Source organism: Rhinoderma darwinii, unplaced genomic scaffold (genome assembly GCF_050947455.1).
Source record: "Rhinoderma darwinii isolate aRhiDar2 unplaced genomic scaffold, aRhiDar2.hap1 Scaffold_949, whole genome shotgun sequence".
Classification (NCBI taxonomy): domain Eukaryota; kingdom Metazoa; phylum Chordata; class Amphibia; order Anura; family Rhinodermatidae; genus Rhinoderma; species Rhinoderma darwinii.
The window spans coordinates 5,701-77,789 of NW_027464524.1; the positions used below are offsets into that span (position 1 = coordinate 5,701).

General features: G+C 43.3%; 1 protein-coding gene and 1 long non-coding RNA gene across 3 annotated transcripts; both read left to right on the forward strand.

The window, feature by feature from the left end:
• The first annotated feature begins 2,104 nt into the window (after positions 1-2,104).
• LOC142733377 (gastrula zinc finger protein XlCGF66.1-like) lies at positions 2,105-50,291 on the forward strand. Of its 2 annotated transcripts, XM_075849543.1 has the most exons (5): positions 2,105-2,249; positions 2,714-2,881; positions 2,966-3,089; positions 5,583-5,670; positions 5,763-5,972. In XM_075849543.1, the coding sequence occupies exons 1-5, from the start codon at positions 2,172-2,174 to the stop codon at positions 5,773-5,775; spliced, it is 471 nt and encodes a 156-aa protein (XP_075705658.1). In that variant the 5' UTR covers positions 2,105-2,171; the 3' UTR covers positions 5,776-5,972. The 2 variants fall into 2 exon arrangements, with proteins under 2 accessions (XP_075705658.1, XP_075705659.1); XM_075849544.1 differs by lacking the exons at positions 5,583-5,670; positions 5,763-5,972 and adding an exon at positions 50,151-50,291.
• On the forward strand, positions 12,646-17,316 carry LOC142733378 (uncharacterized). The gene is made up of 3 exons (XR_012880030.1): positions 12,646-12,821; positions 14,666-14,818; positions 17,029-17,316. It is a non-coding gene; the product is annotated as an uncharacterized LOC142733378 (long non-coding RNA).
• Positions 50,292-72,089: the final 21,798 nt, after the last annotated feature.

Here is a 72,089-nt window from a genome sequence, read left to right on the forward strand (position 1 = left end):
ACAGGTCTAGAAGGAGAAGCACAGAGTAATGTAGAAGCAGAGGACCGGTCTAGAAGGAGAAGCACAGAGTAATGTAGAAGCAGAGGACAGGTCTAGAAGGAGGAGCACAGAGTAATGTAGAAGCAGAGGACAGGTCTAGAAGGAGAAGCACAGAGTAATGTAGAAGCAGAGGACCGGTCTAGAAGGAGAAGCACAGAGTAATGTAGAAGCAGAGGACAGGTCTAGAAGGAGGAGCACAGAGTAATGTAGAAGCAGAGGACAGGTCTAGAAGAAGGAGGAGCACAGAGTAATGTAGAAGCAGAGGACAGGTCTAGAAGGAGGAGCACAGAGTAATGTAGAAGCACAGGACAGGTCTAGAAGGAGGAGCACAGAGTAATGTAGAAGCAGAGGACAGGTCTAGAAGAAGGAGCACAGAGTAATGTAGAAGCAGAGGACAGGTCTAGAAGGAGGAGCACAGAGTAATGTAGAAGCAGAGGACAGGTCTAGAAGGAGGAGCACAGAGTAATGTAGAAGCAGAGGACAGGTCTAGAAGGAGGAGCACAGAGTAATGTAGAAGCAGAGGACCGGTCTAGAAGGAGGAGCACAGAGTAATGTAGAAGCAGAGGACAGGTCTAGAAGGAGGAGCACAGAGTAATGTAGAAGCAGAGGACAGGTCTAGAAGGAGGAGCACAGAGTAATGTAGAAGCAGAGGACAGGTCTAGAAGGAGGAGCACAGAGTAATGTAGAAGCAGAGGACAGGTCTAGAAGGAGGAGCACAGAGTAATGTAGAAGCAGAGGACAGGTCTAGAAGGTGGAGCACAGAGTAATGTAGAAGCAGAGGACAGGTCTAGAAGGAGGAGCACAGAGTAATGTAGAAGCAGAGGACAGGTCTAGAAGGAGGAGCACAGAGTAATGTAGAAGCAGAGGACAGGTCTAGAAGGAGGAGCACAGAGTAATGTAGAAGCAGAGGACAGGTCTAGAATGCGGAGCACAGAGTAATGTAGAAGCAGAGGACAGGTCTAGAAGGTGGAGCACAGAGTAATGTAGAAGCAGAGGACAGGTCTAGAAGGAGGAGCAGAGAGTAATGTAGAAGCAGAGGACAGGTCTAGAAGGAGAGGCACAGAGTAATGTAGAAGCAGAGGACAGGTCTAGAAGGAGAGGCACAGAGTAATGTAGAAGGCGGAGGACAGGTCACACTTTACAAAAGTCTGTGTGTAAGATGTGACTGCTAAGTGATAAGATGATGCAGAGATCCTGCACACACCGCACAATACATGCTGCTTCCTCACACTAAACTACCAGGACCTTCCATAGATACACACTGGACTGGCGGGACCTTCTCGCACATGCACACTGGACTGGCGGGACCTTCCGCACATGCTCGCAGGACTGGCGGGACCTTCCGCACATGCTCGCAGGACTGGCGAGACCTTCCGCACATGCTCGCAGGACTGGCGGGACCTTCCGCACATGCTCGCAGGACTGGCGGGACCTTCTGCACATGCTCGCAGGACTGGCGGGACCTTCCGCACATGCTCGCAGGACTGGCGGGACCTTTCGCACATGCTCGCAGGACTGGCGGGACCTTCCGCACATGCTCGCAGGACCGGCGGGACCTTCCGCACATGCTCGCAGGACTGGCGGGACCTTCAGGTAAAATAATCTACAGGGAAAAGGGGAATACTATAATAATTAAGAATTTTAGATGTTTCTGATGATCCAGGATCTCTGAGGTAACTTCTAATATCTGTAAAAACTTATATTAGGGGTGTATTCATTCATAAAGGGCATCTGTCACATTGAACACCAGTCTGATCTGTTGGCAGCAGATTATATAGCAGGAGGACCTGAGCAGATTGTGCCTCTCCATTCACTTCTATAGGAGTTACAGGAACCGCCTAACAAGGCCACCCAGAGGTGGAGCCGCATCTATCAGACATTTCTGGCATATCCTGGGGAGAAATGTCCGTGTTGGGAATACCCCTTTATTCCATGTGGTGACGGCTCTGAGAAGATGTTTCTCTCAATGATGAATAAGTGAGGTTCTGTATGTCACACATGATGTTGTCCCCTGTATGATCTCCATCTTCTCCTTTCTTCATAAAGACGTCTGCAGTACTAGATCCTCCAGATCCTCCAGTTTTCTCATCTTCTCCTCCACAACGTTCCTTCTCCTGAATGACCCACCAAGGATGGACAAGGACAGGAATGAGATGAGCAGAAGAATATTAGACTTCACCTTGGAGATCATCTACCTGCTGAGCGGAGAGGTAAACTTTTCTACATTATAGAACAAGTTACACATAGGGACGGGACAATACATAATAGGAAGAATCCAGTGTCCTGTATAACAGCGTCCAGACCTTCCAAGTGACGTCAAGAAGCTGAAGATCAGCCACCAATATGGTCAGTTATGTGTCATGTCACCAATGCAGCAATAGTAATGTTGTAGAGCAATGAGAATGACCAGGAACCAGGAGGATCGGGATGACCTCTATATAGAAACATAGGAGATGACGGCAGGAGGAGAGCACATGGTCCATCTAGTCCCCCAATATTATTTCCTTTTTAGTTTTGGCCTCGTTCTATTTTCTCAATGTCTTTTTGTAGGTGAGGTCTCCAGTATTACAGATGTGGGGTCACTAGAGCTCTATACAGCGGGGTCACAATCTCCCTCTCTCTACTGAGGGGGGATACTGTGTTCAGTTCTCTAAGTGTCTCTCTCCATACACAGGAGTACACAATAGTGAAGAAGACATCGGGTGACTGTACGACTCCCATCATCCATGAGTCAGGAGGATGGAGCAGTAGTCCCATCACAGAGCCTCCCCCTCACTCCCGGATACGTGAGAAGAAGATCTTAGAACTGATCTACAAGATGACTGAGCTGCTGACTGGAGAGGTGACACTGCTGGGAATGCTGGGAAATTCTCCAGTAACAGCACTGGAGGTGTCTGGGTGATGACTGTATCATTGTGTGTGTCAGGTTCCTATAAGGTGTCAGGATGTCGCTATCTATCTCTCCATGGAGGAGTGGGAGTATCTAGAAGGACACAAGGATCTGTACGAGGAGGTCATGATGGAGGACTACCGGCCGCGCACATCACAAGGTAAGAAGAGACAGATATATATTGGCATTACTGGGGGCACAGGCTGGCATTGGCGGCCATGTAGAGAACATCTGCTGTAAATCTGTGATGTGGGGGCCATTACTACATTTGTGGGGAGGGTAATTCATGTGCGGAACAGGAAAATCATGGAGTCTCCTTGTAATATTTGTCCCACCACAGACCACGTGGCTTGTAGTACATCATTTCCACTGATCTCCGTGGCCTTCCGGCTTTTTTCAGATTGGACACCAGCAGTTGCAAAACTAAAACCCCCAATGTGTCTCTCAGGACATGCTGGGAGTTGTAGTTCTGCAGGTTGGTGAACTGATTTCTACAAAGGTTTAATGAAAAGGGTAGAACATCAATGACATCCAGAATAAGATCTCATCCGGACCCCCGCCCTCCCCATATAAAGCATCGTATTACAGGAGGACGGCGCTGACAGATCACATGGGCAGATATGACCTCTGTGTTTTTACAAGTTTTGGTTTATTTTGTTAATTGACCCCATTCTGGTCAATTTGATGATGTCACGTCTCATGACATAGCTGTGACCCTGTGACATCTCGCCCACTTGGCACCCATGACCCATGGTGGGGGGTGTTTCCCACGTGGCATTGCATTAGCTATAAAAACATTGAGAGATTCTTCTCTGGGATCACATATTACACCCCTCGCCCCAAAAGACATGCGGTCTTGGCATGAACACCATTTCGGGTGAGAGTCCATGAACACGCATGTAAATGCCGTGTTGTATGTTTTATGGCTGCGATTCTATATTTTACAAAGTCTGTGGAATTGACCACATTGGTTTGGGAATTCTTTGAGGTGATAGAAACTTTCCCAGAGGGTGTAGTGGGACCCTACTGTCTGTATAAATCTTGCTAAAAAGTCCCTGCGTGTTCTAGTCGCGCCCCCTGACCGCTCCTTACTTAACCCCTTCCCGACCCGTGATGTGCCAGCACATCATCAGGCGGGGGAGGGGATGATGTATGGAGCAGGCTCACGCGCTGAGCCTGCTCCATACACTGCAGGTGTCAGCTTCTGACACGCTGCACTACCGGCTAGGAACAGAGATGGCGCTGTTTAACTAGTTAAATACTGCGGTCAATAGCGACCGCGGCATTTATATTGGTTTTCCTACGAAGGACATTTATAACATATCCACAGGTGTAATATCTCTAGAACGGGGCCCCCTAAGCCCCATTCCATCTTACCCGGCTCCGCGGTCTTCCGGCCACTTCACTTTCTGGTTACATGTTCTGAGCTACGCAGTTTCCGCAACTCCCATAGAACTGAATAGTAGTTACGGCTACAGAGTAGCACGCTACGCTGCTTCTATAACTGACATTCACTACTATGGGAGTTCCGGAAACAGCGTAGCTCAGCGAGTTACGCTGTTTCCGTAACTCATCCATGTATTGCAGTGTATTGTACCAGCGATCTAATGATCACTGGTTCAAGTCCCCTAGGGGAACTAATAAAATGTGTGTAAAAAAAAAAAAAAAACATTTCCCATTTTCCCCAAGCACAATGTAAAAATAAAAAAATAATAATAAAATTGGTATCGCTGCATCGGTAAAAGTCCGGAACTATTACAACATGGCATTATTTGACTCACACAGTGAACGGTGTAAAAATGTTTTATTTAAAACCCCCGACTGTCTGTATTCTTCTACCATATTACGTTATAAATGGCCGCTCTGTTGTAACGGTTCACTGGGATACGCTTCTTGTGATGTCATCTAGAATGTGGGCAGATTCTATTTCTCTGAGCGTGACGTCCTCTAGAGAATCTGAGCGTGATGTCATGTGAAGGGCGGGGCCTGTGATCTGCATGTGTTCCGTTTGCACATAATGGCCCTCAGGTTGTGACATCATCAAGTTTATAAATTGGGGTCACACATTGACCGCGGTGTCAGTTTCTCTTGCTGGCTCTCGTCATGGACGTGTCTCATATGAAGAGGAGGAGGATGGTGATGTTTCCAATGATGAGTGTTGTAGAGAAGATGGAGGTTGGCGGACGCCAATTTCCGGAGGACGTGGAGATGGAGGAGGAGGATGAGAAGATGGAGGTTGGCGGACGCCAATTTCCGGAGGACGTGGAGATGGAGGAGGAGGATGAGAAGATGGAGGCTGGCGGACGCCAGTTTCCAGAGGACGTGGAGATGGAGGATGGGAAGATGAAGGTTGGCGGACGCCAATTTCCAGCTCCTGATGTGGAGATGGACGACCTTTCGGGGGCTACGGTTAACATCAGGGCCTCCAACCCCCGAAAGAGAAAGTGGCCATTTTAGTAACATCTGCCACTTGGGGCCCATTTACCATCAGGGCCCCCAACCCCCGGGAGAGATAGCGGCCATCTTATTTCCATCTGCCGCTCGGGGCCCATTTACCATCTTTAGGTGAGGTAAGTGCCGTCCACTGATGATCTTCTCACCTCACGACTCTTCTACAGCCGCCTGGACACTGAATTTCTGATTTGTTTTGCAGTTGTCACCCCAACATCGTGGTCTTTACCACCTAAACCATCAGAAATTCCCATGAAGACTCCTCCAGTGATGAGCAGACGTGAGATCCGGTAAGTCTGACGTCTTCCGCTCGTCTTCATCTTCTCCTTGTGGTGAAGGTTTTGTGAATTTTTTTGCTTATTTGTATTTTTTCCTTTTCTAGGATCCGACTTTGAAAAATATGAAAAATGTTTTCGGTTTCTTCTGATCCAGGATCGAGCTGTGTAAGGGTGGACTGGCGGCCATATCCACGGGTGAAGAAGGACCCTCCCCCTCTTCATCTCACCGATCATCGCATGTTAAAGGGCCGGAGCCACAGAAAACCGCACAGAAATTCTACCAGATTCTATAATAAACAGATTTATTTTTACCATTTTTAGTGTTTTCATTTCTAGATTGGGGAATTTATCCAGGGAACCTGTGTTCTATGGGGGTCTGAAGGTTATAGGTGTAATACTCTGCAGAATATATCACACTGTATCTGTCAGGAGGTAGAGGAGCAATGTTCTGCAGGTCTGTAGAGAGGTCAGTGGTGTAATAATCTGCAGAATATATCACTCTGTATCTGTCAGTAGAGGACAGAGCAATGTTCTGCAGATCTGTAGAGAGGTCAGTGGTGTAATAATCTGCAGAATATATCACTCTGTATCTGTCAGTAGAGGACAGAGCAATGTTCTGCAGATCTCTAGAGAGGACAGTGGAGTAATAATCTGCAGAATATATCACTATGTATCTGTCAGGAGGTGGAGAGGACAGAGCAATGTTCTGCAGATCTGTAGACAGGTCAGTGGTGTAATAATCTGCAGAATATATCACTCTGTATCTGTCAGTAGAGGACAGAGCAATGTTCTGCAGATGTCTAGAGAGGTCAGTGGTGTAATAATCTGCAGAATATATCACTCTGTATCTGTCAGTAGAGGACAGAGCAATGTTCTGCAGATCTGTAGAGAGGTCAGTGGTGTAATAATCTGCAGAATATATCACACTGTATCTGTCAGTAGAGGACAGAGCAATGTTCTGCAGATATCTAGAGAGATCAGTGGTGTAATAATCTGCAGAATATATCACTATGTATCTGTCAGTAGAGGACAGAGCAATGTTCTGCAGATCTGTAGAGAGGTCAGTGGTGTAATAATCTGCAGAATATATCACTATGTATCTGTCAGTAGAGCACAGAGCAATGTTCTGCAGATCTGTAGAGAGGTCAGTGGTGTAATAATCTGCAGAATATATCACTATATCTGTCAGGAGGTGGAGAGGACAGAGCAATGTTCTGCAGATCTCTAGAGAGGACAGTGGTGTAATAATCTGCAGAATATATCACTCTGTATCTGTCAGGAGGTGGAGAGGACAGAGCAATGTTCTGCAGATCTGTAGAGAGGTCAGTGGTGTAATACTCTGCAGAATATATCACTATGTATCTGTCAGTAGAGGACAGAGCAATGTTCTGCAGATCTGTAGAGAGGTCAGTGGTGTAATAATCTGCAGAATATATCACTATGTATCTGTCAGTAGAGGACAGAGCAATGTTCTGCAGATCTGTAGAGAGGTCAGTGGTGTAATAATCTGCAGGATATATCACTCTGTATCTGTCAGTAGAGGAGCGATGTTCTGCAGATCTGTAGAGAGGTCAGTGGTGTAATAATCTGCAGAATATATCACCATATATCTGTCATGTGATACAGGAGCAATGTTCTGCAGATCTGTAGAGAGGTCAGTGGTGTAATAATCTGCAGAATATATCACTATGTATCTGTCAGGAGGTAGAGGAGCAATGTTCTGCAGATCTGTAGACAGGTCAGAGGTGTAATAATCTGCAGAATATATCACTCTGTATCTGTCAGGAGGTGGAGAGGACAGAGCAATGTTCTGCAGATCTGTAGAGAGGTCAGTGGTGTAATAATCTGCAGAATGTATCACTGACACACACACACACACACACACACACACACACACACACACACACACACAGCACTGATACACAGACACACACTCAGCTCTGCTGCACAGACACACACTCAGCTCTGCTGCACAGACACACACTCAGCGCTACTACACAGACACACACTCAGCACTGCTACATACAGACACACACTGTAATGACCGGGGGTAGGGAAACAGACAAGTGAGCCCTAATCTACCCGCCACTCAGTCCCTGCCTACTTGCAACGACCCGCCCTAGGCGACAGGTTACAACTGGGCGACGGTCCCTACGCTCAATAAGTGCCCGACAGACAAGGGTACACAGAAGCTAAGGGAAATGGGGCCGTTGCCCACGGAAACGCCGTGAGCAACAAGAGTAGTGAACGAGCCGAGTCAAACCAGGAGTGTACGAGGTACCAAACGCAGAGCAGGAGAGTAGTGAACAAGCCGAGTCAACCAGGAGTGTACGAGGTACCAAACGTAGAGCAGGAGAGTAGTGAACAAGCCGAGTCAAACCAGGAGTGTACGAGGTACCAAACGCAGAGCAGGAGAGTAGTGAACAAGCCGAGTCAACCAGGAGTGTACGAGGTACCAAACGTAGAGCAGGAGAGTAGTCAGTAAGCCAGGGTCAATATGAAGCAAGGACAAATAGTTCAAGAAGCTGCAGCAGGGCAAGGAAACCAAACGAGAAGAATCACAAGCAAGGAGGAACAGGAAAGGCAGGTATAAATAGACAGAGGGCGGGAGCTAGCTCCGTCTGGCCAGGCTGTGATAGGATGGCAGGCTTAGGAGTGGGAGAGCCTGAGTGGTGGAAGATGGAGTCAGTCTCACAGACATAGAAGCAGGTGCAGACTGATTACCTATGGGCGTTGATACAGAAGCTGTGCCTGGCAGATCCTTTACACACACACTCAGCACTGCTACATACGGACACACACAGACGTGCTACATACATACACACAGTCAGCACCACTACATACATACATACACACACAAACACTCAGCACTATTACACAGACACACTCAGCTCTGCTACACAGACACTCAGCTCTGCTACACAAACACACTCAGCTCTGCTACACAGACACACTCAGCTCTGTTACACAGACACACTCAGCTCTGCTACACAGACACATACTTAGCTCTACTACACAGACACACACAGTCAGCACGGCTACATACAGAAACATACACACTCAGTACTGCTACATACAGACACACGGTCAGCACTGTTACATACATCGACACTCAACACTGCTACACACACACAAACACACACTCAGAACTCCTACATACATACACATACACACTCAGCTCTGCTACACAGACACTCACTCAGCTCTGCTACACAGACACACACACTCAGCTCTACTACACAGACACACACACTCAGCTCTACTACATCTGACAAGCTTAGCTCCGCACACCGTCCACACTGACAATACATCTAGCGCCAGGGGGGGGCCGGGGGTCCGCCAGGGGGGGGTAGTCGGGGGTCACGAGAGCGGGTGTCTGTGAGAGGGGGACAGACAGAGACACACACTCAGCTATACTACATTTGACAAGCTTAGCTTCGCACACTGTCCACACTGACAATACATCTAGCGACAAGGGGGCAGGGGCCCTACGGGGGGCCGTCGGAGGTCACGAGAGCGGGGGTCTGTGAGAGAAAGGGATAGACAGACACACACACACACACCTTACATGCAGTGCAGCCGGTCTTCATAATGGCGCCTGCTATCTCCCTACAAACAGCTTCCCTGCTGTGTGACTCTGACCTGCGTCTGTGCAGTACAGAGCCAGATAGCAGAGGCAATGGACAGGAGCCATTCATTGTGTCCTATGCATTGTAGCTGCCGTATTCCATCTCTGTATGTGTTGTTAATCAACACATACAGAGATGGAAAAAAAAATCGGCAGAGAAATTATAGAAGTAAAAGTATGAATACATTAAAAAGTAGAAAGTTACAACACAAATAAATAAATTTTTTCTTTACATTATATTAAAAGCAATATAATAATAATAATAAATAAAAATCATGACACCTGCCTATTGTAGGTCTTTAGGGCCAAGCATTTTTTGATTTTTCATCCCCACATTCCAAGAGTCATATTATTTTAATTTTTTCATCAATGTAGGAGCGCCTGTTTTTGTGTGGCAAGTTGTATTTTTCAATGCCACTATTTGGGGGTACATAACATTTTTTCATTAGCTTTTCATTTTGGGACGAAAGAAAGCAAAACCCCCACAATTCCACCATTTGTTTTTGATTTTTTTTTTACCATAAATCAAAATGTTACTTTATTCAATGTGTCTGCATGATTATGGTAATACCAAATATCACATTTTTTTATGTTTTATTACTTTTACACAATAAAAACATGTTTTATGGAAAAAAAAAGTCATTTTTGTGTTGATGCATTCCGAAATACATAACTTTTTATATTTTTCATAGATAGGGCTTGTTTTTCGCGGGATGAGTTGTAGTTTTCATTGGTACCATTTTCGAGTACATATAATTTCTTGACAAATTTTTATTAAAAAAAAATTGTGAAACAATTTTTTTTTCATTTTATTTTTAATTAAAATATATTTTTTTTAAAACAGCTTACCGCCTGCACCACGTAAATTAACAAGCTAATAGACTGGTCCCCGCACCTGCAGCCTGTCAATTTACGCACTATATTTAATAGAACAGCGTGCTTCTGCACACAATGCCATTTGCAGGATCGGGGTGTCACACTGCCAGCTCCATCCTGTACTGTGAATTTATCAGTTCCCGGTCACAAAAACCCTAAACACAGTTTGTAGTGATTTACATGGGGAAACGGCAGGGAACGCACAGATCATGTGTCCTCTGCTAACCTGTGCCACCGCAGTAAAAAAAATAATAATAAATCATAAAAACAGGAAACCATAACTATACGTTTAGCAGCAATTTCCCACATTTTCAATAACATTTCAATAGTCTATTTTTAGGGAACAGTTCAGTCCTGACGAGGCTTTGAGGGGCTTATATATTAGAAACCCCCATAAATCACCCTATTTCAAAACCGCATTTACAACGTTTTCTAACCCTTTAGGCGTTTCACAGGAAATAAAGCAAAGTGGAGGTGAAATTTACAAATTCAATTATTTTTGCAGAAATTCAATTTGAATCCATTTTATTTTTGTAACACAGCAAGTGATAACAGAGAAACACAACTCAATATTTATTGTCCAGATTCTGCGGTTTTTAGAAATATCCCATATGTGGCCCTAGTGTGCTACTAGACCCAAACACAGGCCTCAGAAACAAAGCAGCACCTAGCGGGTTTTGGGCCTTCATTTTACACTCAACGTTGCAATTGCAACACCAAGTAGGACAAGCCATAAGGTTATGCAAATCGAGGAAGTAGCAGGTGTCGAAGATCTGCAAATTATCACATTTTCAAGCACCTACATAGCTCCAATGTGTGGCATGTGGGACGGGCATGAAAGCCAGATTGAGAGCAAAGTTTTTCAGCCACATGAAACCTCAAAAATCGGATCAAGTGTTATGGGATGATTGTGCAATGTCTCCTGTTCATTGACGTGCCCGTTATCGCCACTTGTCGCAAACGGAGAGAGACAGAATCCTTGAACTGAGAGACATTGGTTTATCACTCCGGCAGATCGCTACGCACCTAGGCCGAGATGTCAGCACTGTTCAACGTTGAGTGTCCCGGAGGTTAGGAGAAAAACAACGAACGGGAATGACAGAAAGAGGTGCGCGGATGCGAATATATGCACGAACAGATCGTCTGATTGGAAGAATGGCGCATAATGATTGACTCTGTACTGCAAGTGAAATTGGACATCACATCAAAAAGCCTAGGGCCGCAACCAGTGTCGACACAAACCATCAAAAGGTATTTGAACGACATTGGGCTATGAGCCAGACGTGCCATTGACTACACACCACTGCTCTCAAAGGCTATCATGGTGCACAGCAAGACGGCAATGGAGGATGGAATGGAGGTCTATTAGTCTCTTATAAATGGTGGATCCTGTGTTATCTATATATAGGGGTTATCTGTCAGTGTAATCCTGCCTGTGATTTCCACAATTCCAAAACGTTTCCTCCTTGGTGCTGCAATTTTAATGTTGAGGATATAGGTGTAACCCGTCAGTGTAATCCTGCCTGTGATGATACGGAGATGACTGCTGAGAAGCGATCTCTAAAGAACAGGAAGGATCAGTCTCTTATAAATGGTGGATCCTGTGTTATCTATATATAGGGGTTACCGGTCAGTGTAATCCTGCCTGAGATGATAATGAGATGACTGCTGAGAAGCGATCTCTAAAGAACAGGAAGGATCAGTCTCTTATAAATGGTGGATCCTGTGTTATCTATATATAGGGGTTACCTGTCAGTGTAATCCTGCCTGAGATGATAATGAGGTGACTGCTGAGAAGCGATTTCTACAATAGGGTTGTCACAATACCAGAATTTGGACTTCAATACCGATACTTCATGTAGAATTACAATTTGAGATACCAAAATGATACTTTGCTAACAATAATAATAAATTTAAAAAACGCACAAAAATAAAAAGTCCTTCCACTTTCTGATTTGAGCCTCATAGTCTTATGAATTTTGAACCTCCATTAATAGTAATTAATCCCATTATGTAGCTCACAGTCATAATGGGCAACATTGAGTTAATGTGTGAGAGAAGGTGTATGGGCAGCACAGTAGAACAAAAACCTCCAGGGCATAAGGGTGCCGGCCTCCAGGGATCCGACTTGTAAATCCCCAATGGTATACAAATGTAAGGAGAAAGAGGCAGCCTAGAGTGCTGCCTCTTTCTCCTTACATGAGTTAATGTGTGAGGTACATGATGGGATTAATTACTACTAATATGAGGCACGTCGAGGTTCAAAATTCATAAGACTCTGTGCCTCACATTAAAAATTCCCCCCTTCATTTTCCGCACATAACGGCAACATTGGGGTTAAAAATGTTTTCCTCTTTATGTAATCCTGCCTGTGATGAAAGTGAGATGACTGCTGAGAAGTGATCTCTACAGAACTGCAAGTGTCAGTCTATTGTGAATGGTGTATCCTGTGCAGGGCCGGTCTTAGGGGTGTGTGAGCGCACAGGGCGCTGCCCCCTCCAAGCATGTAGGGGGCGCCACTGGGCTCTGCCTCTACTCTGTGCTCTTCTCTTAGTTACACACACGGAGGAAATAGAGCCGAGGAGCAAGAGAAAAGGAGGAAGCTCCGCCCACAGCCTGTCCTGCAAGAAACCTGTGATCCTGTCAGCAAGGAGAGATGGTGAGAATCTATGTGTCTCTGTGTGTGTATATGTGTGTGTATACAGTATGTGTCTCTGTGTTTGTATGTGTATATGTGTGTGTGTGTGTGTGTGTGTGTGTGTGTGTGTGTGCGCGCGCCTGTATGTGTTTATGTCTCTTTGTAAAAGTGTGTGTTCAATATTAAAGTAGAACAGATAAAATGAAGATATCTGTGCTGCGTCCTATATACCCTGCTGCCCCCTATATACCCTGCTGCCCCTTATATACCCTGCTTCCCCCTATATACCCTGCTGCCCCTATATACCCTGCTTCCCCTATATACCGTGCTGCCCCCTATATACCCTACTGCTCCTTATATACCCTGCTGCTCCTTATATACCCTGCTTCCCCTTATATACCTTGCTACCCCTTATATACTCAGCTGCCCCTTATATATATGCCTCTGTGTGTGGGTGAGTTTATATGTGTCTGTGGGTATAGTTATCATCTACGACATTATCTGTACTCAGAGAGTTATCACTGTGTTATCAGTGGTGTTACATTTGACTGCAGGTAACACTACAACATTATCTGTATTCAGAGGGTTATCACTTTGTTATTGGCTGTGTTACATAGGACTGCAGGTAACATCTACGTCATTATCTGTACTCAGAGAGTTATCACTGTGTGTTATCTGTGGTGTTACATAGGATTGCAGATTAATCTGAGTACAGATAATTTAAATATAAAGACTCACCAGGTTAAGTTGCAAGCTAGGTGCCATTAGCAAGTGTCCGAGCACCTCAATGTATACTAATAACATAGCAAACTTCATTAAATCATAGAAAACTTGGAGAAAAATAAGTCATTACGCCACAAATATGATAAAAAATTACAAATTTTATTAGGACATACAACGCAAAATAATACATATATAAAATTCAAAGGGAATCCGAAGAAAAAGGCAGTGTGGTGGCTTCAAGCAAATAGAAATTGGGGTGTCTTGCCCACCAACAGAAATCCCTGGCAATAGTTCTATGTCTGATAACGACCATAGGTAACAAAATCTAAGTAATATAGTAAGGGCGTATCTGCAACCTGGTGGTAACAACACAATTGTAAAGATTACAACTCGTCAGCTTTATGCACAATCTGAATATTAATACTTGGAACATAAAGTTGATGTTTGTCCATGACAGACAAAGGGTGGACTTTTTAGATATATCTATTGCAGCAGATCAGGAGGGGAGATTACAGACCGACGTCTATAGGAAAGAGATGTCGGTTAACTCCCTGTTACATGCGACAAATGGGAACTACTTTCTACCACTTGTTCACGTTGCTACATGGATCTTTTGATTCAGTCCAACAACACATCATTGAAGATAATAGAGAAAGAAATAGATGATATAAATGTGACCCTGATAAAAGATCTCTCTACTGAGGCCCTCGAAAAATTGAATATTGATCTGGAATTAGAATTAAAAAAATGGGAAAATGAGATTTGTTCTATTAAAACTAAGAAATTCCAGAGAGATAATAATGATTATTTACAAGGTAGGGTCTACAAGTGGAGGAATGGTAGAACACGATCTGGATTTCGATCCAGATCGGGGTCTATTTCTTCCCAAGCCTCTAATGATGAAGGTATAGAAACAAGATGGAACGGGGATACAGCACCTGGACTAAATCCAAACCTCCCTCAGAGAAATAGGGAGAGACAAGCAACTAAACTAAAGTCACCATCCCCGTACTCTGGGGGTAAAAAATCAAGAAATCTAGAGGTAATCAACCTATCGACACATATCCTCTCTGACACGCAATGTGATATCTTAAGCAAGGGACTTACATTCTCCCCAAGTAATCAATTTGATTTCTTTACAGCGGTAAAAGATTTGTTTCTTTTCTCATGGAAGTTGGTACTGCGGAAACTCCATGGGAGGGGTGCTAGTCACACGGGTTTGGATAGCCCTTTGGAACAAGAAACTCTACTAGCTCTGGAGGAACTTCTGCGGGAACAAATCCCCTTAGAGTAAGGTGGGTTCCCGAACTGGATTGTACCCAGATCCAAAAGATTCCCCCCCTTGTCCCTGTGTCCACAAGTGTCCACAAGATGTCCCTGTGTCCACAAGATAACTATAAGATTTTCACAAAACTTGTGATGGAGGATTTTAAACAGATCTCCATCAATAAGAAATATGACAATCTTACAGCTGCACAATGTACAGCACTGAAGTCTCTGCAATCACTCGAGGATGTGGTATTCAAGGCAGCGGACAAGGGGGGTAATATTGTGATCTGGCCAACCAAACAATATGAGAAAGAAGCATTCCGCCAACTACGGAATAAAGAGACATATTGCAAACTGAGCCACAATCCCTTAGGCTCCTTTATCTTGGATTTAACAAAAATCTTGAATAGCGCCTTTGAAAAAGGGATTATCCCCAAAAAAAACACTGGATGGTTTAATTGTGGAATTTCCCAAAATGCCAACCTTTTACCTCCTCCCTAAAATCCATAAAAACATCAGGGACCCTCCAGGCCGCCCAATAGTGTCAGGGATTGGAGGTTTATGTGAACCAGTATGCAAGTTCATTGATTTCTATTTGAAGCCTCTAGTTGAGTGCCTACCATCATATGTTAGAGATACCACTGAGGTACTCAAAAGAATTGATGGAATATATTTGGAGGCGGACATGCTACTGGTCACAGCAGATGTGGAGTCCTTGTATACGTGCATTAGACACCAAGATGGCATTGAAGCGGTCCGCTTCTTCCTCGGAATGAGCAACCGGGACAGCCAGTTATGTGACTTGATAATTGATCTGTTGGAGTTCATCCTGACGCATAATTTGTTTGTCTTTAAGGACACCTTTTATGTCCAAAAACTAGGCACGGCCATGGGCCTCTGGGAGAGGCGGGTTGTGCATGGTGACGGCGCCTACGCCGCTAACCATTTGCAGTGCTGGCTACGTTACATTGATGACGTATTTATCATCTGGCAGGGCACTGAGTTACAACTCGTCAGCTTTATGCACAATATGAATATTAATACTTGGAACATAAAGTTGACGTTTGTCCATGACAGACAAAGGATGGACTTTTTAGATATATCTATTGCAGCAGATCAGGAGGGGAGATTACAGACCGACGTCTATAGGAAAGAGACCACGGTTAACTCCCTGTTACATGCGACATCGGCACATACTTATTCTAGAGTTAAAGCTGTCCCGGTTGGTCAGTTTCTGAGGATGAGGCGGATCTGTTCTTCGGACTGTAGGTTTGAAAATCAAGCACAAGACCTAAAGGAATGTTTTAGGGAGAGAGGTTACAGCCATCGTTGTATCAAACAGGGCTACAATCGGGCTAAGAGAGTGGAACGGAAACATCTACTTAATCCACTGCCCTTCGAACAGAAGGAAAACATGCCTGGTGTGATTAGGTTCATCTCGACCCATAATAACCAATGGCAAACTATGAGAGAGATTCTGCAGAAACACTGGCCCATTCTGCAACTAGAGGCAACACTTAACCCAGCCCTACCCCCTCATCCCCAAATGACAGCGTGAAGAAGCAGGAACCTAAAAGATATCCTGATACAGAGCCACTATGTCCCCAAACGAGAGCACCCTTTCTCGGCTAGAGGCCCGGTCCAAGGTTGCTTCCCCTGTGGTGAAATGTGTAGCGTGTCCGAACATTCTGCGGACCACAACTTTTGACTCTGTCAAGACTGATAGACGCTTTAAAATGTTGCAATATATCTCTTGCAGTACCACTCACGTGATATATTATGCTACATGTGACTGCCCAAAGGTCTATGTGGGTCTAACCTCCAGGCAATTAAGATTGCGGGTTCGGGAACATGTACGGCACATATCTGCAGCAAAGGACGTAGTTGACCTGACGACCCTAAAAACCATCCTAAGACATTTTAAATTAAAACATGAATGTGATCCCAAAACTTTCCGGGTACGAGGTATCGACCAAATACATTGCGGTGTCAGAGGTGGAGATGTTAAAAAGATACTTGCACAAAAAGAGTGCAGGTGGATTATTACATTGGGTACCATGACTCCTCATGGCCTCAATGAAAATCTAAGTTTCTCTGCTTACTTATAACATTCTGCTACCTGTCTGAATACTATTTGACTCATCTAGCAAATTTCTCTCCTATATCAACACTCCCTTGAATTTTAAGTGTTTTTAATTGTTACTAATGCCTGTTTCTTTTGCATTGTCATGTTTAGACGACCGGGTGATTCCAATTTGCTGTCCTTTTGATAGACCCTGCAACTACATCTTCGATGTAATGACCAACTACTACGGACAAGAAGAGTTCTATTCTATTATATTCATTATATCTGTCTATAGTGTTTTTAGTCTGTCTCTGATATTCTCTCATTTCTCACTAATGGTCACCCTGTAAAATAGTAGGATAATATCCTCTGTGACTTTCTTTCTCTCCAATGGCTTCACATTTAAATGGTGTACTTTTTAAAATTTGTTCATTATTATTATTTTTCGTGGATTTCACTCATCGCAATATATATATTTATTTATATGCGTCTTCGATTCATGTTATTCATGATCTTCTTATTTCACATGGTATTTGTGTGTTTTATAACAAATTAGTAGCACTTTGATTAACTCAGCATCAGTGATCTCTAATATTACTGTATTTTACTGTATGGCATTTTAATACATCCTTGTGTCATAAGATGTACTTTTATATAATTGTCATAATTATTGTGGTTATCTATTTTTGAATACTTGTACTTACGGTGTCTCTTCACGCCTTGCGGTCTTTTTCTTCTTTTTCTTTCTTCCCTCTTTCTTTCTCCTTTCTTTTTCCTTTTTTTCTTCTTTTCTGGCCGTTTTTCTTTCTTCTTTATCTTCCCTTTTCTTCGTTTTCTCTTTTCCTTTTCTTTCTCCTCTCTTTCTTTCCTAAGAAGCGACATAACATTATACTTTTTAATTCTTTATTCACAACTAAGTCCAAGTACAGACTACGTCTTTTACATTCACTTCAATACCTCTTCTTGTCCCGGGGTTGCGTATGTGTGAGAGAGTCTGGGAGCCTCGCCCTGGCTCTCTGTCGTCTCTACGCTCACGCTGTGCCTGCTCTGTCTCCATGGACACGCTTCCTTGGGGGCACGCAGGCGCACTGCGAGCGTGACGACAGATAGTGGGGATCTCGCTGCTTAAGTCAGACTCCCGCACATGCGCCGTGGACCGGAACTAGAGGACAGACACCGGAGCCCAATAATCACTATTGACCCAGCCATATAAAAAGCATGACCATGTCAGTATTCAATATACTACCCCCTGAGGAAGCTAGATTGGCAAAACGCTCGTCGGGGCGCTACCATTTCAGGCTGCAGTGTGGGGCCACTATAACATTCATCCTTATGGGTAAGCCTACCTCAATATCTCTTACGCTGTAAACAGATCCATTTTTGATCTATACATGCTCTGTACATCTGACTTCCTTTCTGGCAACTTTGTTCTGACTATGACACTCTGGTCCTGATCTATCCTTACTATTTTGGCGTAAACCTGCTTTGTAATCTCTTGAATTTGGGCACTTTGGATACATATGGTCACATTTTGACTTTTTTGTTCCTTGTAATCTTTACAATTGTGTTGTTACCACCAGGTTGCAGATACGCCCTTACTATATTACTTAGATTTTGTTACCTATGGTCATTATCAGACATAGAACTATTGCCAGGGATTTCTGTTGGTGGGCAAGACACCCCAATTTCTATTTGCTTGAAGCCACCACACTGCCTTTTTCTTCGGATTCCCTTTGAATTTTATATATGTATTATTTTGCGTTGTATGTCCTAATAAAATTTGTAATTTTTTATCATATTTGTGGCGTAATGACTTATTTTTCTCCAAGTTTTCTATGATTTAATGAAGTTTGCTATGTTATTAGTATACATTGAGGTGCTCGGACACTTGCTAATGGCACCTAGCTTGCAACTTAACCTGGTGAGTCTTTATATTTAAATTATCTGTACTCAGAGTTATCTGCAATCCTATGTAACACCACAGATAACACACAGTGATAACTCTCTGAGTACAGATAATGTTGTAGATGTTACCTGCAGTCCTATGTAACACCGCCAATAACACAGTGATAACCCTCTGAATACAGATAATGTTGTAGTGTTACCTGCAGTCAAATGTAACACCACTGATAACACAGTGATACCTCTCTGAGTACAGATAATGTCGTAGATGATAACTATACCCACAGACACATATAAACTCACCCACACACAGAGGCATATATATAAGGGGCAGCTGAGTATATAAGGGGTAGCAAGGTATATAAGGGGAAGCAGGGTATATAAGGAGCAGCAGGGTATATAAGGAGCAGTAGGGTATATAGGGGGCATCACGGTATATAGGGGAAGCAGGGTATATAGGGGGCAGCAGGGTATATAAGGGGCAGCAGGGTATATAGGGGGCAGCAGGGTATATAGGAGGCAGCACAGATATCTTCATTTTATCTGTTCTACTTTAATATTGAACACACACTTTTACAAAGAGACATAAACACATACAGGCGCGCGCACACACATACACACACACACACACACACACACACACACACACACACACACACATATACACATACAAACACAGAGACACATACTGTATACACACACATATACACACACAGAGACACATAGATTCTCACCATCTCTCCTTGCTGACAGGATCACAGGTTTCTTGCAGGACAGGCTGTGGGCGGAGCTTCCTCCTTTTCTCTTGCTCCTCGGCTCTATTTACTCCGTGTGTGTAACTAAGAGAAGAGCACAGAGTAGAGGCAGAGCCCAGTGGCGCCCCCTACATGCTTGGAGGGGGCAGCACCCTGTGTGCTCGCGCACCCCTAAGATCGGCCCTGCACAGGATACACCATTCAAAATAGACTGACACTTGCAGTTCTGTAGAGATCACTTCTCAGCAGTCATCACAGGCAGGATTACATAAAGAGGAAAAAAAATTTAACCCCAATGTTGCCGTTATGTGCGGAAAATGAAGGGGGAAATTTTTAATGTGAGGCACAGAGTCTTATGAATTTTGAACCTCGACGTGCCTCATATTAGTAGTAATTAATCCCATCATGTACCTCACACATTAACTCATGTAAGGAGAAAGAGGCAGCACTCTAGGCTGCCTCTTTCTCCTTACATTTGTATACCATTGGGGATTTACAAGTCGGATCCCTGGAGGCCGGCACCCTTATGCCCTGGAGGTTTTTGTTCTACTGTGCTGCCCATACACCTTCTCTCGCACATTAACTCAAAGTTGCCCATTATGACTGTGAGCTACATAATGGGATTAATTACTATTAATGGAGGTTCAAAATTCATAAGACCATGAGGCTCAAATCAGAAAGTGGAAGGACTTTTTATTTTTGTGCGTTTTTTAAATTTATTAAATTCAAATCTCAGTCCAAATTCTGGTATTGTGACAACCCTATTGTAGAAATCGCTTCTCAGCAGTCACCTCATTATCATCTCAGGCAGGATTACACTGACAGGTAACCCCTATATATAGATAACACAGGATCCACCATTTATCCACCATTTATAAGAGACTGATCCTTCCTGTTCTTTAGAGATCGCTTCTCAGCAGTCATCTCATTATCATCTCAGGCAGGATTACACTGACCGGTAACCCCTATATATAGATAACACAGGATCCACCATTTATAAGAGACTGATCCTTCCTGTTCTTTAGAGATCGCTTCTCAGCAGTCATCTCCGTATCATCACAGGCAGGATTACACTGACGGGTTACACCTATATCCTCAACATTAAAATTGCAGCACCAAGGAGGAAACGTTTTGGAATTGTGGAAATCACAGGCAGGATTACACTGACAGATAACCCCTATATATAGATAACACAGGATCCACCATTTATAAGAGACTAATAGACCTCCATTCCATCCTCCATTGCCGTCTTGCTGTGCACCATGATAGCCTTTGAGAGCAGTGGTGTGTAGTCAATAGCACGTCTGGCTCATAGCCCAATGTCGTTCAAATACCTTTTGATGGTTTGTGTCGACACTGGTTGCGGCCCTAGGCTTTTTGATGTGATGTCCAATTTCACTTGCAGTACAGAGTCAATCATTATGCGCCATTCTTCCAATCAGACGATCGGTTCGTGCATATATTCGCATCCGCGCACCTCTTTCTGTCATTCCCGTTCGTTGTTTTTCTCCTAACCTCCGGGACACTCAACGTTGAACAGTGCTGACATCTCGGCCTAGGTGCGTAGCGATCTGCCGGAGTGATAAACCAATGTCTCTCAGTTCAAGGATTCTGTCTCTCTCCGTTTGCGACAAGTGGCGATAACGGGCACGTCAATGAACAGGAGACATTGCACAATCATCCCATAACACTTGATCCTATTTTTGAGGTTTCATGTGGCTGAAAAACTTTGCTCTCAATCTGGCTTTCATGCCCGTCCCACATGCCACACATTGGAGCTATGTAGGTGCTTGAAAATGTGATAATTTGCAGATCTTCGCGACACCTGCTACTTCCTCGATTTGCATAACCTTATGGCTTGTCCTACTTGGTGTTGCAATTGCAACGTTGAGTGTAAAATGAAGGCCCAAAACCCGCTAGGTGCTGCTTTGTTTCTGAGGCCTGTGTTTGGGTCTAGTAGCACACTAGGGCCACATATGGGATATTTGTAAAAACCGCAGAATCTGGACAATAAATATTGAGTTGTGTTTCTCTGTTATCACTTGCTGTGTTACAAAAATAAAATGGATTCAAATTGAATTTCTGAAAAAATAATTGAATTAGTAAATTTCACCTCCACTTTGCTTTAATTCCTGTGAAACGCCTAAAGGGTTAGAAAACGTTGTAAATGCGGTTTTGAAAATAGGGTGATTTATGGGGGTTTCTAATATATAAGCCCCTCAAAGCCTCGTCAGGACTGAACTGTTCCCTAAAAATAGACTATTGAAATGTTATTGAAAATGTGGGAAATTGCTGCTAAACGTATAGTTATGGTTTCCTGTTTTTATGATTTATTATTATTTTTTTTACTGCGGTGGCACAGGTTAGCAGAGGACACATGATCTGTGCGTTCCCTGCCGTTTCCCCATGTAAATCACTACAAACTGTGTTTAGGGTTTTTGTGACCGGGAACTGATAAATTCACAGTACAGGATGGAGCTGGCACAGTGGCGGACACAGACTGCAAAAGGCCCCTGTGCAGATAATGTGCCAGGGCCCCCCCCCCCCCACCCCGCAAACTTCTCATGGCCGACGGTCCGCTTTCAGCTGCATCGCTGGGTCTCCTAAGTGACCCAACAATGCAGCACTAGCAGCCGGGGCGTCACTAAGGCTGGGTTCACACACACACTATTTACGGACGTAATTTGGGCGTTTTAGCATTGAATTACATCCGAAAATGCGGCTCAAAAGCGTCGGAAAACATCTGCCCATTCATTTGAATGGGTCTTACGATGTTCTGTGCCGATGGTCATTTTTTTTTACGCGCCGCTGTCGAAAGGCGGCGCGTAAAAAACTGCCTGTCACTTCTTCAGATGTAAATGGAGCCGTTTTCCATGGACTCCATGGAAAACCAGCTTCAATTACTTCCGTAGTGGACGCAGCAAAAGACGCCTGCACATGCCATTACGGCTGAAATTACGGTGCTGTTTTCTCCTGAAAACAGCACAGTAATTTCAGCCGTAACAGACGCTGCCGTGTGAACATACCCTCAGGGCTTAAAATGTCCGGGAAATAGCCCCAATACATATGTGTCCGCCCCAAAAAAAAGTGTGTGTATAGGAGACAGCATAGCATATCTATAGCACTACGACCCTATAAACTATGGATAGGATTAGATACAGTGGCTGAGCAGACAGTATCACACATGATAGGATTAGATACAGTGGCTCAGAAGGCAGTATCACACATGATAGGATTAGATACACAGCTCAGCAGACAGTATCACACATGATAGGATTAGATACAGTGGCCCAGCAGACAGTATCACACATGATAGGATTAGATACAGTGGCTCAGCAGACAGTACCACACATGATAGGATTAGATACAGTGGCTCAGCAGACAGTACCACACATGATAGGATTAGATACAGTGGCTCAGCAGACAGTATCACACATGATAGGATTAGATACAGTGGCTCAGCAGACAGTACCACACATTATAGGATTAGATACAGTGGCTCAGCAGACAGTATCACACATGATAGGATTAGATACAGTGGCTCAGCAGACAGTATCACACATGATCGGATTAGATATAGGGCCCAGCACAGTATCATACATGATTGGATTAGATACACAGCTCAGCAGACTGTATCACACATGATAGGATTAGATACAGGGCCCAGCTCGCTGACATTGCGGCTCCAGCGCTGGACCCAGGAAAGGTAAGAATAATAATTTTGCTTCTTTATGTGTTACTGATTATTTTTGTGTGTTTGTGTTTTTTTTACAGGTTCGGTTGTTGGACTTCGGATACGAGGACTTCAATGACGGCGTTTTTTTTATTCTCAATAAAATGGTTAATGAGGGTTGTGTTTTTATTTCAATAAAAAAAATTTCTATGTGCTTGTATCTTTTTAAACTTTATTATCACCGCCTTAGTAATGGCCGCTGGCTGATTGACAACCTCCATTACTAAGGCGAGGCTTAATGTTAGCCGGTGCAGAGTCTACACTAACCCCCATTATTACCCCGGTACCCACCGCCACCAGGGGTACTGGGAAGAGCCGGGTACAAACCAGTACCCGACCAGCTGTAGTGACGGGCAGGCACCGGGGTGGCCGCAGGCTGGTAGTATTAGGCTGGGGAAGGCCAAAAACAGTGGCCCTTCCCACCCTTGTAATGCTGCCTGCTGCTGCTGTGTTGTATCTGGCTGGTTATGAAAATTGGGGGGGACCCGACATCGTTCTTTCCAATTATTTTTTAAATGACGTGGCGTCCCCCCCATTTTCATAACCAGCCAGATACAATAAAGCAGCAGCAGCCTAGCATCACCAGGGTAGGAAGGGCCACTGTATCTGGCCTTTCCCCTCCTGATAATACCAGCCTGCGGCCACCCCAGTGGCCGACCATCACTACAGATGGTCAGGTACTGGATCGTACCCGGCTCTTCCCAGCACCCCTGGTGGCGGTGGGTACCGGGGTAATAAAGGGGGTTAGTGTTAGCCTCTGCACCGGCTAACACTAAGCCCTGCCTTAGCAATGGATGCTGTCAATCAGCCGGCGGCCATTACTAAGGCGGTAGTAATATAGTTTAAAAAAAACCACAAAGACATAGAAAAAATATTTTATTGAAATAAAAAAAAAAAACACAACCCTCATTAACCATTTTATTAATAAAAAAAAAAGCTGTCATCGAAGTAGTCCTGGAATCCGCCGTAGTCCAACGACCGAACCTGTAAGAAAACACACAAAAAATGATTAGTAACACATGTGTTAGGGTATGTGCACACACACTAATTACGTCCGGAATTGACGGACGTATTTCGGCCGCAAGTACCGGACCGAACACACTGCAGGGAGCCGGGCTCCTAGCATCATAGTTATGTACGACGCTAGGAGTCCCTGCCTCGCTGCCGGACAACTGTCCGGTACTGAAAACATGATTACAGTACAGGACAGTTGTCCCACAGCGAGGCAGGGACTCCTAGCGTCGTACATAAGTACGACGCTAGGAGCCCGGCTCCCTGCAGTGTGTTCGGTCCGGTACTTGCGGCCGAAATACATCCGTCACTTACGGACGTAATTAGTGTCTGTGCACATACCCTAAGGCTTAGATACAGGGCCCATGTGTGATACTGTCTGTGGGACCCTGTATCTAAGCCTACCACAAGGTAGGCTTAGATACAGGGTCCAGCAGACAGTAATCTTATACAGTATAAGATTACTGTGTGCTGGGGCCCTGTATCTAAACCTACAGTGTGGTAGGCTTAGATACAGGGCCCAGCAGACAGGATCACGCATGGGCCATGTATCTAAGCCTACCATGTGATTGGCTTAGATACAGGGCCCAGCAGACAGCATCACACAATCTGTGATCCTGTCTCATGGGCCCCCTAAGCCTGCTACATCGTAGGCTTAGGGGTTGTGCAGTCCCTAAACATTGATGGCCTATCCTCAGGATAGGCCATCAATAGCTGATGTGTCGCCCGGGACCCGCAAATCAGCTGTTTTGAAGGGGCCGCAGCACTCGTACGAGAGCTGCTTCCCCTTCATTTCACTACTCGCCCACACTGTGAATCGCCGAAACCGATTCACAGTGTGACCGGAATGAAGTGACAGGAATGAAGGGGAGCAGCTCTCGTACGAGTGCTGCGGCCCCTTCAAAACAGCTGATTGGCGGGTCCCAGGAGTCGGACCCCGCCAGTCAGGGCTATCTTACCTTCCTCTTCGGCCGCGGCGGGAGTTCTGTCGTCTCGATGCTGTGCGCGGCGCATAGCGCTGTGACGTCATGTGCTGCGCACAGCGCCTGACGTCAGGACCTCCGCTGCGATCCGGAACCAGGAAGGTAAGTAAAGTATGTTACTATAGTAACAGGGGCCCGCGGCCCGAGTTACTATAGTAACTTTTTATTGATGTGGTGCGGGGGGCCGTGGGCCCCCCTGGCTTCGGGGCCCGGTCGCAATTGCGACCGCTGCGACCCCTATAGCTACGCCAGTGGTCCACGGGCCTCTGTCTCAGTCCTCAGCATCGCGCAGCTGAGAACTGAGTCGGCCAGCAGAGGAACGGGCCCCCTTCCCACGCGGGGCCCTTGTGCAGCTGCACCGGCTGCACATGCGGTATGTCCGCCCCTGAGCTGGCAGTGTGACACCCCGATCCTGCAAATGGCATTGTGTGCAGAAGCACGCTGTTCTATTAAATACAGCGCGTAAATTGACAGGCTGCAGGTGCGGGGACCAGTCTATTAGCTTGTTCATTTACGTGGTGCAGGCGGTAAGCCGTTTTAAAAAATATATATTTTAATAAAAAATGAAAAAAAAATTGTTTCACAATTTTTTTTTAATAAAAATTTGTCAAGAAATTATATGTACTCGAAAATGGTACCAATGAAAACTACAACTCATCCCGCGAAAAACAAGCCCTATCTATGAAAAATATAAAAAGTTATGTATTTCGGAATGCATCAACACAAAAATGACTTTTTTTTTCCATAAAACATGTTTTTATTGTGTAAAAGTAATAAAACATAAAAAAATGTGATATTTGGTATTCCCATAATCATGCAGACACATTGAATAAAGTAACATTTTGATTTATGGTAAAAAAAAAAATCAAAAACAAATGGTGGAATTGTGGGGGTTTTCTTTCTTTCGTCCCAAAATGAAAAGCTAATGAAAAAATGTTATGTACCCCCAAATAGTGGCATTGAAAAATACAACTTGCCACACAAAAACAGGCGCTCCTACATTGATGGAAAAATGAAAATAATATGACTCTTGGAATACGAGGATGAAAAATCAAAAAATGCTTGGCCCTAAAGACCTACAATAGGCAGGTGTCATGATTTTTTATTTATTATTATTATTATATTGCTTTTAATATAATGTAAAGAAAAAATTTATTTATTTGTGTTGTCACTTTCTACTTTTTAATGTATTCATACTTTTACTTCTATAATTTCTCTGCCGATTTTTTTTTCCATCTCTGTATGTGTTGATTAACGACACATACAGAGATGGAATACGGCAGCACAATGCATAGGACACAATGAACGGCTCCCGTCCATTGCCTCTGCTATCTGGCTCTGTACTGCACAGACGCAGGTCAGAGTCACACAGCAGAGAAGCTGTTTGTAGGGAGATAGCAGGCGCCATTATGAAGACCGGCTGCACTGCATGTAAGGTGTGTGTGTGTGTGTCTGTCTATCCCTTTCTCTCACAGACCCCCGCTCTCGTGACCTCCGACGGCCCCCCGTAGGGCCCCTGCCCCCTTGTCGCTAGATGTATTGTCAGTGTGGACAGTGTGCGAAGCTAAGCTTGTCAGATGTAGTATAGCTGAGTGTGTGTCTCTGTCTGTCCCCCTCTCACAGACACCCGCTCTCGTGACCCCCGACTACCCCCCCCTGGCGGACCCCCGGCCCCCCCCCTGGCGCTAGATGTATTGTCAGTGTGGACGGTGTGCGGAGCTAAGCTTGTCAGATGTAGTAGAGCTGAGTGTGTGTGTCTGTGTAGTAGAGCTGAGTGTGTGTGTCTGTGTAGCAGAGCTGAGTGAGTGTCTGTGTAGCAGAGCTGAGTGTGTATGTGTATGTATGTAGGAGTTCTGAGTGTGTGTTTGTGTGTGTGTAGCAGTGTTGAGTGTCGATGTATGTAACAGTGCTGACCGTGTGTATGTATGTAGCAGTGCTGTGTGTGTCTGTATGTAGCAGTACTGAGTGTGTGTGTTTCTGTATGTAGCCGTGCTGACTGTGTGTGTCTGTGTAGTAGAGCTAAGTATGTGTCTGTGTAGCAGAGCTGAGTGTGTCTGTGTAACAGAGCTGAGTGTGTCTGTGTAGCAGAGCTGAGTGTGTTTGTGTAGCAGAGCTGAGTGTCTGTGTAGCAGAGCTGAGTGTGTCTGTGTAATAGTGCTGAGTGTTTGTGTGTGTATGTATGTAGTAGTGCTGACTGTGTGTATGTATGTAGCACGTCTGTGTGTGTCCGTATGTAGCAGTGCTGAGTGTGTGTGTAAAGGATCTGCCAGGCACAGCTTCTGTATCAACGCCCATAGGTAATCAGTCTGCACCTGCTTCTATGTCTGTGAGACTGACTCCATCTTCCACCACTCAGGCTCTCCCACTCCTAAGCCTGCCATCATATCACAGCCTGGCCAGACGGAGCTAGCTCCCGCCCTCTGTCTATTTATACCTGCCTTTCCTGTTCCTCCTTGCTTGTGATTCTTCTCGTTTGGTTTCCTTGCCCTGCTGCAGCTTCTTGAACTATTTGACCTTGCTTCATACTGACCCTGGCTTACTGACTACTCTCCTGCTCTGCGTTTGGTACCTCGTACACTCCTGGTTGACTCGGCTTGTTCACTACTCTCCTGCTCTGCGTTTGGTACCTCGTACACTCCTGGTTTGACTCGGCTCGTTCACTACTCTTGTTGCTCACGGCGTTTCCGTGGGCAACGGCCCCATTTCCCTTAGCTTCTGTGTTCCCTTGTCTGTCTGTCGTGCACTTATTGAGCGTAGGGACCGTCGCCCAGTTGTAACCTGTCGCCTAGGGCGGGTCGTTGCAAGTAGGCAGGGACTGAGTGGCGGGTAGATTAGGGCTCACTTGTCTGTTTCCCTACCCCCGGTCATTACAGTGTGTGTCTGTATGTAGCAGTGCTGAGTGTGTGTCTGTGTAGTAGCGCTGAGTGTGTGTCTGTGCAGCAGAGCTGAGTGTGTGTCTGTGCAGCAGAGCTGAGTGTGTGTCTGTGTATCAGTGCTGTGTGTGTGTGTGTGTGTGTGTGTGTGTGTTTATAAGTAGCATTGCTGAGTGTGTATGTACGTAGCAGTGCTGGCTGTATGTGTGTATGTATGTAGAAGTGCTGACTGTGTATGTATGTGGCAGTGCTGTGTGTGTGTCTGTATGTAGCAGTGCTGAGTGTGTGTGTGTGTGTGTGTCTGTATGTAGCAGTGCTGAGTGTGTGTGTCTATGTAGCAGAGCTGAGTGTGTGTGTCTATGTAGCAGAGCTGAGTGTGTGTGTCTGTGTAGCAGTACTGAGTGTGTGTGTGTGTATATATGTAGCAGTGCTGAGTGTGTGTGTGTGTGTGTGTGTGTTAATGTATGTATGTAGCAGTGCTGACTGTGTGTGTATGTGTGTAGCAGTGCTTTGTGTGTGTGTGTAGCAGAGCGGAGTATGCACAGGCGTCGCTGATACTTCATAGCCACTTATCCGCTGTTTTGAAGAATCAGCGGCAAGCACCCCCCCCGTCCACACACACACACACACACACACACACACACAAATCCCCCCAAATATGCAAAATCAAGCGTAATCAAGCATTTTTTTATGCAGTTTTTGGCACGTAAAATGCACACAAAAAAACTTGTCAAATACACGCCGTGTGAACCGGTCAACAAAAGTCATTCACTTTCATTATTCTAAGGGTATGTTCACACGCAGTGTTTTCAGCTGTTTTTCGGGCCGTAAACGTCCCGAAAAAAGCCTAAAAAATCGGAAAGAACGCCTACAAACATCTTCCCATTCCGACGGGGCGTTTTTTACACGGCCGTTTTTCAAAAACGGCACGTAAAAAGACGCCCGCCAAAAGAAGTGCATATCACTTCTTGGGACGTTTTTTTAACCTCTTCACGCGCTGCTCCGCAATAGTACGTCCTGCAGAGGGGTTAGTTCCTGCGTCCAGACGTACTATTGCGGAGTAGTTCCCGGCGCACACTGTCCTAACGGACAGTGTCCGGGAACCGGGAAGTCAGCTGTCCCCGACAGCTGACACTCCAGCCTTGCCGGTAAGCGGACCATCGCCGCTGATTTCGGCAATTAACCCCATAAATGCGGCGACGGATTGCCGTCGCCGCATTTAAGTGGTTTGAAGCACATCAGCAGCCCCCACGAAGTGATCGTGGGGGCTACCGATGCTTGTCACGGCAATCGGAGGTCAGACAATGACCTCCGGGTTGCCATGTACGGAAGCCTCGGAGGAGCAGCCTCCGGCCGCTCCTCTGAGGCTTCCTGTCAGTGTGACTGTCACGTCACAATGACAGTTAGAGTACATCACACTACGTGTGTAGTGTAATGTACTCTAGCAGCGATCAGAGCTGCAAGTCTAAGTGTCCCCTAGTGGGACAAGTGAAAAAAGTAAAAAAAAAGATAATAAAAATGTTTTAAAAAAAGTGTAAAAATAAAAGTTAGAAGTTCTATAAACACTAAATGCTTTTTTTGCCTATAATAAGACTTTTATTATAGAAAAAAAATGAACCCTTTAAAAAAAGTACACATATCTGTTATCACCGCGTTCGTAACGACCCCAACTATAAAACTATAATGTTATTTTTCCCGCACGATGAACACCCCAAAAAAAATCAATAAAAAACTACACCAGAATCGCTATTTTCTGGTCACCACCCCTCCCAAAATAGAGAATAAAAAGTGATCAAAAAGTCGGATGTACCCGAAAATAATACCGATAAAAACTACAACCCGTCCCGCAAAAAACAATCCATTACACAGCTTTTTTGACGGAAAAATAAAAAAGTTACGGCTCTCAGAATATGGGGACACAGAAAATAAATTATTTTATAAAAAAGTGATTTTATTGCGCAAACGCTGCAAAACATAAAAAACCCTATATACATCTGGTGTCGCCGTAATCGTACCGACCCGCAGAATAAAATATAATGGTCATTTATAGTGCACGGTGAACGCCGCAAAAAATAAACTAAAAAACATTCTCAGAATTGCTTGTTTTTGGTCACCCGGCTTGCAAAAAAATGTAATAAAAAGTGATCAAAAAAATCGCATGTACCCCAAAATGGTACCAATGAAAAGTACAGATTGTCCCGCAACAAATAAGCCCTCACGCAGCTCCGGTGGTGAAAAAAGAAAGAAGTTCTGGCTCTCAGATTATGGCGATGCAAAATGTGCAGTGTTTTCTAAAAGCGGATAAGATCGGGCGCCATTTATCAGTGCGACACCGGCCACACATCTATTATGAATAAATGTCTCACAGGAGAGAGTAAGCGGTTAGGTACGACCAACATATATGTACACAGTACCCCCAAAATGTCAAATCAAAGAGTAGCAGGACTCCACTACATCATATAAAGAAATTGAGAACCAAGAGTCACAAGGCTACACATAATGTAAAAAATAAATGTTATTGCATATAAATATATCACCATATAACATACGTATTTATAAACAAAGCGAGGTTTCTAAAAAAAGGAAAGTGATATATGGATCACTCCACAGTATATTGAATCGCAGGAATGGTATAAATGCTATACCTTACCAAAGGGACATGGTATACATAACACAAGGGCATAGATGTGATAGACAAAAGTAGTATACAAAAAACCCATGACGTCAGTAAGTAAGCTGCAATAGTGCATTATCAATATAATCTGCTGCCCATCATGCTACAAAATCACACAGTCATGTCTCCACATATAATGAGCGTATCACTTGGCCGTCTAAATAAAGTACTCCGAGGAAATCCCCGGTGCCATATATCCAAAGGGAATATACCGTGAATGTACCCAGTGGTGAAAAGATTGCCAATCTGGAAAAAACCAGAAGGAGCCAATAAATCAGATCTTACCCATAAATGTAATGGTGAGCCTGCGATCCACGTGGTCCACGTAACAAAGAATAACACCCCAACGCGCGTTTCGCTGTTCTAGCTTCCTCAGGGGGTATAATCTAAACTATATCCTGTCCTCCTTATATATTGTCCCTCATCATACTAGATTGAACGTTCCGTGTAGATTCACTCCTCATTGGTCCACGGCGCATGCGCGAGATTGTGTCAAAGGTCACAATACCTCGATCGCCTGTCTTCACACCGCTGTTGCGCCCGCGCGTCTCCATGGAGATGGCGCAAGCGCACAGACGGCGTATTGACAAGAGGAGACCGAGGGACAGACCCGACATCCCTGCAGCATGCGCAGCCCCAAAGTGAGGTAAGTATCTTACAACTACGTATGTCTCTATCTCTATTAGTGATCGATGCTACTCCTCTGGAAAAACTCACACGGTATATACCCCTTATGATACATGTAAAAAAAGGAGATGCCCCAGGGCAAATTATATATATCAGCGAAACATAACGCAAACATAAAGTGTACAATGTAAAAATGTGAAAAAGTGATATGAAAATGGACAAAACTAGGTATATTCAAAAAATAATAAGAATATATGCAGAACAGTGAAAAAAAGTAAAAATATTACTCATAATAATCACATCATAAATCGTTATAAAAATTATAACGAAAAAATGAGTTAAGATATAAAGTGACAATAAGTCAGTGAAATAAATATATATATAAATATTAAATACAGCAAATATGTGGAATAAACGTAAATCGTGAATCGTGACTAAGTGAAAAGAAAAAGGGGGGGGGTGAAAAAGTGAAATTATACTGTTTATTATAAAATACAGAGTATATCTCTATAGTGTACAGAAAAAGCACATATTAAATCAATAATTAAGAACAAAAAAAAAGGGGGGGGGAGGGGAAATTGTTACAATAATATTCAAAAGAGTAGCATCATGAAGTAACATACAAGATATTTGTTTCAGACATATTTTAGTATAAGGACTGAATGTTCGTTCTCTCATCACTATATCAATCTGTGATAAATCGAATATTTATTTTCCAGATGTTTCCAATAACGTCACAGCCGTCCGGAAGAACACCTCACATTGGAAAAAGTTCAACAGAATCTAAACCTGGACACAAGAATATGCAGTTAATAGCAAATCAAGGTAGGACATGTATATAGTATAAATTAAAATCGCCTAAAATATTTTATTTGCAATGGACGAGGCTACCATTATTTATATTTTATAGAAAAGCAGAGAAGCTCAATTTCTCATTAAGACCTAGGGGGGTCATAGTTCCAAGGGTAGTGATCCATCTGCACTCCTTTTGTGCCAAGATCTTATTCGCATTTCCCCCTCTAACACCACAATGTACCATGTCTATGCCCCACGCCAAAAAGGTTTTGGGGTCACATCCATGGTGTAATTTAAAATGTTTCGGGATCGTCTTCAAAAGTGTTAAATCGCTGACATCCTTCGCAGCCAGGATATCCCTCACATGTTCACGAATCCGGACCCTGAGTTGTCTAGATGTTAAGCCAACGTAGACCTTTGGGCATCCACATGTTGCGTAGTAAATAACATGGGTTGTGCTGCATGATATATAATGCAGGATTTTAAAATGACGTTTGTTTTTAACGGAATTAAAAGAGGTTGTCCGCACTATGTTGGCACATGCCACACAGTCACCACAGGGGTAACACCCCTGAATAGGGCCTCGTGTAGAGAAAGGATTAGATTGTAATGGTACATAATGGCTCTTCACCAATAAGTCTCTCAGATTTTTATTCCTTCTAGCCGTCATCTGAGGGTTAGTTGGTAAAGCCTTTGAGAATGCAGGTTCTGTATGTAAAATCGGCCAATGTTTCTCCAGAACTGATCGCATTTGCCACTGGTTGTTAAAAGTGGAGATAAATCTAATTTTATTATCCTTCTGATCTTTCTTTTTTATACCTGTCGAATGTAACAGGTTCTTTCGTTCCGTATTTTTGGCACGACTGTATCCCTGCTTGATGCATCTGTGGCTATATCCCCTGGCTAGAAATCTCTCTTTGAGGTCCTGTGATTGCTCTTCAAATTTATCCTCAGAAGAGCAGATCCGCTTCATTCTCAGAAATTGACCAACTGGGACAACCCTAGTAGTGGAGTGTGGATGTGCTGAGGTAGCGTGCAGAAGGGAATTGACCGACGTCTCCTTTCTATAGACATCAGTCTGTAATACTCCCTCTGTATCAGCCTCAATTGTCACATCCAAAAAATCCACTCTATATCTATCACAGGTATATGTCCGTTTGATGTTGAATGTATTCACATTCAGTACCTCCATGAACTCAATCAGCTGTTGTTCCGTACCTTGCCAAATGATAAGTACATCATCTATGTAGCGCAACCAGCACTGCACATGGTCAGCGGCGTGGGCGCCGTCACCCTGCAGAACCTGTCTCTCCCAGAAACCGAGAAACAGGTTCGCATATGCCGGAGCACACGCCGCACCCATCGCAGTGCCCTGCTTTTGTACATAGAAGGTATCCTTGAACACGAAGAGATTGTGGGTAAGAATAAATTCTAAAAGTTCAATAATCAAATCTCTCATCTGGCTGTCCCAGTTGCTCATCTCCAAGAAGAAGCGGACCGCCTTCACCCCGTCTTGGTGTCGAATGCTTGTGTATAGTGACTCGACATCAGCCGTTACCAACAGCATATCCGACTCCAATATTATCCCATCAATTCTTGTAAGCATGTCAGTTGTGTCCTTTATGTGAGAGGGCAACGTTTCAACCAAGGGTTTTAGGTAAAAATCAATAAACCTGCATATCGGGTCACATAGGCCCTCTATCCCCGAAACTATAGGTCTCCCCGGGGGTTCAAATGCGTTTTTGTGAACCTTGGGTAGCAGATAGAAAGTAGGAATTCTAGGGTATTGGACCATAAGGCCATCAAACACCTTTTTTGGGATTATCCCTTTCTCCAAGGCTCTATTCAATATTTTACCCAATTCAGAGGAGTAGGTACTCATCGGATTATATGAGTTTCTCATATGTCCGTTTATCCCTCAGCTGACGGAAAGCCTCCCTCTCATAGAGGTTAGTTGGCCAGATCACAATGTTCCCCCCCTTGTCCGCTGGTTTATATACCACATCTTTATAAGATTGTAGTTGTTTCAAAGCTGACCTTTGATTTGCTGTCAAATTGTCATACTGTTTATTAATTGAAATTTGTTGGAAGTCCTCCATCACAAGTTTAGTGAAAATCTCCACTTGTGGACACAGGGACATGGGGGGAAACCTTGTTGACCAAGGGACTATCGAGGTTGGAAACCCACCTTGTTGAGGGGAAATTTGTTCTTGTAATAACTCCTCTAGAGCTGCTAGAGTTTCGTTTTCCAGGGTGCTATTCAAGCCCACATCTAAGTCTCCCCTACTGTGAAGTTTTCTCATCTATGAATTATTATTTATTTACCGCATTATTATACCCTCTTATTATGCCCTGATGTTCTCTGCACAGATTACATATACCCTGATGTACTCCTCACAGCTTACATATACCCTGATGTAATCCTCACAGCTTACATATACCCTGATGTTCTCCTCACATATTACATATACCCTGATGTACTCCTCACATATTACATATACCCTGATGTACTTCTCACATATTACCTATATCCTGATGTACTCCTCACATATTACATATACCCTGATGTACTCCTCACATATTACATATACCCTGATGTACTCCTCACAGATTACATATACACTGATGTACTCCTCACATCTTACATATACCCTGATGTACTCCTCACAGCTTACATATACCCTGATGTACACCGCACATATTACATATACCCTAATGTACTCTTTACATATTACATATACCCTGATGTACTCCGCACATATTACATATACCCTGATGTACTCCTCACATCTTACATATACCCTGATGTACTCCTCACATCTTATATATACCCTGATGTACTCCTCACAGATTACATATACCCTGATGTACTCCTCACAGATTACATATACCCTGATGTACTCCTCACATATTACATATACCCTGATGTACTCCTCACATATTACATATACCCTGATGTACTCCTCACAGATTACATATACCCTGATGTACTCCTCACATCTTACATATACCCTGATGTACTCCTCACAGACTACATATACCCTGATGTACTCCTCACAGATTACATATACCCTGATGTACTCCTCACATATTACATATACCGATGTACTCCTCACAGATTACATATACCCTGATGTACTCCTCACAGATTACATATACCCTGATGTACTCCTCACCGATTACATATACCCTGATGTACTCCTCACATATTACATATACCCTAATGTACTTGTTAGGGATCTGCCAGGTACTACGTCTAGGTATACTCCTGGGATTAATCAATCCACACCTGAGGCCAGACCTGTTCGACTGACACCATCTCCCACCAACCAGGGTGGCAGGCTCAGAAGTGGGAGAGCCTATCGCGGCCTGGTCAGTCGGAGTTAGCTCCGCCCCCTGTCCTTTATTACCTGCTGTGTTCTCCTCCTCAGTGCTTGTAATTCTTTTGGATTCCTGGCCCCACTGCTGCTTGCTCCAGCCTGCTTCTGCCGTGCTTCTGCCTTGCTGCTGTTCTGCTTAACCCGCTTGCTTTGCCTCCGGCTTGCTTCCTCCTCCGTGCTCACTTGGGTATACTCCACTTCATCCTGGTCCTGACAACTCTTCACCGCTCCGTTTCCTCGCGGCGTTCCGTGGGCTACTGCCCCTTCCCTTGCGTGTTCCCTGTTTGTTCTCCCGTGCACTTAGACAGCGTAGGGACCACCGCCCAGTTGTAGCCCGTCGCCTAGGGCGGGTCGTTGCAAGTAGGCAGGGACAGGGCGGTGGGTAGATTAGGGCTCACCTTCCCTTCACCTCCTTCCTGCCATTACATAATTACAAGCCACTTACCTAGTCTACCATTTCCCCTACGCTGACGCTATCATGGACCCCCTTGAGACCCTGACCCAGCAGATGCAGGGCCTCTCCCTACAGGTCCAGGCCCTGGCCCAGAGGGTCAACCAGGGTGACGCTGCCGTAGTAGTTCCCCTCACCTCACCTCTAGAACCCGACCTCAAGTTACCTGACCGGTTCTCAGGGGACCGTAAGACGTTTCTCTCCTTCCGGGAGAGTTGCAGACTGTATTTCCGCCTTAAACCCCACTCCTCAGGTTCCGAGAACCAGCGGGTGGGTATCATCATATCCCGACTCCAGGAAGGGCCCCAAGAGTGGGCCTTCTCCTTGGCTCCTGACGCCCCTGAACTTTCCTCTGTTGATCGCTTTTTCTCTGCCCTCGGACTCATTTACGACGAGACTGACAGGACTGCTTTAGCCGAGAGTCAGCTGGTGACCTTACGTCAGGGTAGGAGACCGGTTGAGGAGTACTGTTCTGATTTTAGAAAGTGGTGCGTATCTTCTCGGTGGAACGATCCGGCCCTAAGGTGCCAGTTTAGGTTAGGATTATCTGACGCCCTGAAGGATCTGCTGGTTAGTTACCCCTCTTCTGACTCCCTTGACCAGGTTATGGCCCTAGCAGTACGACTTGACCGACGTCTCAGGGAACGTCAGCTTGAACGCTTCAATGTGCTCCCCTCTGACTTTTCTGCGATTCCCCCCGAGGTCCCGTCTCCTCGCCTCTCCACGGAGGACTCGGAGGTACCTATGCAACTCGGGGCCTCCATGTCCCCTCGACAACGTAGGGAGTTTCGCAGAATGAATGGTCTCTGCTTCTACTGTGGGGACGACAAGCATCTTCTGAACACCTGTCCCAGGCGCAAGAATAAAAAGCCGGAAAACTTCCGCGCCTAAGTGATCATCGGGGAGGTCACTTGGGCGCACAGGTATTTCCCGTTAATGTGAAACGCAATAACATTTTGCTTCCCTTTCAGGTCTCGTTTGCTGGCCGGTCTGCCACTGGCAGTGCCTTCGTGGATTCTGGCTCATCTGCTAATATCATGTCTGTGGAATTTGCTATGTCTCTAAAAATGCCTTTTATTGATTTACCTTATCCTATCCCTGTAGTAGGTATCGACTCAACTCCCCTTGCTAATGGTTATTTTACTCAGCATACTCCTGTTTTTGAACTCCTGGTTGGCTCCATGCATTTGGAGCAGTGCTCTGTACTGGTGATGCAGGGATTATCGTCTGATCTGGTATTAGGTCTTCCCTGGTTGCAGTTGCATAATCCCACGTTTGATTGGAATACTGGGGATCTCACCAAATGAGGTAGTGAATGTCTTATGTCATGTCTTTCTGTTAACTCTATTTCTCCCCGGGAGGAGGTAAACACGCTTCCTGAGTTTGTTCAGGACTTCGCCGATGTGTTTTCTAAGGAGGCCTCCGAGGTGTTGCCCCCCCATAGAGATTACGATTGCGCCATCGATTTGGTGCCTGGTGCCAAGCTTCCTAAGGGTAGGATATTTAATCTTTCATGTCCTGAACGTGAAGCTATGAGGGTGTATATCCAAGAATGCCTGGCCAAGGGTTTCATTCGCCCCTCGACTTCTCCTGTAGGTGCTGGCTTCTTCTTTGTGGGGAAGAAGGATGGTGGTCTTAGGCTGTGCATTGATTATCGTAACCTGAATAAGGTCACCGTAAGGAACCAGTACCCACTTCCTTTGATTCCGGATCTTTTTAATCAGGTTCAGGGAGCCCAATGGTTTTCTAAGTTCGATCTACGGGGGGCATATAACCTTATCCGCATCAAAGAGGGGGATGAGTGGAAAACTGCGTTCAACACACCCGAGGGTCATTTCGAATACCTGGTCATGCCCTTTGGGTTGTGTAATGCCCCTGCAGTCTTCCAGAATTTTATTAATGAAATCCTGAGAGATTACCTGGGTAATTTTCTTGTTGTGTACCTTGATGACATACTGGTGTTTTCCAAGGACTGGTCCTCCCACGTGGAGCATGTCAGGAAGGTGCTCCAGGTCCTTCGGGAGAATAATCTGTTTGCTAAGACTGAAAAATGTGTCTTTGGGGTACAGGAGATACCATTTTTAGGGCAAATCCTCACTCCTCATGAATTCCGCATGGACCCTGCCAAGGTTCAGGCTGTGGCGGAATGGGTCCAACCTGCCTCCCTTAAGGCGTTACAGTGTTTTTTAGGGTTCGCCAACTATTACAGGAGATTTATTGCCAACTTCTCGGTCGTCGCTAAGCCTCTTACAGACCTTACTCGCAAGGGTGCTGATGTCCTCCATTGGTCCCCTGAGGCCGTCCAGGCCTTTGAGACCCTCAAGAAGTGCTTTATCTCGGCCCCCGTGCTGATTCAGCCCAACCAAGAGGAGCCATTTATTGTGGAGGTTGACGCATCCGAGGTGGGAGTGGGGGCCGTCTTGTCCCAGGGTACCAGCTCCCTCACCCATCTCCGCCCCTGTGCTTACTTCTCTAGGAAGTTTTCGCCCACGGAGAGTAACTATGATATTGGCAACCGCGAACTTCTAGCCATTAAATGGGCTTTTGAAGAGTGGCGGCACTTCCTGGAGGGGGCCAGACACCAGGTAACGGTCCTTACGGATCACAAGAATCTGGTTTTTCTAGAATCGGCCCGGAGGCTTAATCCTAGACAAGCTCGGTGGGCACTATTCTTTACCAGATTTAATTTCTTGGTTACCTATAGGGCTGGGTCCAAGAATATTAAGGCTGATGCCCTGTCACGTAGTTTCATGGCCAATCCTCCTTCCGAGAAGGATCCTGCTTGTATTTTACCCCCTGGTATAATCGTTTCTGCCACGGATTCTGATTTAGCTTCTGATATCGCGGCTGATCAGGGTGCAGCTCCCGGGAACGTCCCTGGGGACAAACTGTTTGTTCCCCTGCAATACCGGCTAAGGGTACTCAGGGAAAACCATGACTCCGCTCTATCTGGTCATCCTGGCATCTTGGGCACCAAACACCTCATTACCAGAAACTATTGGTGGCCTGGGTTGCCTAAAGACGTTAGGGCTTACGTCGCCGCTTGTGAGGTTTGCGCTAGGTCCAAAACCCCTAGGTCCCGACCTGCGGGCCTACTACGTTCCTTGCCCATTTCCCAGAGACCTTGGACCCATATCTCCATGGATTTTATCACCGATTTGCCTCCATCTCAGGGCAAGTCGGTGGTGTGGGTGGTAGTAGACCGCTTCAGCAAGATGTGCCACTTTGTGCCCCTTAAGAAGCTACCTAACGCCAAGACGTTAGCTTCTTTGTTTGTGAAACACATCCTGCGTCTCCATGGGGCCCCAGTCAATATAATTTCTGACAGAGGGGTACAATTTGTTTCCTTATTTTGGAGAGCCTTTTGTAAAAAGTTGGAGATTGATCTGTCCTTCTCCTCCGCCTTCCATCCCGAAACTAATGGCCAAACGGAGAGGACTAACCAGTCCCTGGAACAATATTTAAGGTGTTTCATCTCTGACTGTTAATTCGATTGGGTCTCATTCCTTCCCCTTGCTGAATTTTCCCTGAATAACCGGGTCAGTAACTCGTCAGGGGTCTCCCAGTTTTTCTGTAATTTCGGGTTTAACCCAAGGTTCTCCTCCGTTTCCCCTGGTTGCTCCAATAATCCTGAGGTAGAGGATGTTCATCGGGAACTGTGCACTGTCTGGGCCCAGGTTCAGAAGAACCTAGAGGCGTCCCAGAGCGCACAAAAGATTCAGGCGGATAGTAGACGTTCTGCTAACCCCCGGTTTGTCGTCGGGGATTTGGTCTGGTTGTCGTCCAGGAACTTGCGCCTTAAGGTCCCGCCCAGGAAGTTTGCTCCCCGATTTATTGGGCCTTATAAGATCATTGAAGTCCTCAACCCTGTATCCTTCCGTCTGGAGCTGCCCCCATCCTTTCGCATACATGACGTCTTCCATGCCTCCCTCCTTAAACGCTGCTCCCCGTCCTGGTTCCCCTCGAGGAAACCTCCTGTTCCCGTTCTCACCCCTGAGGGGGTGGAATTCGAGGTGCCCAAGATTATGGACAGTAGGATGGTCCAGGGCTCCCTCCAGTACCTGGTCCATTGGAGAGGGTACGGGCCGGAGGAGAGGACTTGGGTACCTGCCCGTGATGTTCACGCTGGGGTATTGATCAGGAGGTTCCACCTTCTCTTCCCTACTAAACCGGGTCCTCTTAGTAAGGGTTCGGTGGCCCCTCATAAAAGGGGGAGTACTGTTAGGGATCTGCCAGGTACTACGTCTAGGTATACTCCTGGGATTAATCAATCCACACCTGAGGCCAGACCTGTTCGACTGACACCATCTCCGACCAACCAGGGTGGCAGGCTCAGAAGTGGGATAGCCTATCGCGGCCTGGTCAGTCGGAGTTAGCTCCGCCCCCTGTCCTTTATTACCTGCTGTGTTCTCCTCAGTGCTTGTAAATCTTTTGGATTCCTGGCCCCACTGCTGCTTGCTCCAGCCTGCTTCTGCCGTGCTTCTGCCTTGCTGCTGTTCTGCTTAACCCGCTTTGCTTTGCCTCCGGCTTGCTTCCTCCTCCGTGCTCACTTGGGTATACTCCACTTCATCCTGGTCCTGACAACTCTTCACCGCTCCGTTTCCTCGCGGCGTTCCGTGGGCTACTGCCCCTTCTCTTGCGTGTTCCCTGTTTGTTCTCCCGTGCACTTAGACAGCGTAGGGACCGCCGCCCAGTTGTACCCCGTCGCCTAGGGCGGGTCGTTGCAAGTAGGCAGGGACAGGGCGGTGGGTAGATTAGGGCTCACCTTCCCTTCACCTCCTTCCTGCCATTACAGTACTCCTCACATCTTACATATACCCTGATGTACTCCTCACAGATTACATATACCCTGATGTACTCCTCACAGATTACATATACCCTGATGTACTCCTCACAGATTACATATACCCTGATGTACTCCTCACAGATTACATATACCCTGATGTACTCCTCACAGATTACATATACCCTGATGTACTCCTCACAGATTACATATACCCTGATGTACTCCTCACAGATTACATATACCCTGATGTACTCCTCACATCTTACATATACCCTGATGTACTCCTCACAGATTACATATACCCTGATGTACTCCTCACAGATTACATATACCCTGATGTACTCCTCACAGATTACATATACCCTGATGTACTCCTCACAGATTACATATACCCTGATGTACTCCTCACAGATTACATATACCCTGATGTACTCCTCACAGATTACATATACCCTGATGTACTCCTCACAGATTACATATACCCTGATGTACTCCTCACAGATTACATATACCCTGATGTACTCCTCACATCTTACATATACCCTGATGTACTCCTCACAGATTACATATACACTGATGTACTCCTCACAGATTACATATACACTGATGTGCTCCTCACAGATTACATATACCCTGATGTGCTCCTCACAGATTACATATACCCTGATGTGCTCCTCACAGATTACATATACCCTGATGTACTCCTCACAGATTACATATACACTGATGTACTCCTCACAGATTACATATACCCTGATGTACTCCTCACAGATTACATATACCCTGATGTACTCCTCACAGATTACATATACCCTGATGTACTCCTCACAGATTACATATACCCTGATGTACTCCTCACAGATTACATATACCCTGATGTACTCCTCACAGATTACATATACCCTGATGTACTCCTCACAGATTACATATACCCTGATGTACTCCTCACAGATTACATATACCCTGATGTACTCCTCACAGATTACATATACCCTGATGTACTCCTCACAGCTTACATATACCCTGATGTACTCCTCACAGATTACATATATCCTGATGTACTCCTCACATATTACATATACCCTGATGTACTCCTCACAGATTACATATACCCTGATGTACTCCTCACATCTTACATATACCCTGATGTACTCCTCACAGATTACATATACACTGATGTACTCCTCACAGATTACATATACACTGATGTACTCCTCACATTTTACATATACCCTGATGTACTCCTCACAGATTACATATACACTGATGTACTCCTCACATCTTACATATACCCTGATGTACTCCTCACATATTACATATACCCTGATGTACTCCTCACAGATTACATATATCCTGATGTACTCCTCACATTTTACATATACCCTGATGTACTCCTCACAGATTACATATACCCTGATGTACTCCTCACATCTTACATATACCCTGATGTACTCCTCACAGACTACATATACCCTGATGTACTCCTCACAGACTACATATACCCTGATGTACTTCTCACAGATTACATATACACTGATGTACTCCTCACATCTTACATATACCCTGATGTACTCCTCACATATTACATATACCCTGATGTACTCCTCACAGATTACATATATCCTGATGTACTCCTCACATCTTACATATACCCTGATGTACTCCTCACATATTACATATACCCTGATGTACTCCTCACATATTACATATACCCTGATGTACTCCTCACATCTTACATATACCCTGATATACTCCTCACGGATTACATATACCCTGATGTACTCCTCACATATTACATATATCCAGATGTACTCCTCACAGATTACATATACCCTGATGTACTCCTCACAGATTACATATACCCTGATGTACTCCTCACATATTACATATACCCTGATATACTCCTCACATATTACATATACCCTGATGTACTCCTCACATATTACATATATCCAGATGTACTCCTCACATATTGCATTTACCCTGATTTACCCATTTTTCTTCAAAAGTAATGTAAAAAAATAAACCGAATTGATATCGCTACGTCCGTAAAAGGCCGAACTATTACAATATACCATTATTTAACTCACACGGTGAACACCGTAAAAAACTTAAATAATTTAAACCGCCAAAATCGCTGTCGTTTTCATTTTTACTGCACGGCGAAAGCTGTAAAAACGAAAACCCCAAAAAATGGAATCAGATTTTTTTCCTATATTCCTATATTTAACTATTTTTTTTTCAGTTTCCCAGTACTTTTTATGGCACTTTAAATGGTGTCAGTAGAAACTACAGCTCCTCCCGCAAGAAATAAGCCCTCACATCTCTCTACTGACGGAAAAAGAAAAAAGTTATGGCTCTTGGAAGGCGGGTAGTGAAAAACTAAAATAAGAAAGCAAAAAATGGATCAGTCCTTAAAGGGTTAATTCATTTCTAATGAAAAAAATGTATGACTCCATGTGGGGTATTTCCGTACCCGGGAGAAATTGCTTTATAAAAATTGGTTGTTTATTTCTCCTTTATCCCTTTGAAAATGAGAAAATGCAACCTTTTAGTGGAAAAAAATTGTGATATTAATTCTCTCCGCCTAATTCTAATAAATTCTACAAAAGACCTGTGGAGTCTAAATGCTCACTATACCCCTATAAAAATTCCTTGAGGGGTGTAGTTTCCAAAATGGGGTAACTTGAGGGGCTTCCACTGTTTTGGTCCCTCCAGGGTGTTGCAAAGGCGGCATGGCACCGAAAAACAATCCAGCAAAATCTGTGCTCCAAAATCCAAATGGCGCTACTTCCCTTCTGAGCGCTGCCATGGGTCCAATCAGCAGTTTATTACCACATATGGGGTATTGCCGTAATCAGGAGAAAATGCTTTACATATGTTGTGGTTCTTTTTTCCTTTATTCCTTGTAAAAATTAAAAATTTCTATGCTTTTTCAGAAAAAAAGTTGATTTTCATTTTCACTGCCTAATTCCACTAAATTCTGCAAAAAACCTGTGTGGTCAAAATGCTAACTATACCCCTAGATAAATTCCTTGAGAGGTGTAGTTTCCAAAATGGGGTCACTTTTGGGGGGTTTCCCCTGTTTTGGTCTCTCCAGTGCGTTGCAAACGCGACATGGCACCGAAAACCAATCCAGCAAAATCCGTGCTCCAAAATCCAAATGGCACTCCTTCCCTTCTGAGCCCTGCTGTGGGTCCAACCAGCACTTTATTACCACATATGGGATATTGCTGTAATCAGGAGACATTGCTTTACAAATGTTGGGGTGATTTTCTTCATTATTCCTCGTAAATATTACAAATTTCTATGTTTTTTCAGAAAAAAAGTAGATTTTCATTTTTACAGACTAATTCCAATATATTTAGCGAAAAAACTTGTGTGGTCAAACTGCTAACTATACCCCTAGATAAATTCCTTGATAGGTGTAGTTTCCAAAATGGGGTCACTTTTGGAGGGTTTCCCCTTTTTTGGTCCCTCCAGGGTGTTGCAAACGCGGCATGGAACCGAAAACCAATTCAGCAAAATCCATGCTCCAAAATCCAAATGGCGCTCCTTCCCTTCTGAGCCTTGCTGTGGGTCCAATCAGCAGTTTATTACCACATATGGGATATTGCCGTAATCGGGAGACAATGCTTTACAAATGCTGGGGTGCATTTTCTTTATTATCTCTTGTAAATATTAACAATTTCTATGTTTTTTCAGAAAAAAGTCGATTTTCATTTTTACAGACTAATTCTGATAAATTTAGCGGAAAAACCTGTGCGGTCAAAATGCTAACTATACACCTAGATAAATTCCTTGAGGGGTGTAGTTTCCCAAATGGGGTAACTTTTGGGGTGTTTCCACTGTTTTGGCACCACAAGACCTCTTCAAACCTGACAAGGTGCCTAAAATATATTCTAATAAAAAAGGAGGCCAAAAATCCACTGGGTGCTCCTTTGCTTCTGAGGCCTGTGCTTCAGTCCTTTATCACACTAGGGCCACATGTGGGATATTTCTAAAAACTGCAGAATCTGGGCAATAAATATTGAGTTGCATTTCTCTGGTAAAACCTTCTGTGTTACAAATTTTTTTTTATTAGAAATGAATTTCGGCAAAAAAAATTAAATTTGTAAATTTCACCTCTACTTTGCTTTAATGCCTGTGAAACGCCTAAAGGGTTAAAACACTTTGTTGATGCTGATTCGAATACCTTGAGGGGTGCAGTTTTCAAAATGGGGTGACTTCTGGGGATTTTCTAATATATAAGGCCCTCAAAGCCACCTCAGAACTGAACTGGTTCCTGAAAAAATAGCCTTTTGAAATTTTCTTTAACCCCCTTAATGACCGCCGATAAGCCTTTTCACGGCGGTCATTAATGGGCTTTATTCTACAGCGCCGCCATTCTATGTAGAATAAAGTAAACAGAGCAGGGAGACGTCAAATCTCCCTGCTCTCAGCTGCCAGAGGCAGCTGAGGGCTGGGGGCGTCCCTGCTTTGCCGGGTGAGATCGATATTCGTATCGATCTCACCCGTTTAACCCTTCAGATGCGGTGCACAATAGCGTGCACCGCATCTGAATGGTCTTGGACAGAGGGAGGGAGCTCCCTCTCTCTCCCACCGACACCCGGCCATAAAATCGCCGAGTGTCAGTGTCTTCTATGGCAGCCGGGGGTCTAATAAAGGCCCCCAGGTCTGCCTGGAGCGAATGCCTGCTAGATAATTCCGCAGGCATGACCTAGCAGATGCCTGTCCGTTTTAAACCGACAGGCAGTAATACACTGCTTACAAAAGTATTGCAGTGTATTACAATAGCGATCGGAGGATAGTGAAGTCCCCTAGTGGGACTAGTATAAAAGTAAAAAAAGTTTAATAAAGTTAATTTAAAAAAAAAGTGAAAAAAATAAATGAAAAACCCACTTTTTCCCCTTACAAAATGCTTTACTATTAAAAAAAAATACAATAAAGCCAAAAAGTTAGACATATTTGGTATCGCCGCGTCCGTAACGACCCTGACTATAAAGCTGTTGCATTATTTAACCCGCACTGTGAACGCCGTAAAAAATAAAATAAAAAACAATGGAAAAATTGCTGTTTTCTGTTAATCCTGACTTACAAAAAATTTGATAAAAAGTGATCAAAACTCGCATATACTCTCAAATGGTACCAAAAAAAACTGCAAGTCATCCCGCAAAAAAACAAGACCTTGTACAGCTATGCCGACGCAAAAATAAAAAAGTTACAGCTCTTCGAATGTGACAATGGAAAAATGTAAAAAATGGCTTGGACATTAGGGCCCAGAATGCAAGCAGGGGGAAGGGGTTAAAATATGAGAAATTGCTGCTAAAGTTCTAAGCCTTGTAACGTCCTAGAAAAATAAAAGGACGTTCAAAAAATGATGCCAATCTAAAGTAGACATATGGGGGGATGTTAATTAGTAACTATTTTGTGTTGTATTACTATCTGTTTTACAAGCAGATACGTTTAAATTTAGAAAAATGCTAATTTTTGCACATTTTTTCTAAATTGTGGTGTTTTTCAGAAATAAATACCAAAATTTTCGACAACATTTTTTCACTAACATAAAGTACAACATGTCACGAGAAAACAATCTCAGAATCGCTTGGATAGGTAAAAGCATTCCAATGTTATTACCACATAAAGTAACACATGTCAGATTTTAAAAAATTGGCTGGGTCCTGAAGGGGTTAAGCGGTTTTTCATTGACTCTATAGAAAAAACGCTCCAAAAACTATTATAAAAAACAGCGCCAAAAACGTGAGTTTGATTAAAAAATGGCTGAAAATCAGGAGCTGTTTTCCCTCTGTTTCGTAAGCGTGTGAACGTACCCTTAGCCTTTTGGTGTGTCCTATAGCTTCTGCCATTTGGACAATCACACCCAAAATGGCAGCCGGACACTGCTTAGCAATTTGAAGACACCTTTTCCTGGCTTGTAGGAGGGGGGGTGAGATTCCCTCCCACATTTACGGCAGCTGTGAGTCAGGTTGCTTTGCCTTATTCACCTTGCTGTAATTCTGGGAAGTGCTCCCTCTGGTGGCCAACATAGGAAAACATGTCAAATTATTATTTAATTTTTAATACTTTCCACCATATGGAAGAGAAAAAATACAGCAAAAAACGTAAAAAATATAATAGAAATAAGTAACTTACTTTAAAAAAAAAAGGTTTAATTCGCGACACATTTCCATTAAGGGTTAACCTCTTCCCGACATCCGCCGTGTATATACAGTGCACATTGCATGGAGGAGTATGGAGCTCCATTGAACGAGCGTGTCGGCTGTATCTATCTCGAGCGCGATGTCGCTTGTTTAACGCTTTAAACGCCACGGTCATAGCGACCGCGGCATTTCAGAGCTTAGAAATAGGGGCGGCCCCCTGTAATGTGCATAATAATTAGGAACATCGTGTATGTAACCCGCAAGGTGAACGTTGAAAAAATGTAAGCGCCAGAATCGCTGTTTTTTTGGTCACTTCATCTCCCACATAAAATTGAACAAAAAGTCTCATGTACCCCAAGGTGGTACTAATAGAAACTACAAAATAAGCCCTCATACCGATCAATCGACGGAAAAAAAAGTTATGGATCTCCGAATATGGCGACAGATTTCATATTATATTTGTAACAATCAGTTTTTTCCTTGTAAAAGTAGTAAAACAAAAAAAAACGATATAAATACTATAAAACTATATAAATTTGGTGTCGCCGTAATCGTATTGACTGGTAGAATAAAGTTAACATTTCGCTTTTACCGCACGGTGTATGCCGTAAAAATGAAACCCCCCAAAAGATTGAGGAATTGCTGTTATTTTCCTATTCCACCCCGCAAATGCCAGTGAAATGGTGGTGTGAAAATCAACCACTTGTCCTGCAATATACAAGCCATTGTACGGATATATTGATGGGAAAATAAAAAGGTTATGGGTTATGAAAGGTGGGGAGGAAAAAACGAAATCTGAAAAATGGCTGCGGCGGGAAGGGGTTAAATACCATATCAACAATTCCCTAATATATATATATTCGAGGTCCTTTCGTTAACCCCTTCCCGCCGCAGCCCTTTTTCAGATTTTCATTTTGTTTTTTTCCTCTCCACTTTCCAGATGCCATAACGCCTTTATTTATCCATCGATATAGTACTATGAGGGCTTGATTTTTGCGGGGCGAGTTGTAGTTTTTTGTAGCACCATTTATTTTGCCATATAATGTACTAGGAAACGGGAAAAAAATGATTTGTGGGGTAGAAAATGAAAAAAAACAGCGATTCCTCCATGGTTTTTTGCGCGCCGTTTTTACGGAATTCACTGTGCAATTAAAACAACATGATAACTTTATTCTGCGGGTCAATACGACTACGGTGATACCAACTATATATAGTGTTTTCTATATTTTACTACTTTTACAAGTAAAAACCTAAGTGTAAAAAAGAGAATTTATTTTGCGTCGCCAAATTCCGAGAGCCACAACTTTTTTATTTTAACGTCGATTAAGTGGTATGAGGGCTTATTTTTTGCGGGATAAGCTGTCGTTTTTAATAATACCATTCAGTGTGTAAATGCGACGGTTTGATCACTTTTTATTTCATTTTTTGTGGGAGATTAGGTGACCAAAAAATAGAGATTCTGGCGTTTTACAATTATTTATTTTTACGGCGTTCACCATGCGGGTTAAATAGAGATATATTGTAATATTTCAGACCTTTACGGACGCGGCGATAACAATTATGTTTATTTATTTCTTTACTATGCTCTAGGGGAAAAATGGGAAAAGGTTTTTTTTTTACTTTTAATATATATATTTTTTTTTTACATAAAAAAAACTTTATTTAACTCATTTTTACTTTTTTTTTTATTAGTGCCCCTAGGGGGCTTCAACCAGCGATCGCTAGATCACTTGCACGATATACTGCAATACTAATGTATTGCAGTACATCGTAATTCTGACAGTCAACTATTAAGCCCTGCCGGAGGCAGGTCTTAATAGGTGTACAAAGATGGCCGACCTGGGGGCCTTCATTAGGCCCCCAGGCAGCCGTAGCAACCATCGCCCGCCCATGATTGTGTTGCGGGGGAGCGATAAGCTGTTAGAGGTGGTCGCCCCCCTCTTTCTAACGATTTAAATGCTGCGGTCTCTGTTGAGCCCGCTCCATACTTCCCCTACCCGACTTTGGCGTATGGATACGTCAAATGTCGCGAAGGGGTTAATGCTCATCAGTGTTTGTAGTGCTAGAGCAGGTGCTTTCAGCAGAAAACTCCATTACATTCCGTTGTTGGTACGATTAAAGCCTAGTTTGGGCCTTAAGGCTCAGAGCCCATTTTTCAAATCTGACAAATTACAATTTATGTGGTAATAACGTCGGAATGCTAAAACCTATCCAATCGATTCTGAGACTGTTTTCTTGTGACACATTGGGCTTCATGTTAGTGGTAAAATTTGGTCGATATATTCAGTGTTTATTTGTGAAAAATTGCAAAATTTAGAGAAAATGTAGAAAAAATAAAATTTTTCTGAATTTAAATGCATCTGCTTGTAAAACAGACGATTATACCACCCACAGTAGTCACTAGTTCACATTTCCCATATGTCTACTTTAGATTGGCATTGTTTTTTGAACATTCTGTTATTTTTCTTGGACGTTACAAGGCTTAGAACATAAACAGCAATTTCTCATATTCTTAAGAAAATTTCACAAGCCTTTTTTTTAAGGTACCTGTTCAGTTCCGAAGTGGCTTTGAGGGGCTTATGTATTAGAAACCCCCATAAAACACCCCATTTTACAAACTAGACCCCTCATTGTATTCAAAACAGCATTTAGAAGTTTTTTTAAACTCTTTATGCATTTCACAGGAATTAAATCATAGTGGATGTGAAATTTGCAAATTTCATCTTTCTTGCTGAATTTCAATTTTATTAAAAAAATTGCTGTAACACAGAAGGTTTTACCAGAGAAACACTAATAAATATGTATTGTCCAGATTCTGCAGTTTTTAGAAATGTCCCACATGTGGCTCTAGTGCGCTCGTGGACTAAAACACAAGCCAAAGAAGCAAAGAAGCACCTAGTGCATTTTGGGGCCTCTTTTTTTATTAGAATATATTTTAGGCAGCATGCCAGGTTTGAAGAGGTGTTGAGGTGCCAAAACAGTAGGAATTTCCCAAAAGTGACCCCATTTTGGAAACTACACCCCTCAAGGAATTAATTTATGGTTGTTGTTCCGATTTTGATCCCACAGTTTTTACACAGCACGAATTGGGCTGTGAAATTTAAAAAATTATTTTTTTTCCAATAAAATGTCATTTTTCATCAACATTTCTTATTTTCACAGGGAAGAAAATACCCCATTTTGTTGCCCAATTTCTCCTGAGTGCAGCAATACCCCATTTGTGGCGATAAACTTCCGTTTGGGCCCATGGGAGGCCTCAGAAGGGAAGGAGTGCTGTGTGTTCTTTGGAGTGCAGATTTTGCTGGATTGGTTTTCGGTGCCATGTCACATTTGCAGAGCCCCAGAGGTATCAAAGCAATGGAATCCCACCAGAAGTGACCCCATTTTGGAAACTACACCCCTCAAGGAATTCATTTATGAGTGTTGTGACAATTTAGACCACACCATTTTTTCACAGAATTTATTTGAATTGGGCTGTGAATTAACAAAAATGTAATTTTTTCCAATGATATGTCGTTTCGGCTAAAAATGTAAAATTTTCACAAGGAATAAAATACCCCATTTTGTTGCCCAATTTGTTCTGAGTGCGGCAATATCCCAGTTGTGGTGATAAACTGCCGTTTGGCCCATCGGGGGCTCAGAAGGAAAGGACCACCATTTGGCCTACTGGGGATTTTCTGGTGCTAAGTCATGTATGCAGAAGCCCCTGAGGTACCAGTACAGTTGAAACCCCCAAGAAGTGACCCCCGTTTTAAAAACTACACCCCTTAAGGCATTCATCTAGAGGTTTAGTGAGCATTTTGACCGGAAGCCTACACCTCATAAACTGTAATGTGGGTTCTCCTGGGTATGGCAATACCCTCAATGTGGCTGTTATCAGCTGCCTGGGCACACAGCAGGGCACAGAAGGGAAAGACGAGGGGGGATAAGCTGTGCGGAGTGCATCAGGGTAAGTAAAACTGGGGTAGATTAAAAATCAAGGGATGTATGATACATTTTAAAACACTTTCATACAGAGCCCTGGTTTTTCGGGACACGTGTCACATTGATATATTGTGTCCTTCCTTATCCCCCTCTTATAGCAGACTTTGTACCTCTTGACTTTTTCCTTTCTTGCCAGTTTGGGAACTTCTCCTGGAAAGTGTTGCCCTGGTACGATGCGTGTGGCCTCGCTTCCAGAAGTACTGGGTATCCCCCTTCTTGGTCCCTAAAGATTCGTTTCTTGATAACCACCTCTTGAAATTCCAGGAAATTTCCCGTCTGGCCTGCACATCGACGTAGCACGTAACGCATTGTACAATGCCATCTGTATGATGTGCACGATCAGCTTCTTATACCACACCGTATGGCGCTGTAGGGCTTCAGGACATGATCTGATAAGTCCACCCCTCCCAAGTACCTATTATAGTCCAGGATGCAGTCTGGTTTGGGGGTCTCTGTACTGGTACCTCGTACAGGTACATGGGTACTGGTGTGGCATCTCTCTTGTCCTTGTACTTGACACACAATATGTTGCTGCTAGATTGTGCCCTGCTCTCACCCCTTCTGAGTGTTTGCCCAAGCAGTGTCTTAGGGAGGCCTCTCAGATTTCTTCTAGCAGTGCCACATGCCGCAGTACTTCTGGAAGCGAGGCAGTTGAAGAGTGGGACGCTGGTATAAAAATTATCCAGGTAGAGGCGGTGCTGGGGCTGAATACTGGTGTCCTTCCCTTCATATATCCTAAATTTGTAGGTATACCCTGATGCACTCGCGCACAGCTTATACATCTTTACGCCATACCTTGCCCTCTTTTAAAACTGGGGTCATCTCGGGGTGGGCACGGCTCATTATCAGTATAATGTAAGAAGCAAAGTATTGCCTAATTTATTTATTTTTTGGGGTTCCAGTTCAGTTCTGAAGTTGCTTTGAGGGGCCCATATATTAGAAACCCCTATCAAACACCCCATTTTAGAAACTAGACCCCTCAAAGTATTCACAACAGCATATAGAAAGTTTATTAACCCTTTAGGTGTTTCACAGGAATTTAGAGCAAAGTAGAGGTGAAATTTACATATTTATTTATTTTTGTCAGAAAATCCTTTTTATACGATTTTTTTCTAGAACACAAAAGGATTTATCAGAGAAACGCAACTCAATACTTATTGCCCAGATTCCGCAGTCTTGAGAAATATCCCACATGTGGCGCTAGTGCGGTAATGGACTGAAGCACCGGCCTCAGAAGCAAAGGAGCACCTAGTGGATTTTGAGGCCTCCTTTATATTAGGCACCATGTCCGGTTTGAAGAGGTCTTGTGGTGCCAAAACAGTGGAAACCCCCAAAAAGTGACCCCATTTTTGAAACTAGACCCCTTGAGGAATCCATTGTAGTTTTCTTGGGGTGCATGCGGCTGTTTGATCAGTTTTTATTCTATTTTTAATTGGCGTGGTGACTAAAAAACTGCAATTCTACTATTGTTTTTTTATTCTATTTTTTTTACAGCGTTCACCGCGCGCTATAAATGACATTCACTTTATTCTGCGGGGCGATACGATTACGGCGATACCAGATGTTTATAGTTTTTTTGATGTCTTATGGCGTTTGCACAATAAAATACTTTTCATAAAAAATCACTCACTTTTTGTGTTACCTTATCCTAAGAGCCAGAACATTTTTATTTTTCCATCAATAAAGCCGTGCGAGGACTTATTTTCTGCGTAACGAACTGTAGTTTCCATCATTACCATTTTTAGGTACATGCGACTTTTTTGGAACTAATTTTATTCCATTTTTTAGGCGGTGAAGTGACCAAACAATTATGATTCTGGTACGGTTTATTATTTTCTTTTATGGCGTTCACCGTGCGGGATAAATAACAAAATAATTTTGTAGTTCAGGCCGTTGCGGACGCGGCGATACCAATTATGTATAGTTTATTTGTTTATTTATTTTAATAATAAAGACTGATAAGGGAAAAGGGGGGATTTTTACTTTTATTACTCTTAAAACTTTTATTTTCTTATTTTTACACAACTTTTTTTTTACTTTTTTTTACTTTGTCCCACTAGGGGACTTGGGGGCAGGAGGCCCTGATCGCTATTCTAATACACTGCATTACATGCGTAGTGCAGTGTATTAGAGCGGTCAGCTACTCACTATGTCAGGACCTACTAGGCTTCCGTCGATGGCGTAGCCGGAGTCCATTGTTAGGACTCTGGTTGCCATAGCCACCATCGCTGGCCGCTATCATGTAGCGGGCCGTCGATGGCGGTTTAACCCCTAAGAAGCCGCGATCGCTATTGAACGCGGCTTCTGAGGGGTCAATCTGCGGGGACCACCGCGATTGGTCCCTGCACACTGAGCTGTGATAGCCTGCTGTCGGAAACAGCAGCTATCACAGCTCATGAACGCGCCGCGCGAACGGCACCATGTTTCATCCATGACATACTATTATGTAATGGAGCGGGAACGATGCACTTACCATGACATAATAGTACGTCCTGGAGCGTTAAGGGGTTAAGGTGAATTTGATGACCTTGCTGCTGCACGCCTCTTTTATTTGAGATGTCCCCTATTATAAAACAAAGCATTCCATTAGGCGGTGTGTCGGACCCTTATTCAGATGACTGATGTCTCTGATTTGATTCTCAGTTAAACGACTACAATATTTTTATTTGTTGGTCTTTGACGTTTTCTATTATTAATGCTTTTGCTTTTTCAGCATTTTTAGGCTTATATCTTGAAGAAAAAACTAATTTTTTCTAGCAATAAATTGTTACCCTAAATTAGACTTTTTATTTGTGACCGTCATTGTCTACCGTAAATGTAATTGTGTCAATGGCAATGATTGGGGTGGGGGGGGGGCTGATATGTGTAATTATCAATTTTTTTACCTTTTTATTTTAATGGCCTTTCCCTCAAAGGTAAGAAAAGACATTTGGGGAATTTTTATTACATTTTATTTTTATTACACTATACTTTTCCTCTGTAACTGGTGGTGCACAGTAGGGGAGATCAGCCGTGTTACACTGACTATGGTCACTGATAGGGCTGTGCTGGGTCTAGCTATACCCTGCAGCAGGCTCCTACTACCCGCATCTCGGCAATCATGTGACCAGTCACATGACCACCGGGACCAATAGCGGAAGCAGCCCCTATTCTATAAATGTGTACATGAGTACAGAGAAGACAGAAGTGGTGAAAACCACCGGGATCTTCTCTCCGGGGTCCCTGGCAGTCTTTGACGGACGGGCACCCAAAATTCAGCTGCCCAATTGCTTGTGTAGGAAGCTTAAACCTGCACCGTGTGTGTATATATAATATGTGTGTGTGTGTGTGTGTGTGTATATATATATATATATATATATAATCCCCCCCCCAAAAAAAAGAAGAGGCAGCACTCCAAGAAAATTGGTGAGAAAAAGTGGTGTGTTTATTCACCCCAGGCAGGCAATGTTTCGATCCGTCGCTATGGGATCTTTGTCAAGCAATGACCAACAATCTTAACGGTATATATAAACCAGTGTGGTAATACAATCAGTGATTTAACCTGAGTTAACAAGTAGGAACAGGTGATACATTAGTGGTTACCGTGGTTACAACATAACAACCTCCGGGTATGTTCACACGCAGTGTTTTCAGATGTAATTCGGGCGTTTTATGCCTCGCATTACGCCTGAAAAAACGTCCCTAATACGCCTACAAACACCTGCCCATTGCTTTCAATGGGTTTTACGGTGCTCTGTTCCCACGACGTGTAATTTTACGCGTCGCTGTCAAAATACGGCGCTTAAAAAGACGCCCACGAAAAATAAATGCATGTCACTTCTTGGGATGCGAGTTGCTACAAAAACGTCTGAAAATCAGGAGCTGTTTTCGCCTGAAAACAGCTCAGTATTTTCAGACGTTTTTGGTCACTGCGTGTCAACATACCCTCAGTGAGCATGAGGCATCTGCGCAGAGAGCCCTCTGTTATAGCAGTGTGTATAGCAGTACAGTGTATACAGTGTTTAACCCTTTCAAGACCGAGCTCATTTTGGCCTTCAGGACCAGCTCCATTTTTTCAAATCTGACGTGTCACTTTATGTGGTAATAACTCTGGAATGCTTTTGCCTATCCAAGCGATTCTGAGATTATTTTCTCGTGACATATTGTACTTTATATTAGTGGAAAAATGTGGTCAATAAATTCATTGCTTATTTGTGAAAAACACCAAAATTTAGAGAAAATTTGCAAAAATTATGATTTTTCTAATTTTAAATGTATCTGCTTTTAAAACCGATAGTAATACCACACAAAATAGTTACTATTTCACATATTCCATATGTTTACTTTATATTTGCATCGTTTTTTGTACATTATTTAGTTTTTCTAGGACGCTACAAGGCTTAGAACTTTACCAGCAATTTCTCACATTTTCAAGAAAATTTCAAAAGGCTATTTTTTCAAGGACCAGTTCAGTTCTGAAGTGGCTTTGAGAGCCTTTTGTATTAGATAGACCCAATAAATCACCCCATATTAAAAACTGCACCCCTCAAAGTATTCAAAACAGCATTCAGAAAGTTTCTTAACCCTTTAGGTGTTTCGCAGGAATTAAAGCAATGTAGAGGGGAAATTGACAAATTTTTATTTTTTTTGCTGCAATTCATTTGTAATAAATTTTTTTCTGTAACACAGAAGGTTTTACCAGAGAAACGCAACTCAATATTTATTGCCCAGATTCTGCAGTTTTTAGAAATATCCCACATGTGGCCCAAGTGTGATAATGCACTGAAATACCGGCCTCAGAAGCAAAGGAGCACCTAGTGGATTTTGTGGCCTCCTTTTTTTAGAATATATTTTAGGCACCATGTCGGGTTTGAAGAGGTCTTGTAGTGCCAAAACAGTGGAAATCCCCCAAAAGTGACACGGTATTGGAAATTGCACACCTCAAGGAATTTATCTAGGTGTATAGTTAGCATCTTGACCCCACAGGTCTTCTGCTATATTTATTGGAGTTTGCCTGTGAAAGTGAAAATTACTTTTTTTCTGAAAAAATATAAAAAAAAATAATATTTGCAAGGCATAAAGAATAAAAAGCACCCCAAAACTTGTAAAGCTACTTCTCCCAATTTTAGCAATACCCCATATGTGGTACTAAACTGCTGTTTGGACCCACGGCAGAGCTCAGAAGGGAAGGAGCGCCATTCGGATTTTGAAGCGCAGATTGTGCTGGATTGGTTTTCAGTGCCATGTCGCGTTTGCAACGCCCTGGAGGGAGCAAAACTGTGGAAACCCCCCAAAAGTGACCCCATTTTGTAGACTACACCCCTCAAGGAATTTTTCTAGGGGTATAGTTAGCATTTTGACCCCACAGTTTTTTTTGCTGAATTTAGTGGAATTAGGCCGTGAAATTTAAAATCTACTTTTTTCTAAAAACCATAGAAATGTTGAATTTTTACAATGAATAAAGGAGAAAAATCACCCCAAAATTTGTAAAGCAATTTGTCCTGATTACAACAATACGCCAGATGTGGTAATATACTGCTGTTTGGACCCACGGCAAGACTCAGAAGGGAAGGAACAATATTTGGCTTTTGGAGCTCAAATGTAGCTGGAATGGTTTTCGGGTGTCATGTCGCATTTGCAAAGCCCCTGAGGTACCAAAACAGTGGAAACCTCCCAAAAGTCCCTTTAGGGGACTGGAACGAGCGATCATTAGGTCGCTGGTACAATACACTGCAGTACTAATGTATTGCAGTATATCATCATTTATACAGACTCCTGTAACAGCGCGATCGCTGTTTCTGTCCATTAGTCCTGGGTGTCAGCTGTAATACACAGTGGACACCTGCAGAATATGGAGCGAGCGCAGCGCATGAGCTCGCTCCATATATAACCCCCCGCACCACAACATGCTATTAAGTTGTGGTGCGCGAAGGCGTTAATGCGCAGCGGATGGTGCAAAGTGAAAATTTAAATTTTCCACTAATATGGCATTTTAATGCACAATATCTTGTGCCCAGTTTGTGCCACTGAAGACAAATACCTCATAAAATGTTGAGCGGGTTCTCCCGGATATAAAATATCATATATGTGGACGTAAACTGGTGTTTGGGCATGCTGTGGGGCTCAGAAGGGAGGGAGGGAGCGCCATTTGGCTTTTGGAGCGCAGAGTTTGCTTGGTAACTTTTCTGTTTGGGGTTTTGCTGGTATTTCAGTTTTTGATGTGGGGGTATGTGTAAATTGGGCAGAGTACATCAGGGCGTAATAAGAGGGTATAATAATGGGGTACATAAATAATAATCCGCAGATGTGTGGCCGGTGTCGCACTGATAAATGGCGCCCGATCTTATCCACTTTTGGACACTGCAAAATTTCTGTCGCTATATTCTGAGAGACAGAATTTTTTTTATTTTTTCTTCACCGGAGCCGTGCGAGGGCTTATTTGTTGCGGGACAATCTGTAGTTTTCATTGGTACAATTTAAGGGTACATGTGATTTTTTTATCACTTTTTATTAGATTTTTTTTGGCAATCAAAGTGACAAAAAAACAAATTCTGATAATGTTTTTTGTCTTTTTTTTTTTTACACTTTTCACCGTGCACTATAAATGACATTTTACTTTATTCTGCGGATTGATACGATTACGGCGATACCAGATGTATATAGTTTTTTAATGTTTTTTGTGGCATTTGCGCAATAAAATCACTTTTCGATAAAATTTTTTTTTTTTTTGGTCGCCATATTCTGAGAGCCATAACTTTTTTATTTTTCAGTGAAAAAAAGCTGTGTAAGGACTTGTTTTTTGCGGGACAGGTTATCGTTTTTATTGGTACTATTTTAGGGTACATGCAAATTTTTGATCACTTTTTATTCTATATTTTTGGAGGGTTGTGATTCTGACATTGTTTTTTAATTATTTTTTTGCGCTGTTCACTGTGCAGGAAAAATAACATTATAGTTTTATAGTTGGGGTCGTTGTGAACGCGGTGATACCAAATATGTGTACTTTTTCCTATAATAAAAGTCTTCTTATAGGAAAAAAGCATTTTTTGTTTTGTAACTTTTATAACTTGTTTTTACACTTTTATAAAACATTTTTATTACTTTATTTTTTACTTCAAGACTGGCAGCACTGATCGCTGCTATAATACATTACACTACCTAGGTAGTATAACATATTATAAAATGTCAGTGTGACGCTGAGAGTCACACTGACAGGAAGCTTATGAGGACCGGCCTCCGGCTGGTTCTCATAAGCTGCTGTGCATGGCAGACCCGGGTGCTGTTGTATGGCCCCCGGTTTTGCCTTTTAACCGATTGCAGCACCTCCAATCGGTCCCCGGGAAAGTTTGTTGTAGCAACAAACTTTCCAGTTCGTTGCTACAACAAACTTTCCCTACGATCACATGACCAGGATCTGAACCAATTAGGTCGCGCTAGTCTGAGACACCCGGATCGTGCTTTTAACACCCACCGTGAATTATGAACCCCTTGAGGAAAAAGCTTATTTTCGCCTTCAGGACCAGACCCATTTTCTCAAATCTGATATGTGTCACTTTATGTGGTAATGACTTGAGAATGCGTTTACCTATCAAAGCGATTCTGAGATTGTTTTCTCGTGACTTATTGTACTTTATGATAGTGGAAAAATTTGGTCCATAAATTCAATATTTATTAGTGAAAAACACCAACATTTCGTGAAAAATGCCAAAAATTGGCATTTTTCTAAATTTAAATGTATCTGCTTGTAAGACAGGCCGTTATACCACACAAAATTGTTGCTAATTAACATCACCCATATGTCTACTTTAGATTGGCATCGTTTTTTTGAACATCCTTTTATTTTTCTATGATATCACAAGGCTTAACTTTAGCAGCAATTTCTCACATTTTCAAGAAAATTTCAAAAGGCTATTTTTACAGGGGCCAGTTCAGTTGTGAAGCGGCTTTTAGGGCTTTCTATATTAGAAACCCCCATAAATCACCCTATTTTAAAAACTTCACCCCTCAAAGTATTCAAAACAGCATTTAGAAAGTTTATTAACCCTTTAAACGTTTCACAGGAATTAAAGAAACCTAGAGGGGAAATTTTCACATTTTTTTTTTGCAGAAATTCATTTTTAATCTATTTTTACTAGGTTTTACCAGACAAACGCAACTCAATATTTATTGCCCAGATTCTGCAGTTTTTAGAAATATCCCACATGTGGCCCTAGTGTGGTAATGGACTGAAGCACCGGCCTCCGAAGCAAAGGAGCACCTAGAGGATTTTGGGGCCTCCTTTTTATTAGAATATATTTTAGGCACAATGTCGGGTTTGAAGGGCTCTTGCGGTGCCAAAACAGTGGAAATCCACCAAAAGTGACCCCATTTGGGAAACTACACCCCTTGAGGAAATTATCTAGGGGTATAGTGAGCATTTTGACCCCGCAGGTTTTTTGCAGAAATTATTGAAAGTGGGCCATGAAAATGAAAATCTACATTCTTTCAAAGAAAATGTAGGTTTAGCTAATTTTTTCTAATTTCCACAAGGACTAAATAAGAAAAAGCACAGCAACATTTGTAAAGCAGTTTCTCCCGAGTAAAACAATACCCCACATGTGTTAATAAACGGCTGTTTGGAGACACGGCAGGGCTTAGAAGATAAAGAGCGCCATTTGGCTTTTAGAGCTCAAATTTAGCAGGAATGGTTTGCGGAGGCCAGGTCAGATTGGCAAAGCCCCTAAGGGACCAAAACAGTGAAAACACCAAAAAAGTGACTCCATTGAGAAAACTACACCCCTTGAGGAATCCATGTAGGGGTGTAGTGAGCATTTTGACCCCACAGGTGTTTCATAGATTTTATTAGAATTGGGCAGCGAAAATAAAAAAAATCCTTTTTCTTCAATAAGACGTAGCTTTAGTTCCAAATTGTTCATTTTCTCAACAAATAAAAAAAAAGAAAAGTACCCCAACATTTGTAAAGCAGCTTCTCTGGAGTACGGCAATACCCCACACGTGGTCATAAACTGCTGTTTGGGCACATTTGCAATGTCCCTGTGGGACCAAAACAGTGGAAACCTCCCAGAAGTGACCACATTGTGGAAACAACACCCTCAAGGTATTCACCTAGGGGTGTGGTAAGCATGTTAACCCCACAGGTGTTTTGCAGAAATTCGTGTGCACTCGATGTGGGATAGTGAAAATGGGAATTTTTCCTTAGATACGCCAATATGTGGTGCCCAGCTTGTGCCACCATAACAAGACAGCTCTATAATTATGCTGTGTTTCCCGGTTTTAGAAACACCCTACATGTGGCCCTAATCTTTTGCCTGGACATTCGACAGGGCTCAGGAGTGAAAGCGTACCATGTAAAATTGAGGCCTAATTTGGCGACATATAAAGTATTGGTTCAAAATTGCAGAGGCTTTGATGTGAAATAATAAAAGAAACCCCTGACTAGTGACCCCATTTTGGAAACTGCACCCCTCAAGGCATTTATTAAGGGGCGTAGTGAGCATTTTCACCCCACGTGTCTTTTCCATAAATGATTGCGCTGCGGAAGGTGCAAATTAAATTTTTTCCCTAGATATGCCAATTCCATGGCAAATATGTCGTGCCCAGCTTGTGCCACTGGGGACACACACCCAAAAATTGTTAAAAGGGTTCTCCCGGTTACGGCGATGCCATATATGTGGAAGTAAACAGCTCTTTGGGCACACTGTAGGGCTCAGATGGGTGGGAGCGCCATTTGGCTTTTGGAGCGTGGATTTTGCTTGGTAATAGTTTGTTTGGAGTTTTACTGGTGTTTCCGTTTATAATCTGGGGCATATGTGAGCTGGGCAGAGTATATCAGGGGCATAGTCAGGTAGTATAATAATAAGGTAAAAAAAATAATTTTGCCGGGAAAGTGTTGTCCTGGTATAATACGGGCGCCCTCGCTTCCAGCGGATATGTTTGGGCCCTCCCCTTCCTGGTTCCCTAATTTTAGTGCCTTGATACATCGCCTTTTGAAACAGAAGAAATGTTCCCCTCGGGCTGCACAACTGGATATTTTTCTTTCCTGACTTATTGGAGCCTTAAATTATTTTATTTTTTCATAGACGTAGTGGTATGAGGGCTTATTTTTTTTTTGTGGAACGAGCTGTAGTTGTTATTGGTACCATATTGGGGTACATGAAACTTATTGGTCACTTGTTATCCTTTTTTTGGGAGGCACCGTGACAAAAAAAACAGCAATTCTGGCATAGTTTTTTAGTTTTTTTTTTATACAGTGTTCAACATGCGTTATAAACTACATGTTACCTTTATTCTGCGGGTCAGTATGATTCCGGCGATACCTAATTTATAGAACTTTTTTATAACTTTTTCCACAATAAAATTACTTTTGGAAAGAGAATGTATTTTTTTCTGTCGCCATGTTGTGAGAGACATAACTTTAATTTTTTTGTATTTTTTTCTGCCATTATTTTTTAGTTGTTTTTTTACGGCATTCACTGCGCTGGATAAATAACATAATATATTTATAGTTTAGGTCATTACGGTCGCAGCGATACCAAATATGTATGGTTTATTTATTTTTTTCAATAATAAATGATTTTATAAGGGAAAAAGGGGGAGATTGTGTTTTATTTTATTACTTGAAACTTTTATTGTATTTTTTACAACTTTTATTTTTACTTTTTTTGTTACACTTTTCTTTAGTCCCACTAGGGGACTTGAAGGTCCAACTGTTTGTTTGATGTTCTAATACATTGCACTACCTATGTAGTGCAATGTATTGGAACTGTCAGTTGTTCACTGACAGCAAGCCAATCAGGCTCCGCCTCTGGGCGGGGCCTAATCAGCTTCCGTAATGGTAGACAGGAGGCCATTGTTACGGCTCCTGTTGCCATAGTAGCAGTCGCCAGCCTTGCGATCGCATGGCAAGGCTGCCGATTTGTTACAAATCCCTAGGATGCAACGATCACAATGGATTGCTGCATCGAAGGGGTTAATGCCAGGAATCGGAGCTATCTCTAAGGGTCTAAGAGTATTCAGCCTGAATATCCATTCGAGTTCCCTTTTTTTTTTAAAAAGCCACTTTGTCACCACCTCAACCTAGGGGTGGGATGTGGTCAATTATCCTGAATTTTAACTGTTTCTCCGTATGGTTCATTTCAGCGAAGTGCTTGGAAACAGGTAAGTCTAACTGTCACGAAGGGTTTGTGAACCCACTCGGCCGTACCGCCTTGGCAGTAAGGCAGCTGGCCAACAGAGAGCAGGTGAGAGTCTATAGGTCTATAGGTACCTGTGGCAGCTCAGACAGCAGCAGGGCAGGCTTGGCTGGGACTTAGGTAGCAGGCAGACGTCAGGCAAGGTGGAGCAGGTCAGACGTGGATGTAGCGCAGCACGACTTTGGCACGGCTCGGTGCTAAACCAGGAATGTATGGATTGCTAGGTACAGGAACTGGAAACAAGTATGGATACAGGGACAGGGACTGTTTAAGAGCGGGCACGAGCGTGCGCGCGCACCCTACGGGGTTTGGCAGATGTGAGTGGATGCGAGCACTGGCGTCTCCTGAGGAGGCTGGGGCCAGCACTTGCCGACTCGTGGCTGCGGCTGTCAAGGGGAGGTTGGAGCTGACAGCCCACAGCCACGGACATAACAGTATCCCCCCTCTTATTGGGACCAGAGCGAGAGAGAAACTTCAGAAGAGTAGGGGCATTGAGGTTCTCCTCTGGCTCCCAGGACCTCTCTTCAGGACCAAACCCCCTCCAATCCACCAAATAAAAAGGGGAGTCTTGGAATAGCGGTTCAGGATCACAGGTTTCAGGAGGGAGACATGGAAGGAGTTGGGAATCCTGAGGGTAGGAGGCAGCCGGAGCTTGTAGGCGACAGGATTGATCTGCTGCAGAACCTCGAATGGTCCGAGGAACCTGGGGCAAATTTACATGACGGCACCCTCAGTCGGATATTCCTGGATGACAGCCAGACCTTAGTGCCAGGAAGAAACCGAGGAGGCTCTCTTCGCCTTGTGTCAGCCTTCTGTTTCATGCGGTTCCACTGCCATTAGGATGGAGGATCGAGTCTGCTGCCAGATCTTCAAAAAGTCTCTAAACGTGGAATCAGCTGCAGGTACCTTGGAAGTATCAGGCACCGGGAGAGGAATTCGTGGGTGTTGGTCGTAGACAATGCAGAACGGTGTATTCCTAGTAGACTCGCTGGTGTGGTTATTGTAGGAGAACTCCGCCCACGGGAGCAGCTGCACCCAGTCATCATGCTACTTGGAGATGAAGTGGTGTATGTAGTTCTCCAAAATCTGGTTGATCCTCTCGACCTGACAATTAGACTGAGGATGGTAGGCAGAAAAAAAGTCCAACTTCACGCCAAGAAGTCCGCAGAGGGCTCTCCAGAACCTCGAGGTGAACTGAACCCCCCGATCAGACACAATATGCTGCGGCAAGCCGTGCAGGCGGAAGATGTGCTGGATAAATAACTTGGCCAACTGAGGAGCAGAAGGAAGACCGGTAAGAGGAACGAAGTGGGCCATCTTCGAAAATCGGTCCACCACCAGCAGAGAGAGGCAGGTCCGTGATAAAGTCCATCGCTATATGCTGCCAGGGAGCATTGGGCACAGGCAATGGCTGGAGCAGGCCAGCAGCTCTGGAGTGGGTGGCCTTGTTGGCTGCACATACAGCACAGGAAGAAACGAAGTCCACAATATCCTTGGGCAGAGTGGACCACCAGAAATGACGAGCAATCAAATCCCGGGTCTTACGTAACCCCGCGTGACCTGCCAGTCTAGAGTGACCCCAGCGGAGGATTCTTCCACGATCAGCCTGGTGCACAAAAGTCCTCCCAGTAGGAATGTCCCCAATTTGCAGGGGGTTGACCGAGACAATGCAAGATGGATCGATAATGTTCTGTGGACTTTCAATGGTGTCTTCTGTCTCGAAAGACCTGGACAAGGCATCAGCCATCACATTATTGTCGGCCGGGCGATAATGAAGCTCAAACTGGAACCTTGCAAAGAACAGTGACCACCTGGCCTGACGAGGGTTCAACCGTTGGGCCGTCTGGAGGTAGGTCAGATTCTTGTGGTCCGTAAAAATCAAGATTGGATGAGCTGTGCCCTCTAGTAGATGTCTCCACTCCTCCAGGGCCAAATTGATGCGAGTAGTTGCGTTCTGCGGAAGAGAAGAGCTTGGAAAAGTAACCACATACCATTTACTTGCCCTTGGGACCTCTCTGGAACAGGAGTGCACCAGCGCCTCTGCAATATGAGCAGTGTCTGAAACCATTCCCCCTGTCTCTTTTTAATCTTTGGGATAAAAGTCTTCGCTTGTTGTTTGCGAATTAAGGCCGTCATCATTTTATTCCCCTTGTCACCATGAGCATATTGCTTATATTTTGAAATTTGGATGAGGTGGGCGGATTTAACATTAAGAATGTCTTTCACCTTGTCTCTAAGACTAGTCAATTCCGCTAATGAAGAGATGGCTACTGTCTTCTTGTGTACTCCCTCCAAAAGGGCAATCTGAGAAAATAAAGAATTTAGTACAGCATTGGTCTTTTTCTTTACATGCGTTCCCAGGGAAATAAGCTCACCTCTGATCACCGATTTATGAGCCTCCCACACAATCGGATTCGAAATAGAATCTGAAACATTATGAGTGAAATATTGAGATAAATGGTTCTCAATAATCTGGGCATTAGTCTTATCCACTATAAGAGTGTCATTAAGTCTCCAACACCAATCTCCCTTAGGAATACCTACTAAACTTATAGACACTAAAATCGGGGCAAGGTCTCATAATAAAATATGGCCTATATCCGCAGAACGGACTAGTGAAGTATACTGCTGCGAAAGAAAAATATAATCTAATCTGTGATATGTATTGTGGGTGGGTGAGAAATAAGAATAATCCTTATCTAACGGATGCAGCAGTCTCCAGACATCTGTCAAGTGCAGGGAATTCAAAGCCTTGTTCAAGTGTGCTAGCGTCTTATACAAGGCATGCTGTGATCCCGTGGTGTCTAAAATCAGATTAAGGGGTAAATTCAGGTCTCCCCCACCACCAAATTCCTTCAGAAAAATCACGTAACATGTTCAGAGTCCGAATAAGCCAACATTAGGAGAATATAGATTAGCGAAGGTATACATCACTGTATTTTAACGATATATATTGTGCTCCCACAAATATGAACATTTGAAAATTCACTGAAGTGATAAATGAGTAAAATGTATAATTGCGGACTTGGCGGATCAGATAACACAATGGCCTTCAGTCACGTTCCGTAGAGGTAAAAACATCAGGGATAGGGTGATGCAGAGTTGTTTTGATCCAATAATCCAAAAGGGTACTTGGTTAGACAGGCAGATACCGGGTACACACAGATGTGGTAGTTGTAGAGCCTGTGATTTCATTCAAAGTGGAAAAAAATTCAAAAGTGTTACCACCAAGGTTGAGTATGATATCCGAGATTTTGTGAACTGCAAAACGGCTGGAGTTGTCTATTTAATCAGGGCAGAATGTTTAAAATTTCAGGCAATTGAATTGGTACATCCTCCTAAACGGGGAGGGGATTGGGATAACCTCATTCTGCGTAAAGAGGCCCAATGGATCTACAGACTGGCTTGCGTACATCCTGAAGGTTTAAACGAGCAAACAAATTATACCTGTTTTATTTAATACACAATCCATATCAAGTCATAGGGCTTTTTTGGTCCTCTGGGTGGGGGTATGGTAATGCATTCCTAGTCCCAGTGTAGTCACTTGAAATATATCAATCAATAAGTAGCAGGTATGGCAATTGAGTCCAGGAGTGTGTCAAATGTTTTAAGTGAGGTTTACAATTACGTCGTTCTTCTATCCATATATTATGTATTTTCAGGGTAGGTGCTCCTCTCGTGGTAGTCCAATTGCGGCCCTGAGCTGATCCGCAACATATATCCAACCTTATAGTGTTATACTCCATCCTTGAATAGCATGAGGCTTTGTGTAGTAAATAGATACTTCTACAGCCTCCCATTGAGTCCGCATGCTCTGTGTTGTTTACATTGTTACTTCCGGGTATGTCAGCTGACAGCCGGGAGTCACATGGTTGAGCATCATGGATGTGCTGGGCCAGTGTGATTGGCTGTTTGATGTATGCTGCCGGAGCCAGGGGGCGGAGTATTCAGTTCATAGTGACTCAGAGTCCCAGAGTGAAGCATGCCGCTGACATCTATGCGTGCATGCTTCCGTGTTGTGCAGTAGAATATCTGCTGCTGAAGATATATCGCTGGCATCCTGGCCAGACTGACAGACCCCTGATGATAACTATGGAAACGCGTAGGGTCGGGTGAAGTGAGGGAATTTTTGCGTAGGGGGCAGTGGCATTGTTGTGCATCTGTACATTGGGAGAATCTGGTGCGGTTAACGCAGGCTCCTGTGTGAACGAGGGTCCAAACCACTGCTTTACCAATGTTATACGCTGATTCCATATTTTGATATCTCTGTTTACATACCCAGTCATTAAGGGTTCGCAAACGAACTAGGACTGGGAGTATTCTGTTTAATACGTTTTTAAATACACGGTTGGGCTTTTCACAGTGGTGATTGTACCCCTGTTTTTAGATAGCTATGAAATAAAAATGATACATTTTACTCATTTATCACTTCAGTGAATTTTCAAATGTTCATATTTGTGGGAGCACAATATATATCGTTAAAATACAGTGAATTATTACGAATTAGTACAGTTCATTATACAATTTAATATATCTGGGTATGGCAGCCTTTGCACTCTCTGACCTAAATACAGAAGGATGGATGAGTGAGGCAAAAAGCGTCTTCTCTGAGTGTGAACTGGCGTATACAACGCAGGGTGTGTCCCTTAAATCCACTTTTAAAAACCTCACTAGATTACACAAGGATTATACAAGAAGTTGGTGGGAAATCCAGAGTCTAGAGAACTATCTTAAAGGGAATGTGTTACCAGCAAAACATGTTTTGTTTTTTTTGTTAAACAATTAGTGTGTAGGTGATTAACCCCTTCCCGACATCCGCCGTATATATACGGCGCTGTCGGGAGGTGCTTCCCGCAAAGCGCCGTATATATACGGCGCAGTGATGGTGCGGGCTCAGGAGCAGAGCCGGCACCATCACCGCGGGGTGACAGCTGTATTATACATATGGCACCCTCCTGTAACTGCCAGGACCGGAGCTATTCTCCGATCCGGCAGATTAACCCCTCAGATGCTGCGCTCAATAGAGCGCAGCATCTGATAGGTTTTCACCCGATCGGCAACCCAGTGATGCAATCGCTGGGTTGCTGTGGCAATCGGACGCCAGAAAATGGCGTCCGAGTCTGCCTTGTACGGGAGCCGATGAGGACCCGCCTGCGGCGAGTCCTCATAGGCTTGCTGTCAGTGAATAACTGACAGCGCTAATACACTGCACTACATATGTAGTGCAGTGTATTAGAGTAGCGATCGGGGCCCAGGCCCTCATGTCCCCTAGTGGGACAAGTCAGAAAAGTAAAAAAAAGTTAATAAAAATGTGGTAAAACAATAAAAACACACACATTTCAAATAAAAATAAAGCTAAACTGACTTTTTTCCCATAGTAAGTCTTTTATTATGGGAAAAACCGTAAATCTAAAAAACTATACATAATTGGTATCGCCGCGTCCGTAACGACCCAAACTACAAAACTATTATGTAATTTATCCCGCACGGTGAACGCGGTAAAAAAAAACCATGAAAAACAGCGCCAGAATCTTTGTTTTTAGGTCACATCTCCTTCCAAAAAATGCTATAAAAAGTGATCAAAAAGTCACATTTACTCCAAAATAGTACTAATAAAAACGGCAATCCGTCCCGCAAAAAATAATCCCTGACACCGTTTTGTGCACGCAAAAATAATAAAGTTATGGGTCTTAGAATGTCGACACAGAAAACAAATGATTTTATAAAAAAAGTGATTTTATTGTGCAAAAGCCACAATACATAAAAAAAACTATATAAATTTGGTATCGCCGTAATCGTATCGACCCGCAGAATAAAGCTAACATGTAATTTAGGGCACACTGTGGATGCCGATAAAAAAACCAATAAAAAACTATTCCAGAATTGCTTGTTTTTGGTAATTTCCTTTACCAAAAAATGAAATAAAAAGTGATCAAAAAGTCGTATGTGTTCTAAAATGGTACCAATAAAATCTACAGCCCGTCTCGCAAAAAACAAGCCTGCACACCGCTCAATCTACTGAAAAATAAAAAAGTTATGGCACTAGTAATGCGGTGATGAAAAACATCTCAATGCGCAGGCCGGAGGGGAACATTCCTTCAGTTTCAGGGCCCCAGGATTTAGGAACTAGGAAAGGGAAGGGACATAGCACATCCGCTGGAAGCAAGGGTGCCCGTATTATACCAGCGCAAAACTTTCCCAGTAATATTTCCCAAACTACGAAGGAGAAAAAGTCCCCAAAAGGTGCAGTGTAAAGAGTGTTACAAAAGGGGGATAAGAAAGAAAACCGTTTATCAGTGTGACACCGGCCTGTGCATAACGGATCGCTTCACATCGTAACACACACCTATGGATAATTGTATTATTTACCCCATTATTATACCCTCTTATTATGCCCTGATGTACTCCGCACATATTACATATACCCCTGATATACTCCGCCCAGCTTACATATGCCACCACATTATTAACGGAAATACCAGCAAAACCCCAAACAGAACTATTACCAAGCAAAATCCATGCTCAAAATGGCGGTCTTTCCCTTCTTAGCCCTACAGCGTGCCCAAACAGCAATTTATGGCCACAAGTAAGGCATTACCATACCCGGGAGAATCCGCTTAACAATTTATGGGGTAAGATTCTCTAGGGGCACAACATATTGTGCGGTGAATGGGCAGATCAGTGGAGAAATTGCAATTTTCACTTTGCACAATCCACTGCGTATTCATTTCTGAAAAACACCTGTGGAGTCTAAATTCTCACTACACCCCTTGATAAATGCCTTTAGGGGTGTAGTTTCTAAAACGGGGTCACTTTTGTTTGGTACATCAGTGGTTTTGCAAATGCAACATGGCGTCCGCAAACCATTCCAGCAAAATCTACGCTCCAAAAGATAAATACTGCTCCTTTTCTTCTGAATGCTCCCATATACGTAAACAGCCGATTATAACCACATATGGGGCGTTACTGTACTCGGGAGAAATTACTTTACAAATGTTGGGGTGCTTTTTCTTCTCTATTCCTTGCAAAAATGAAAAATGTGTATCTAAAACGACATCTTGTTGGAAAAAAAAAATTATTTTTCATTTTCATGGCTTAATTCTAATTAATTCAGCAAAAAACCTTTGGGATCAAAATTTTCACTATACCCCTAGATGATTCCTCAGGAGGTGCAGTTTCCCAAATGGAGTCACTTTTGGGGTGTTTCCACTGTACTAGTACTACAGGGGCTCAGCAAATATGACATGACACCCAGAAACCATTCCAAAATCCAAATGGTGCTCCTTCCATTCTGAGCCCTACCGTGTGTCCAAACAGATGTTTGTGACCACATGTGGGGTATTGTTTTACTCTGGAGAAGTTGCTTTACAAATGTTATGGTGCTTTTTCTCCTTCAGTCCATGTGGAAATGAAAAAAAAATACCTAAACCAACATTTTCTTTGAAAAAATGTAGATTTTCATTTTTACGGCCTACTTACAATAAGTTCTGTAAAAAAACTGGTTGGTCAAAATGCTTGCTACACCCCTAGATAATTTCCTCATGGGGTGTCGTTTCCAAAATGGGGTCACTTGTTGGGGGTTTCCACTGTTTTGTCCCCTCAGGAGCTTTGCAAATGCGACATGGCCTCCGCAAACCATTCCTGCTAAATTTGAGTTCCAAAAGCCAAATGGCGCTCTTTCCCTTCTCAGCCTCGCTGTGTGTCCAAACAGCCGTTTATTACCACATGTGGGATATTGTTTTACTCGGGAGAAATTTCTTTACAAATTTTATGGTGCTTTTTCTCCTTTAGTCCTTGTGGAAATGAAAAAAAATTAGCTAAACCTACATTTTATTTGAAAAAATTTAGATTTTCATTTTCACAGCCTACTTGCAATAATTTCTTCAAAAAACCTGTGGGGTCAAAATGCTCACTATACCCCTAGATAATTTCCTCAAGGGGTATAGTTTCCAAAATGGGGTCACTTGTTGGGGGTTTCCACTGTTTTGACCCCTCAGGGGCTTTGCAAATGTGACATGGCCTCCGCAAACCATTCCTGCTAAATTTGAGCTCCAAGAGCCAAATGGCGCTCTTTCCATTCTAAGCCCTGCCGTGTGTCCCAACAACCGTTTATTACCACATGTGGGATATTTTTTTACTCGGGAGAAATTGCTCTACAAATGTTGTGGTGCTTTTTCTACTTTAGTTCTTTTGGAAATGAAAAAAAATTAGCTAAACCTACATTTTATTTGAAAAAATGTAGATTTTCATTTTCATGGCCTAGTTCCAAAAATTTTTGCAAAAAAACTGGCCGGTCAAAATGCTTGCTACACCCCTAGATAAATTCCTTGAGGGGTGTAGTTTCCAAAATGGAGTCACTTTTTGGGGGTTTCCACTGTTTTAGTTCCACTAGACCTGTTCAAAGCTGACATGGTGCCTAAAATATATTCTAATAAAAAGGAGGCCCAAAATCCACTAGGTGCTCCTTTGCTTCGGAGGCCGGTGCTTCAGTCCATTAGCGCACTAGGGCCATATGTGGGATATTTCCTAAAACTGCAGAACCTGGGCAATAAATATTGAGTTGCATTTCTTGGGTAAAACATTCCGTGGTACAAAAAAAATGGATTCAAAATGAATTTCTGGAAAAAAATAATGAACTTTGTAAATTTCACCTCTACTTTGCCTTAATTCCTGCGCAACGTCTAAAGGGTTAAGAAACTTTCTAAATGCTGTTTTGAATACTTTGATGGGTGCAGTTTTTAAAATGGGGTGACTTATTGGGGGTTTCTAATATCTAAGGACCTTAAAGCCACTTCACAACTAAACTGGCTCCCTACAACAAACTTTCCCTACGATCACATGACCAGGATCTGAACCAATTAGGTCGCGCTAGTCTGAGACACCCGGATCGTGCTTTTAACACCCACCGTGAATTATGAACCCCTTGAGGAAAAAGCTTATTTTCGCCTTCAGGACCAGACCCATTTTCTCAAATCTGATATGTGTCACTTTATGTGGTAATGACTTGAGAATGCGTTTACCTATCAAAGCGATTCTGAGATTGTTTTCTCGTGACTTATTGTACTTTATGATAGTGGAAAAATTTGGTCCATAAATTCAATATTTATTAGTGAAAAACACCAACATTTCGTGAAAAATGCCAAAAATTGGCATTTTTCTAAATTTAAATGTATCTGCTTGTAAGACAGGCCGTTATACCACACAAAATTGTTGCTAATTAACATCACCCATATGTCTACTTTAGATTGGCATCGTTTTTTTGAACATCCTTTTATTTTTCTATGATATCACAAGGCTTAACTTTAGCAGCAATTTCTCACATTTTCAAGAAAATTTCAAAAGGCTATTTTTACAGGGGCCAGTTCAGTTGTGAAGCGGCTTTTAGGGCTTTCTATATTAGAAACCCCCATAAATCACCCTATTTTAAAAACTTCACCCCTCAAAGTATTCAAAACAGCATTTAGAAAGTTTATTAACCCTTTAAACGTTTCACAGGAATTAAAGAAACCTAGAGGGGAAATTTTCACATTTTTTTTTTGCAGAAATTCATTTTTAATCTATTTTTACTAGGTTTTACCAGACAAACGCAACTCAATATTTATTGCCCAGATTCTGCAGTTTTTAGAAATATCCCACATGTGGCCCTAGTGTGGTAATGGACTGAAGCACCGGCCTCCGAAGCAAAGGAGCACCTAGAGGATTTTGGGGCCTCCTTTTTATTAGAATATATTTTAGGCACAATGTCGGGTTTGAAGGGCTCTTGCGGTGCCAAAACAGTGGAAATCCACCAAAAGTGACCCCATTTGGGAAACTACACCCCTTGAGGAAATTATCTAGGGGTATAGTGAGCATTTTGACCCCGCAGGTTTTTTGCAGAAATTATTGAAAGTGGGCCATGAAAATGAAAATCTACATTCTTTCAAAGAAAATGTAGGTTTAGCTAATT

Excerpts from the sequence above, each read along its gene's own strand:
- LOC142733377 (XM_075849543.1), top strand. The coding sequence starts at position 2,172 with ATGGACAAGGACAGGAATGAGATGAGCAGAAGAATATTAGACTTCACC. Across the intron at positions 2,250-2,713 it reads TCTACCTGCTGAGCGGAGAG|GAGTACACAATAGTGAAGAA; the intron begins GTAAACTTTTCT and ends CTCCATACACAG. Across the intron at positions 2,882-2,965 it reads CTGAGCTGCTGACTGGAGAG|GTTCCTATAAGGTGTCAGGA; the intron begins GTGACACTGCTG and ends TGTGTGTGTCAG.